The following is a 60948-nucleotide window of genomic DNA, read 5'->3' as shown; positions in this document are numbered from 1 at the left end:
GGTTTACACCCTTTATTAATTATTATTTTTAAGGTCCCATGGATGAAAACTTTAAGGCTGAGATTGACCAAAATCTTAAGAATATGTTGATGACACATTGGCTCAACAGCTGTCGCCAACTACTGACACAATACAAATGATTTATTAATGAAATTTACTCTTCAGGCGAACCGAATAGGACAACTTAACATTTCGATGCATGTGACCAATCAGGACAGACTATGCACCATAACGTCACGGCCAAACTGACCAATCAGTTTACGCAAACCGGACTTGTAACACTTGACCGACAATAATAAATCTCTGTTCGACTCTAATGATGACTTCCGCTAAGGTTGTTAAAATGTCAGTCACGACTTCCAGCAACAGCCCTTCCGGCTAGGAAGATCTGACTGCTCGATCGAAACATTGGTTGAAGGAATCTCATCTTTGCGTAATGTCACGCAATCTCTGCGACCTCAGATTTCCACGCGTTGCGTGTAGAAGTGCCGAAAGCTGTCTCAAAGAAAGAATAAAAAAGAAAGCTTAGACATGAATTAATTTGCTGAATTCAAAAGTTTTCGTTTGCATTAACTCATTTTGTGGTTTTTCATGATCTCGATAATTGATAACCTTTGCTCTCTTTACTATAACTATTGATTGGTCACGGGAAATGTTCTTGGTATGGAAACATAAGTCACGTGACAAAGATAAGGCTCGGTGAAGATTATGGCGAAGGAAGGCTTCAAATGGCGGAATTGAGACCGTCAGACTGGTTTACGTTGAAGATTTGAAGGAAAGAATATCTGTTTTCGACGTACAATTTAAGGTATGGATTTACGGTTTGGTACTTATATTTGTCGGAATAGTACCGAACTTGATGCCTTTTTGATGGCTTGACCGCAAAAAAATGGCAAACGTACGCACTGGAATTTGATTCAAATAGCGCGAAGAATTCTTTCGTACTGAATGAGTTGGCGCATCGTTTCCGACTGCTGGTGAATATTGAAAGGGCTATGATGTTTATGAATAAGTGCATCAGGTTTTAAAGAATCAACGTTGTTATGATAATATTTTGTACCTGCACAGCGAGGTATGATCATAAGGTAATCACCAACCTTGTCGGATTAAGCGCTGCATTGAAAGAAATATTGTTCGTTCGGTAATTCTCGCTTTTAATTCGATATGACAGCGAAATTTGCCTCAGTACCGTAAGAGAAATTGTAGTAAAATGTAAACATATTCAACACGAATCGTTGACCGGAAATCAGTCGAAGCAGCTTCTGCTACGAACAAGTGTTCAGTGAACTTCTTGATTATAAGCATTCTTTTTTAAATTACTTTTTTTCCGTTTTGGAATGTTCTTAGGCTATTATTTTTTAAAGGGCGTAGGTTTAGCAGTATATGTTTTTGTCGAAGTGTCTTGAATCTCTTCAAACTGACAACTGAACACATAATAAGCACAATGTTGAGGGGACATATCAAAGGCGCGCATCTGTTTCCATTTTCCAAGTCTTCATGTCGTTGTAGAATCTAGTTTCTTGTTTTTAACCGTATTTTATTGATTCTAGTTTATGTAAAAAGTGCTAATTTTAGTTAACTGAAGCGAAATGACCCTACCCGAGTCGACGCCTTTTGGATGTTTTGAATTGCGATGAGAGATCACAACTGAATATTATGGTTGATCGATCTGCGATTAAATCCGAATAAAATCAGGGATATTTCTTACGCTCCCATGAACATAGATTATATTTATTAGTGCCATACGATTTATTTCGATACCTTGAAGTTATATTTGAATTTTCTAAAAAAAAAAATCAATTTAAGGCCTATCGAGTTTGCGAAACCTTAATTAATTTATAAGAGTTATTCGAAAGATGTACAAAGGCTTTCACTGATGTTTACACAGAAATGTTTTCCCTACTACCATCCGTTTTTGCGCAAAAATGTATTTAGATGTAATCTAGGCGGTGGGTTTTGTTGCACGATAGTATTGTACATTTTTCAGTTAAGCAGATTAAATTAATTCCTGTGAATTGGCCTCAGGGCAAATATAAATACTGGATAAAGAATATTTCAGGGTAACACAAACAGGGACATCTTTTCAAGATATTCACGTCTAAGAGGCGCATTGTGTACCGTTAATAAAGAATTGTGACAACTTTCTGTCTTGTTAGTGAGGTCAAAATGAAGGAGGCTAAATTAAGTCAAGAGTCCTCTGTACAGTTTAACCCTAAAACAAAGCAGTTGTGAGTTCAATCATGTTTACAAAGGTGATTCTTTTTAATGTGCTCAAAATGACTTTCTTTGCCTTTTAGGAAAATGATGGAAGCAACTACCTCACCTATCTTGGCTGGCAAGTGAGTGAACTTGTTTACATTATTTTGTTGTAAAAACTGAAAATCATGTCTTACTTTGCCTAGGGATACAATCCAATTCTAATTCCTTAAAATAACCCAATAATTTTCCTCAAGCAGGAGGATTATTTTGTGTGGATAGTAATCATTCTTAATAAAGAAGCTGACACAGGTTTCTCATATACTACAAGTAATTATTAGCCTCAAATTTAATTTGAAAATTATAGAATTCTGTCTTATAGACAGTGTAAATTTTGGGATGCATGAATTGAGTTTAACAGACAAAGAAATCAATTAAGCTTATTTCACAAAGAGAGAACTGGGGCATTTGTGGCACTAGACTTGAATTAGAACAGTAGATTTCACTGTATTTCAGCATATATTTATTACTTTTAAAGAAGTTACCAGCTTGATCACCCTTTCTATTGAATTTTTGTTCTTTGCCATGTGAGTTTATCAGTTAGTTTTATAGCATCCACATCCTTTTTCACTCAAATGCTTCCAATGATAGCTCTGTGAATAGGTATACAGATGAGTAATTAATTATGAGTTATTTTTAGTGGAATAAGTCTGGGATAAGTTAGCTTAATGTTCGGTGGCGTAGACTTGAGTTTGCACAAAGGCAAGCTGTATTCACCACAAGTTACATTATATCTCTGCTTCAAAGGCTTAAAACAGCCATGGTTGTTGCTTTTTTAACCCAAATTGTTGGGTTTATGCTCGCAAAAGACCAGTTTTTCCTTATATTCCTGATTGGAGAGCAGATGAAAATAAAGAATCTCACTCTAGAACATGTCATATTGAACTTTGCCAGGGTTAATACTGGCATCATTTGGTTGGGAGTCTACTTTTATTGGTATCATGTTCACAAATATCTTAAAAGAGTTTAAACCAATTGTCCAAGTAGTCCTGTTCTTAACCCTTCAAGTCCCAGATCAAATTTGTAATTCTCCTTATTGTTAACTATACAATTCGTATAATGTTAGTTCAAGGAATTTAATATTGGATCAACTAAGTATCCCCAAATTGATATTATTCTTTATTCTCATCACTTATCTGGTTGATATTGTATTGATATTGTAAGGAGAAATTCTGTCTTGGTCACTCATGGGAGAGAAAGGGTGAATTTGCACTCTGCTTAATCATAGATTTTAGTGCTTTTTTTTTGGTAGGTAGTCCTTTGCAGTTTGTACCTCAGATTGAAATAAAAAGCATGTACACATTGTACTTCAGATTACAGAATGTACAAGATCTACTCTGTAGAAATTGAATTTATAGTTTACATCATATCTTTCACGTGTGCCAGGTGAAATTCTTCTAACAAGTGGTATTGGTGACATTGAAACAAGAATACTAACTGAAATGCAATCCAAAGGGAAATCTAACCAAGTCTACAAGTGAAAAGCAAACTAAATGCAAGGGTAGTCAAGAGAAAAACTTACTGGGAAGAGCTAGTAATTGGATAATATCAAACAGCTTTATTCCATGTAAACCTTATATGCTTGAATTAATTAATTCTTTTCAGCATCTTGAATGAATCCATACCTAAAGATGAAGCTGATCAGCTCCTTCAAGACCTGTTTCATGAGATGAGTAAGTAACATTTGATAATAGAACAAGTGCTAGAGTGTTGTTCATACTTTCAATCCCTGGAGTGATCAAAAGAGAAATTTATCTTTTCAAAATCCATTCTTACTGTCAAGCTTAATGGCCAAGAGAAAAAAAAGACAAAAAAATCAACCTAAGAAAGTTTTTTGATGGGACAACAAATTCTCAGAACTTACAGTAGATGTGTCCAGCTGACAATGTTAGGAATCAATATACACTATAGGATTTTGGAGCTTAACCCTTTAACTTCCAGATCAAAGTTGTAATTCTCTTTACTATCAACCATACAATTTTAATGTTAGTTCAGAGACTTTAGTAGTGGATCAAATAATTATCCCCAAATTGATATTTTTCTTTATTCTTGTTACTTATCTGGTTGATATTGTACCGATATTATAAGGAGAAATTCTGTCTTCATCACTCATGGGAGTTAAAGGGTTAAACCATACATGCATTACGTTATCTCTGTACTGTAACTATTGTTATTGCTAAATATAAAGAGTGTCTTCTAATATGTTCATGGTGAGATATGATGCATTCATTTTTTAATGTGCTTTTTCCTCTTTGTTTTGTGTGCCTTTTGTAGATGAGGAGAGTTTTGATGAAATAAGATTTGCAGCTTACAGGACAGCAGCAAAACTGCTCTTCATTCAAAACAAAACCAACTGTGAGTACATGGTATATGATATATGATACTTTTACCAGGTGATTTTTACTCATCTTAAAAGCAGATAGTCCACTACATATCACCCGTTAGACTTGATATTCAGATGCTGTTCTGAGAGTATACCTACAATTCTTCCCCAAAGGCTTGCTTAGCTTGATGTCCAGACTAATTTATAACATTGTTGCAACTAATTACTTTATTTTCCTTACACACAGTGCACTTGGTTGATGTGTTTAACATGATTGAAGCATTTCGAGAAAATGGCCTGAATACTCTTGACCACAACACAGAGCTCCATGAAACAAGGCTGGAAGCAATTGTATCAAGTATTTTTTATGCTCTGAACAAACGGCTTCCTACAACTAACTACATTGATGTAGAACGATCCATAAGTCTGGTCACCAACTGGCTTCTTTATGCGTATGACAGGTAAGGTTGAGGGTGAAACTTTTTTGAAGAATATCGTGCAATTTGAACCCATTTACTGTTTTTTAAACAAAGCTTTGGGAAAACATTTTGAATACATTGTGCTTGTTTCTGAAAATTGGGAGGAATTGACTAAAATTTGGTTATATTGGTTGATGCAGTTGAAGTTTCTGAACAAAAAAAGTTTTGGAAAAAAGGAAATTATTTTTAATTGTTACCAAGTTGCGAGGGAGACTACATGACAGGCAAGTCTCGTCATCTCTACCAAAAATTGACTTTCTTTGTAGTTAGTTTTCTCTTAATTTTAGTGCCCCTGTGGCTATTTCTGCTCTTTTCTCTTCTACTCTGTAGGTTTCTGCAATGATTAATAATTTGATACATGTATGATGGTTTTTTCCCCTATGATTGGCAGGAATTTGATAGGTATGTTGCTCTTTTTTTGTTTTCAGTGATGCCATAGGTAGAATCAGAGTGCTGTCAGTGAAAACTGCTCTTTCTACACTCTGTGCTGGACGTCTCATAGATAAATTGAGATGTAAGAACTTTTTATTCTTGACCTATTAATCAAATGTGGTAAAAATATATTTGATTTATTATTTAATCTTTTGCTCATTGTTAATTTAGTCTTAAAAGAGCTCTTGACAAATGTGTCCATGCATTTAGCTTAATGTTAATTATTGATAAGTAACCTTTCCTTTTGCGTATTTCACTTTTCAGATCATTTTTCACAAATTGAGGATGACAGAGGTTATTTGAACTTCCCCAAGTTTGAAGCTTACTTAAGGGAATTATTGCAGGTCTGTGGAGATGTTCATAAAGATAAATATTATGAACTAGATTCTAAACTTTTGTAGTATAGCCTTTAACCAGGCTGTCAATTCTAATTAAAAAAAAATAGTAATAAATTTAATACTTACATGTATAACACACACATAGTCTTAACATATGCTCATACACATAAAGAGAGAAACAAATAATAAATATAGAAATAAAGTGCTTGTAAATCCCTACTGGCAGGAGGCAGACCAGTTGGCTATTTACACAGTGCAGGTGAGGATTTTAACTCAGGGCAACCAAGAAAAAATCTAATGAGTAGTCAGGTGGAGGGCTTGAACCCAGGGCCACTAGATTACAAGTCCAGCACCCTAACCACTTGGCCAGGCTGCCTCCTGTTACTGCAGGACCAGAAATAAAGCCTGCAAGATTGGAGCCAACCAGCAAGACAAGCATCAGAGAGGTCTCTTAGGGATCGGGCACTAAAACTTTTCTTGCCAAAAACCTGCTGATCTCTTGCATGCTTGCATCACTGCTGGCTCAGAATCAGTGGCTTCTACCACTCCTGTATCATGGCTGATAAGAACCTGCTCAAAGGCAACAGTCATACATGTAGTCACACAATGCATCAGAAATGCAGGTTGAATTGTAAAAGCATGCGCCACTCACATCTTGTTCAGGTTGACCCCTCTGAAAGAAATTATAAAATGATGCATTCATTAATTTTTAACTACAATATCATGAAAGTTTGATGTTTGTTCTCACTTCTCTTAGCTTCCTGCAGCTGTTGGAGAGGCACCCACATTTGGTTTCTCTGAAGAGATTGTGGTCAGGTTCTTCAGTCCTGATGGGGTAGGAATATTGATTGTCCCTTTTCTCTGTCTGCATAGCTTTTATCATAGCTTTTGTCATCAGTGAATATGCTGTTCTTGAAAACTGGTTCATTCATCTCACCATTTATTCAAAAACTGATAAGTTCTACTTGCTTATTTTAATGGTGTTGTGTTGCAGTATGATAACCTGTCACGACTATGTCTTGCTCTGACTTGTAAGCAAATTTTTAAGATAAATGGGATTTGCTTTTTGTTTTGATATTTGTCAAATCATTGATCAATGTAAACCAAATTGCTTGAAAAATGGGAATGGAAAAATTTACAGCAGGATACATGTAGTTCAAGTTTGTTTAAGACTTGCCACTCATCAAGCTAATTGAGGCTGATTCTAGATACCAACACAACAGTTTTATCTTCTTTGAATGATCCCTTTTGTAGTTTCCCTAACCCTTTGACCCCTAAGAGTAGTTAGCATCTAATTTCTCCCTACATTATTACCCCTGGATCATTCATTAAAGTCATGAGAATAAAGGAAATGATCACCAACTAAAGATGCTCTTGATTGTTAAACAAATTCTCCTTGTCAACATCATAGGAAATTTATAGTGAACAGTATAGAGAATTGCATACTTGTGTTAGGGTGTAAAGGGTTAAGAGGGGTGACATGAATTAAAAGAAAAACTGTTAGCTCAATTGGTTAGAGTGCTGGACTGTTGTGTGGGAGGTTGAGGGTTTGACCCCTGGTCGGACCAATGCTTAACTGAGGAGAATGTGCTACCTTTCTATAATGTCAAGAAATGGATAGACATTCTAGTCTTCTCAGATAAAGATGAATAAACCATAGGTCCTGTCTCCTGCTTCTATTAATTAGTCAATTTGGTTAGGCAGGGGACGTTAAAGAACCCACTCATGAGATTTCTGTGATGTGGTCTGGCCTTTTTACTGGGAATCGGGGGGGGGGGGGAGGTCTGGCCTTGTTATTGTTAATGTGGGATCCACTGTAATTGGCTAAAGCTGCAGTGGTCTCCCTGCCTGAGATAATTAGGCAAAGCTAAATAAATAAATAAATAAACAGTCACAGCTAGGATATTCACAACATAGCATAAATTTCACAAAATTATGTAACTTATTTGTTCAAACTTTTCCCTGAAGTGGTAACTAAAATATTTATATTACAATTGAAAATGTTCACCATAATCTAAAAAGATTTAACCTATTTGTTATTACACAGTGCTTGGTGTGTTTAACTGTTTATGTATACATGTACTGTTGACATTCCTCAATAAAAAAAGTGCAAGTACTGTGTACAGTTAAATACAGTGTTATCCCTCACTGATTTGGTGTTTTTTCTTATTTTAGCCCTTGAAAAGAAATGAAACAGTTCTTCTTAATTTTCTTGAGTGTGTCATGGGCACTGATGCTCCTCTTTGCTATGTTTGGCTTGGAACCATGCAGAAAATGGCCAATGCTGCAAAATGTAAGTTTATGCCTCATACAGTCTGATTATTGCATGAACATACCTTGTTGTTATGTTTTTGGTTTTCTTTCTTCTCATTACTGTTTGAGACTATGAAGGGTTCTTAGCACACAAGACGTGAACAATTTGAGTCGCGTAAACAAGATAATTTGGTTTTATCAACTAGGTTGATAATGTAAATGGGCTGCGGTAAAGAGTTCAAAGCTGACATTTTGGGTGTTAGCCCTTTGTCTGAGCAAATGGTGAAAGTCTGTTAAGAGGAAAGGGCATGGGCTGGGTGAGCAAAGAGGTAGAAGGGAGAATGAGAGGAGAATGGTAAGGAAGAGTTAGAGATAAAGTTTTTTAGGTGAGGAGTATTGATCCATAATTTCAGTTAATTTTTAGTGTTTTTTCAGTATTTTTTTGCAGAGATCGAATTTTCATTTTCTTTTTATCTTCAGGTGAACATCAAATTCCATGTCAAGTTTGCAAGACAAAGCCTGTTGTGGGCTTCAGGTAAAGTGATGTGTTAGTAAATATACAGGTACAGGTATAAAAAAAATCATGTGCCAGAATTAGGAAGTGAAAGGTGGAAGTTGCCTTTGTGTGAGTGTGTGAGAGCACTAGAAAACTGGACCTTTCACTTTCTTCTTTTACTTGAGGAGGCATAGTTACCTTCTTGGCATCTTTCTTTGTGTAAGTTAGTCAGACTACTGGAAAACTGGACCTCTCACAGTTTTTCTTTTTCTTGAGGAGACACAGTTGTCTTCTTGGTCTGTCTTGGTGAGCTTTTATATTGAAGGTCTGGGTTCAAGAACTGGCTTGGCGTGATTGAGTTGTACTCTTTGAGAAAACCCTTCATTATCATTGTGTGTGTTTAGCAAACAGGTTACATCCTCCCAGTTTGCTTGTGCTGCATTCCCACCCACGAGTTTGCATACAGCAGCATTTCTCAAATACATGTACTGTATATCGTTCTTAAAAGATCATAAAGTTAAATGATTATGGCTACATAAATTGCACATCATGTTTCAATTGCTTAAGCAGACTTTGACCCACACAAACACACAGTGTCATCATTAAGTGAATCTTGTAGTCATGTTAATAAGTGTTTCTAGCTTCCCAAAAACTTAAAGGTTTCCACAACGTAGGACAACATACTGGTGTCTTCATGATGTGGCCACGTTCAGTATGAAACTTGTCTCTTGATTCTTTAATCTTCTCTCCAATAATTGAACCAATTAGATGTTCATTTAAAGTCGTGTTCCTCTTTTTTTTTAAGGTACAAATGTCTTCACTGTTACAATTACACTCTCTGTCAGGTAAACTCTTTGTTCCTTTATTTATTCTCTCACAAAATAATGTAATTGTAGATTGCTGCCTGTTAGGCGCCTGTTATTTTCAAGTTCTTTTATGCTCAGGGTTTGCATGGGTCCTAGAAAAACTTGGAAAGTCTTGGCATTTTATTTTGACATTTTCCAAGACTGGAAAGTCCTGGGAAAAGACTACAAGTCCTGGAAAGTCCTGGAAATCTGCTTTACTCAAGCAATAAAGTTTTCACAATTTGCGCTTTAAGAATTGTATGTAGACCGGTAGGAGAACTGATTTTGAATTCTTGGGATCGAAAGGGTTTAAGGTGAAGTCCTAGAAAATTAATCTGAGTTCTGGAAAAGTCCTTGAAATTTGTTTCTAAAAAGGGCGTGAACCCTGTATGCCACAATATCGCGTTAGGTCATGGAAAACGACTCTATTTGGTAAGAAGAAGATTAACCGGCATGTTGTTTGACTTTCCAGGACTGCTTCTGGAGAGGAAAGTCTTCACAAGGCCATAAACAGGATCATGATGTGCGAGAGTACTCCACTTGGGTAAATAAATATTTTAATTGTACAATTGTTTTTACAATTTCATTTCATGGCCATATTCCCAGTGTTCTCCCGTATTTTAAGCATGACAGGTAAAATAAATTTTCAAACCGGTAAAGTAATCCTTTTACTTGTTGAATTTTCAAGAATTCCAAGCAATTTTAAACGGTTATAAGAGATACTACAGGCGGTAAATGTTACCGGTTACTACCTGAAAGGGAGAACACTGTATTCTAGTGCTCGCTTGTTGAATAGCATCTTCATATTAACCCTTAACACTGTGAAGAGTAAGCAACATCTAAATTCTCCTTACAGTGATACTGCTAAATTATTCACTAAGATCATGAGAATAAAGGGAATGATCGCTACTCAAGAAGTTTTGATTGTGGAACAAATTCTTCTCGTCGGCTCTTAGGGAAATTTTTGGAGAACAGTATGGAGAATATGCATCCTGATGTAAGAGTGTAAAGAGTTAAAACTGATTCTGCAAACGATTCAGTGAAGTTCATGCTCGTGCAGAACATTAGGGGTTCAAGGTGTAAAGAAATCTTTCTGTTTTGTTACACTTCCTTCTGTCGCAATACGCGCATTGAAACATTTTCACGTGATTGATGGCACGTGACTTGCACGTGTACGCGTGTATTTTTATGGACCTTGATGATTTGTAATTTTCGTGATTTATGGGTCATCCGCGGGTAATTCTCACCTGACGCTCTTTACACATTTGCTATGGTGTTGACACGGAGGGTTTTTTGGGACAATCAGGAGCTGTTTTAATTGGTGATCGTTTCCTTTATTCTCCTGACCTTGATGTTTTCTTCAGCAGTGATGTTGTTAGGAGAAATAGGATGCTAATCACCCACAAGGGCTAAAGGGTTGATCAAAGTGATCGTAAAAAGAAGGTTGGGATTCTAGATCAATATCAGTATCTGGGCAACTGCCCACCTACCCCTCCCCTAACAACAGTAGTCAATTGATAATAAGTTAGGGTTAGTGTTGGGTTAGGGGAGAGGTAGGTGAACAGTTTCCCAGACACTGATATTGATCCGGGATTCTTACCAATCGCCTTCGAGTGAAAATATCCTCTGCTAAAACCAAAACGCCCCCCCTTCCCTCTCTGAAAAAAAAGGGAAAAATTGTAAGGAAGACTCCTTAGGCAATTTCTAAAAATGCTAAATTCTTGTTTCAGAACGCGGGCGAGAGAGGCAATTCTCTCCGAAGTAAATTTCTCTGCGGTGGAGGACGAAAGAAACGACCTTCCCTGCCAGAGTACCCCAGGGAACCAGAGCCTAATAAGACACTAGATGTCACGAACATCATGTAAGTATGATAACATTTAGCCGGATGTGTCAGACGCTGTTTCCCAACGAATCCCGTGTTTTTCTCGAGACGCGAGGTCGAGAGATTCAGATTAAAGTACTGGCAAGAGATATTTAGTAGTTTCGAAGAAGCTACATAAATTTAGTCTTCAAAATACGTGTCGATGAAGCAATTTTCAATTTCAAGTTAATTTCGAAGCGATCCGGTATTGCTTTGGTTTTGCTTTTCTTCGCTTTGTGATTGGTCTAGAAAACTCGCGCTACTTTCTCAACCAATCAGATTCAAAACTGAAATCTATGACGTGTTGGTCACCCGATTTTCACTTGCTTATGGCAATGTGGGTGTTTTAACTAGGTTCTGCGTGATATTTCCTAGCTTCTGATTGGCTGTTGGAATTACTTTGGTGAATCGAAATGCGTTTTGTTATCCTCACTAAGTACTCCTCGTCTACTTTTTGTTTTATCTTACCTTTTTGGTGTTGAAAACGTTTACGGCTACCTTGTAAATAAATGGCGAAGTAATATCGTGATGTAAGCCGATGAAATGGTACCAGTGTGGGAAACCTGACAAAATACTGTTTGCGAACTTAGCTAAACATTCGTCTGCCTGAAGAAGAATTTCTTGAGGCAAGATTCTCTGTTGGTAGGAGCTATGAGAAGGAGGAAATTTTGGGGAAAAACCTAGAGTAATTTTATCGTCACCCGGGACTTCCGCGTCACCGTGAGGACAACTCTACTAACTACATGTACGTAATAGAGTGGCACATCTCGGGCCAATTTGAGCTACGTTTCAGTAAAAGTAGTGGATTGATGAGGTGAAGAGCTGTACACGAGGATAGGTAACGGATGTAAGGAAACGAAGTTTTCGTCCTTTTTCTACTGATAACGGCATCCTTTTCCGTGTTGAGTAATCGCTTATTTACATTGTGTCGAGACTTGATAACAAACGCTAAAGGTAAACTGAACATTTGATAAGTTTTTATCATTTTTCCAGTTGGCATTTGAAGATAAAGGAACGCCCGGTTTACCTTCTTTCTCGACCACAGGCTGATATTAACATTTGTTTTTTTACTGTCGTAAACAATGTACACGTCAGAGGAACTCGATTGGACGAAGTTATTTGATTGCAAAAAGCTTTATCGATGGGCGGTCGGAGGGCAGATGAGACTAGGTTGGTTATCAACACGACGCTGATTAAGGGAGACAATCTTCAAAAGCTGATGTTGCAAGCTTTAGCCTCCTTATTATCTTGATAAATCAGTTTGAGAGCTCTACTCATCCTGTATCGGGTGATTCGAGAGTCAAAAGCAAGGCGATAAATAGAATTTCGTTTTGACGGAAAGTTTCTTTGAGATTGAGTTGTAGAACCATGAAGCTCATCTCTTGTTGTCAACATGCACGGTCTTATTAAAGGTTCTTAACTACCAAGATTTCTCGTGGAATTCAAAGAATTATTTTTGACCACAAGCTATGGAACATTTCGGGAAAACGAGCGAATTTGTTTTAAAGATGACAAAGAAAGATGTTTGTAAATCTCTGAAAGTTTGAACCTTTTAGAATGAATGTTTCGAGTTCCAAATTATGGCAATTCTTCAGTTTCAAATGCAATTTTTTTTGGAGAACTTGTCCAACAATCAAAAGCTTCTTTAGTTGTTGATCAGTGCCTTTATTCTCGTGACCTTAAAGTGTGATTTCGACGTAATGTTGTTTGGAGAAATTAGATGCTAATCACTCTTAAGGGTCAGAGGATTTAGAGGAAGCCGAATTTCAATTTCCTGATAAACACGACGAACACTGAAATTTCCTTTATTTTCTTTTCAATGTACACTTTTATCGTAGTATTTGGTTTAGGTTTTTTTTTATATCGACAAACTTTGGTCTTCTAATCTTGGAACAACACTTTGTTTCTTTAATCTTGGAATTTAAGTTTTTGATTTTACTTTCATAACCGACGTGGAGAGAAATTACAGAAGGTTTGGTTGCCTGCAGATCGTTTAACAACGCCAAAGTGTTATTCGTGAGATAATCTTTACTTACTTTTAAAGAAGCAGCTAATTTGATAATGGATTAGCTGAGTTCAATAAATGATAACAAAAGTGGCAAAAAATAGATACACTTGCTACATTTCACGGTAGATTTTGCAAGGATGATTAATGGAATGACGCAATTGGCTAAACGAAACTCCGCGGTTTCTGAAAGACACAGCAACATTTTTTTGTTTTATCTATTTTCATATGATTTGTGTTTATTGCCTTCGTCGAGTAAACTCCATGTCTTCATGATTGGCCGAAATGTACTAAATATTTAACATCACCGATTGCGATCTGAAGTAACAATTAATAATTTATTTATGAGCTTGAAAGGAAGTTTTTATGTTGACCGTAACATTGCGTAGCGCGATGAAACTTCGATTGCAAAAGTTTGTTTTCGACACAAGTTTAGTCTAGAATGATCTACAAATTGCAAAGATGGAATTCTGGTTTGGTTTCTGCGCTAAACGACCCGTTCTACGTACCGAGAGGAAAGTTGAACTAGGATGAATTCCCCTAGCAGTAGTTCAAGCGGTAGCAGTTCTAGTGGTAGTCGCTCGAGTGAGAGGAGTTCAAACACTAGTAACAGTGGTAGCAGTAGTGGTAGCAGTGGCAGCAGCGATGATTCTTACTCGGAAAAGCGGCTTTTTATAACTTTAAAACCAAACGCTCGTCAGACATGCTATATCTTTACGCGTCCATTAAGAGTTCGCGTCAAAGGCGGTGGAATTACGTAAGTGAACAATAAGCTGAAGAGAAAAGTTATATGAAACCTTTCTTTTCAAAACAACAAATGTCTTTGTTGCTCTTAAGAATTGAAGTACATAAATGCCGTCTATTGTGTACTCTTGGAAGGGCGTACTATTTGCAGTCGTGCCTCTTTGGCAACGAAAAGTGTTTTTATGTGAAAGGTTGATTCTTTCGTGTCGTCTGTGAATGTTTTCGCTTCTTCCGTGAATAAATTTAGATTAAAGTGGGTTTGTAATTGCTTATCGCAATTACGTTGTACGGTGTTACTTAGATAACGGTACCGAGGAGTTGAATTAACGAATTATCTTCCCATTAGAAAGAGGCGGTTTTCATATTTGGAGACTCTAACAATATAACTTAGTTGAAAATCGTTAACTGCTTGCTTAGGTTCAGAATTTAAATTTAGTCGATTCTACCTCGTTTTAAAATTCCGTGCGTTTTTGTTTTTTTTTTAGAGATAGCTCTATGCCTCGCTCACATTCTCAAACATCACAAGAAACGTTTAACAAGTTTCTCAAAGTTACTGAATATTATTATGTTCGTCGACAACCATTTTACTGGGTTAAAAGTTGTGTTCAGAGACTGGAAATCTGATGTATTTTTGATGTACTTTTCCTCTGCCTATTTATTTCATTTTAATTTTTGTGGTATCATTTATAGGAATTTAAAACGCCAAGATTCCATTTAACTTAGGCTCCTTCTGTTTTACTTTTGTGTTGGCAGACCTCCGTTGCCTTCAGATCTTTCCGGTCCAAATCAATATGTTGATTACGTCGCAAGCTCTACGTCACCTGAGTCAGTGGATACCTCAATGGAGTCGTCACAGCCAACTAAAATGGCGGAGGATTTGGACGGAAGGTAAGGACTAGTTGGCTCGTTTGAGTGACCAACAAGGAATTTCTCTTTACATTATTTAAACTGTTTCAACAGACAGGTGAGGAGAAGAGGGAAAAATATCAACAAGGGGCGGTAGTTGCTTGATTTAACACCAAATTCTCCTAACTAGAATCACAAGCAGCAGATGTGGAACAGTACAGAGAATTAATATTTAGAACTCGGGAGTGAAAGGGTTTAACGGCTGGAGCAGAATGTGGTTAAGTCTCTAGTAATGAGGGCCAGCTGGCAGGTTATCAGTAGGTTTAAAAATAAACCACTCTCCGAGTAAAAATAGAAAGGAAAAAAAAGGGAACCCAGATCTTTCCATCAGGATAGTAGAGTCTTTCAAGTTATCTGGCGCCAAAACCGCTAAAACCGCGGTAATAAAGGCAACAGTTTTCCTGTCTTTTCTGGACTTTGAGAGTTGGTAATTGCTTGAGGTCTTCATTCATACTCGATAAAAAAAAAGGAAAAAAAAAAAGAAACAAACGAGGAATAAGGCATCTTAATTTAATCACGTGTTACTTCTTGCACTTGATCGGCCAAATGAATGTCGCGATAATTTGGTTTCATCAACAGAGTGGATAATGTAAATTGGCAATCGTAAAGAGATTCGTAAGCCGACGTTTCGAGCGTAAGTCCTTCGTCAGAGTAAATTAATGTCGGCTTGATATCTTGGAAGTGGGTTTTAGTTGACCATATCTACCTCTTAAAATAACCCCGGGTTACTTAAAACCCGAGTTGAAGTTGAATTACTGCGATGTGTAAGGACGTCTTTTAAGGTGATAGTTAAGAAAAAAATTAAGAGAAAGGAAACGGAAACAAAAATGAAGCTTTTAAAAAGACGGTGGAGACGGTATCTACAGATTATAATTGATCGTTAGAAAAAATTCGCAGAAAGGAAGAGCACTTTGAAATAATTCCATGCAAATCCCCAAAACGATGGTTGTCATTCAATATCGAACTTTCTGTTGAGAAAAGAACATTTCCAGCTTAATGAACGATAAATCAATAAGTGTCCGATGCTTTGGCGACGTTCTTTCCTATCTATTTAGTGAGGAAATTCGTTTCGTGTCTTTCAGATGGAAATTAGGATTTGCGGAATTAATTCTGTTAAATTCAGGAAACAAATATTTCAATCTTTAATATGAGCGGTAAGAAGCTGCAAACTTTGATGTGTGCTATAAAAGGTCAAGCAAACAAAATTGGACACCCACCCTAATGAAGCGAAACAGGTTTTTTCCCCTTTGAAATGAAAGTTTGCATCGAACGAAAATAGACTTTTTCAAGTAGTCGAGCAAAAAAAGGAGACAAATTGTTCGAGTCATGTACTATTTGTTTTTCTTAACGACAATGAAATTCCCATTTTTTTCGTCCTTTATTGTCATAAAATTTATCTAATATTTCTATTTGCTTGTCTCCCAAGAGCAATAACCCTAGCCTATTATTCGTGGCTATTTTGTTTTCATTTCGTAAGGCGTGGGAAAAAAGACTTACAGCACACCTTTCAGATATGATCTGAAATCATTTTTCTGGCTTCATCGCTTCCCCGTGGCGATAATTGCCATTATCTTTATGAAGGTGAATTTGACCAATTGAAACGAACAGTGCATGTATTCTTTAAGTGAGTGAATTTATTTCACAGTCGTTGAAAAACTCATTATGAATATGTAGATTTGTTTTATTAACACCTGATAGCGAGCGATACTAAGTATACTCAAACAGCAAGCTCAGCTACTGAATACGGCGGTGGAAGCTGGCAAAGAACGCCCGCAAGAAGTTGTGTATCGCCGTTCGGGTTCCTCGTCGCACGAAATCGTATTTTATTATCATGCCCAACGGTAGTTTTATTCCCCATTATGTTGGGCGTAATTTTTGGTTGTCTGATTCCAGAATGGATGATGAGCACAAGTTGATATCAAGATATGCGGCTAGGTAAGTTAATAAAATCCGTATTTCATGACTGGGTTACAAGCTAAATGTGGTTTTATGTACATGAGACCCGCTTTTTTCACTCATGCTGCGTAGTGGTCGGGTCAGGCTTGGCTTGGGTTTTTGTCTTTGTCTTGGATGTCTGTCGATGAATACCTTTCCAATTTTTTCCGTGAAGGTTTGTTCAAGGACGGCGTACTTTGAGTGGGTTGTTTGTGATAATGATATCTCCCTTCAATTTTTCGTGTAGCCTTATTTTATTATGTTCTTGTACTTATTCATCATTTTTATGAAAGGAAGGCGACTCTTCTATCCCCATCTCCGCAATCGTATCAAAAAACTAGAATACGGTCTTGAATTTTACATTCTTTACCTTCTTTTGCATTAATGCGTATTCGCTTTCGAAACTTGAGCTGATCCAAGATCTCAAACTGCTTAATTATTCTCACGAAGATTGATGGTATTTCTTAAAAATATTTTAAGAACAACTTTCTAAGTTGACAATCTTTCTTGTCATTTAAATTTCCATCACAGCAGTGCTTTGTTTTTCGCTTAGCCACATTCATAGAACATCCACTCAAAATCTTATGGAGAATTAAGGTTTCTTGCAATTATGGAATGAATGTCTGGTGGTCTACCAGAGGAATAAATTATTTTAAGCTTTGTTAAAAAATGTTTTGATAAACGCGAGTTTGATTTCTTAGTGACAACTGCGTTGACTTACAGTGAACGCATTCTGTGGTCATTGTTTGAATAATATCTTTTTTTTTTACTTGGGTCGTTTGGATGAATTCCGCTTTAGATTTGAAAAGAAAAATTTTCATGTTTCATGTTGTTATGTGAAGAAGAAAAACGGCGCTATTGAAAATGTGACAAATGTGAGTTGTGTATACTGTTTGCTAGAAAATTTCGCCGCCGCGTCCTGTGCGATTGGTCGTGAGTGATTTCGCATTAAGACACCGCTAATGAAAGATATTTTAATTTCTTTGGTGTGATTTTAGCCTACCACAGATTCCATGAATTGAATACGCCTATTCTACCTAATGACTCTTAAAAAAAAATAAAAAAATAAAACTCGAAAAAACATCGTTTCATTTGTGCCTGTAATTAAATGGCAGTTTCAATCATACGTTTTGCATCGATCTACTCCGTTGAATAAATGAATTAAATTCAGTTGACCTGAGTATGTGTTTGCCCGTACAAGAAAAATAAGTAACAATTTGCAAACGATTGGTTAGATTTCGTGGTTTCCATCTTAATCCCCAGTGAATTAGTTTTTTTTTATGAGAGCGACCACATGTGTATCTGTCCTATATTTGCTTAACCCATGCTGAGCAAGTGAGAAAGTTAAAATAATTTTATTATCGCCGTTCTTAGTGTCACGAATCTCCATCTGAACGTGAAAGGATAAAACGAAATGTTTTCTCTATCGGGTGCTTCTAACCGGATCTTGTTGATGTAATGTTGTTGGCCTAAAATTTTTTTTATTTTTCTTTTATCTAACGATATATTGCTATCTCTTTGTTGTTGCATCATGCTCGCTCATGGACAGACTCGCAGCCAATTCGGTAAGTATCTTGTAGTAGTGTTTCTGACTTGTCTTTAATGTGAGATATTCACAATCTTTTTGAGATCAGAGAACGTCTTAGTGTTTTAGTCATAACACATCCATAGGGTTCCTTGTTTTGCAGCGCGCTGATTAACATCGAATTTTAATGAACAACAAATCGAAATAGATAACTTTGACTTTCAGAATTGATGAACATAAGGCCTGCTTTACACATTTAAATGCTTTGCTAAGATGCAGTAGTCAGATATGTGGGATTTGTGAATTTTTTTTCTTTTTAATCACTACCTCAGCGCATAAGGTAAACTATCGTGTGTAGCTAGTTAGAAGAATTATCAATTGATGATTTTCTCGGTCAGGATAGCCAATAGTTGGAATGGACATCATGCCGTGTCCGTTTGGATTTTTATTAAGGGTGTGAAAGGAATTTCTTTTTCTCGGGGTATTTCATTATCTTACCAGAGTAAATTAATCGCAGGTGACCTATGCAACGAGCAATCTAGTGATCGCTTTATAATTACAGTGAGCGCAATGTGTGGGAAGTTATCTCTCAAAGTCACGCAAGCATCAAGTCGTGAAATGCTAATCTAGACCCACGAAAGCGCAAAGTATTTTTCGGCCCACTTTTTTGTCGAAATTCTCGGTTTATTTTTCGGTTAAAAGGGTCTTCAGTTGACTCCATACCTCCCACATACATCCCTGTAATATATCCTTCCTTTTGGAAAGCACAACTACATTTCTAGTGTTGTGTTTTGCGCTTGAAAAATGAGTGTTCTTAGCAATTCAGACCCAGTTCGTAAGGAAACAGTGTGGCATGACAAAATCAATTTGTGCTTTCAGAAAGAAATTCTTAAGAGGCTCACAGGCGTAGTTTGTAGTAATTTTTTTGAGGAGCAACGTAGTAATCATTTTTGTTTGTTTTTTTTTAGCGACAGAAACCCGCCGCTAAAGTGACCAAGTCTCCAAGTCAGTCAAGCATTGACGCCAACAGGGAACAGAGAGAACTCATGCAGACTCTGCAAAACAAAAACAGGTAACAATTTCAAAAGAGAAAATAAGGAAAGAGGAACATATTGAATATTAAACAATAGTAGTTGTTGTTTAATTTTTCATTTGGTGAAAAAGTATGTTATGTCTTCAACCTAGTGAGGTGGCCTATAAGTCGTCTGAGTTAAGTTCTGGTCTCCGGGGCATAAAGCAAAATTCCAAGACCCAAGATAGCGCAAAGTTGGTACCATTCATACTCTTGGGTTGAAAGAGGCGGTGTGAGAATTCAGTGTCTTGGCTTAGAAAACTTCGAAGTTCATACGTAATGAACGTTCACCGTTCAACGTTTTTTTGTGGAGATCATTTAAAGTCGTTGCCGGTAATTAATCTGGCAGATTAATTACCAGCAACGACATTAGTTGAAGGTGTTCAATTCACTTGTATCTGGCTCCGGATAAGGTTTGAGTCGCATTTGAGGATGTCCTAGGACTCTTAAAATGACTGCAGCATAGTGTCGCGCTTTTTGCTTGCTTTTTTGAAAACGTTCTTTGTGGAAACGAGGAGTAGAGACAGGAAATTTTCAGCTCGATTGCCCACTTAATTCCTGATACAAACAAAGAGAATAATATTCTACTCATAATCTGAGCTCCTGAAATTTTCTTATTTTAAACAGGCTTCTCCTAAAAGAAATTCGACGCTTGCGCGACGAGCATGAGGAAACATCCCGATCAGCGGCCCAAATCGCACAAAATCCCCAGCTATTGGCTGAACTTAAGTTGTTACGGCAACGAAAAGATGAATTAGAATTGCGCATGTCTGCGCTGCAAGAGAGCCGCCGAGAACTGATGGTACAGTTAGAAGGACTGATGAACCTGCTCAAAGTAAGTACCCGTATGAACTATGCAGTGTAAGGTTCCTAAATATGTAAGTTACGCCAGTGGGTGTAATTACCTTTGTAAACAAGCAGGGGACTGGGTACGATTGCCAAGAAAGTGAACCTTAGTAAAGGAAAGGTATTAAGCCCTTATCAAGGGTGGGAAATGTGAGCGACATTGAAAAAACGTTGCTCAAGGAAGAGAGCTTGCCATGGACCGGAAAGACGCCTTTGCCTGCAATTTTTCAGAGCTCTCTTCAGAATGATAATCTTCGCATTCATCTAGGTGTTCAAACCTAAACGCGTGAATTTAATGAAAGGTCTAATTTCTGAATGCTGCTCGTTTTTCATCAGAGTTGCTGTTAAAAACAAGTTTTCTCTCAGTACCGTAATAATTTTTTTACATCATCAATAACGTACACTGAAAGATATTGCCGGGGTGCAAACCTCTTGATAACTTACAGCAAACTACCCTCGCTTTTTTTTTGTTTTTTTTGTTCTTCGAATGAGAGTTACCTTTCTGTATGTTTATGTATAAGAGATTGTGTGAGGCTGGGTAATAGGATTTGCACGAGTACTGCAAGCTTGCGTGTTCAAAAAGTTCCATTTTGGGGCTTGTCGCTCCTTTCGTTTCCCTGGCTCACTGGGCGCGCTTTTCTTCCTCCTCAAGTATGATTACATAGTTGATAACTATAACTGCCGCCCATTTGCCTTCCGAGTTTAGATGTCACGCCGTTTGTGAGCCCAAAAGTAGCTCAATATTGTTGGCTTGTCAAACTTTGAATTTAGTAGCGCTTTTCGTCCCAGAAGTGAACTGTACTCTACTTCATAGAAACACTTATGTCGCCTTTTGGTATGACCACGCCGTTTGTTATCGAACGGAATATGTGCAGTAGTTGTTTTTAAATTTCTATAAAATTGCGTTTTCTTGAAACTATATTTTACCCTTTTCGTCATCTTGCAACTTAGCAGCAACATTCCTCTTCGCGTTTAAACTGCGACGCCATTTATAAGATATTTTAGGGGCACGTACGAGGGAATTGTTTATTACAGCCGTGAAAAAGGGCACACAATTGTCTTCACAGCATCAGGAAAAATGGCATGGTAAAACTTGGCTTGACTTGAAACAGAAACGACGAACCAAGCGAATGTTGTTGAACCTCGTCAAAGAGTAAATGAGGGTGAAAGGGAAATTGTTTTGCTAAAATGGGGTTTTCAGAAATCTATAACGTGAAACTGGGAGCATTCGTTTTCAATTGAGAGAAAATATGGGACAGCTTCGAAGTGTTCATGGCGTTGTATCTTCTACCGATGGTCGTGGCAGGTGGTACACCCCCTCCTTCTCCCATACCCTTCCCCGCCTATTACCGGAGGGAGAGTGACTGTCCACTTTAATACGTCTGGAGTAGGGAGAAACACTGCCAGTGTTTGGGTGAAGAATTAAACACGAAAGAGCTCAAATTTTTCCTGATCTCGTCAGTCATTTATGCTCAGCGGCTTCTTTTTAATAGTGAATCACAAACAGTGATGAACTGTAAGAGCAAAGTGTTTTAATGTGCTTTTACTTTCAAGTACAAAGCTTGACTGGTGGAGGGATTTCTTTGGATTAATTTTAACCATAAACTTGTAACCATATGTAAGCTCTTTATACAATTATTTTTGCTTCCTTGTTAACTCAAGTCAGTGACAGTTAAACCTATTTATTGTTTTTTTTTTGTGTTGTTTTTTTTCTTTACTATACTTGTAACGAGGACTGAACAAAGTGGATTAATGGAAAGTGAACTTTTATGAGTGTTGTTTATTTTGGTTCTTTTGGAAAGATAGGAATTTTTTATTCTACGTTCATACGTTTACATGCAGTAGTCTAATTTCTTCAGCTACTAATTTTTGAATTAATTTTGTGCATGTGAAACCTTTTTTGGCATGAAACTTACGATGCCCTGAAAAAAAAAGATATGGAAAAAACAATTAAGCGAGACGGTGCCCTCGAACAAAAAAAGAAAAACTCAGAAATTATGTTCAAGTCTTGGTCGTGTTTTATTAATCCACTTTGTTCTGTCTCTTTGCAGGCAGAAAACATATGAATCTGAAGACGAGAGGACGATCAGTTTTCATTATTATGTTATTTGAAGAACCTACCTTGGAAGATCGCTGTATGCATTGATTCACCCATGGTCTACCTGTAGCTGTTACGTTGTTGTCACGCAACAGTTCTGGCGAAAGATTTCATAACAGCCCTTATAGGGGAAGACCTCTAATAGGCCTACTATCCCAACATATCAAACACCTTCGGTGTTAAATCTGTCTAAGCTAAATTTGTTAGTTGTGTCTCAAAAATATTTCCTTATGGGTGGGATGGGTGGGTGTTTACCATGAATAGGATTAAACAGGAGTCCATAAATTAAATTAAATCACCCCCCTCCACCCTTTCCCTCCCCCCCCCCCCCCCCGTAACAGGTTTTGTTTCATGTCTATAATTCTTGCACAAGTTCTGTTTCGGCCTGAGTCTGAGAATCGAAACAATGAATTGTAGTATGTGCCAGAGTAGCTCATTTTGTTGTTGTTGTTTTTTTTAATTTGTTTTCTATTTTTTTTTATTTTAAATTATAACTAGAATGAATATATTTACATATGTATTTTTTAAGGTTTATGAATTCTTTTCTTAAATCGTTTGTGCTCTATATTCTCTTATATTTTTAATAACTGCGTAATTGTGCGGAGACAATATTAATTTAATCGGTTTTAATTTTTTAGCTTAGAGTTATTATAGTATTCACCAACAGAGTATATAAATGGTTTTAAGCTTCAAGTGATATCACGTGACTTTTGCATTTTAGTCACGTGACTCACCGACCCCCCCCCCCCCCCCCCAAAAATACTGATGTTTATTGAAATGTTCTTAAGAACATAAAGCAGATTTTAATTCTTTTAAAAAAAATATTTAGAGTCGGCGCATAAGAGCGATTGTTCTTATCTTTGCTGTTGCTTTTGAAATTATTGGTGACAATTCAAAAATCTTTATTGTAAATCCGAAGAAATATGAGTTTAGGAAGCATTGTGCTTAGTGTGTTATCGCTTTGGTAATAATAGTATTCAGATTAAAAGGTTACGGGTAAGATAAATTTTCACTTACGGCCACTTCAAGGAAATCTGCTAAATGTCGACTTAAGTATTGCAAGCATGAAGTCTAAATCATCTTAACTGACCAGACCAAATTTTTTCCTATCACATCAGGAAGAAACGTCTTGTGAGCTCGTCAAGCTACTCGCACTGCTTTAACTTGTGAAATAATTAGAAGTGTCAAACTGCGGTTTAGTAAACGCTTTGCAGAGCAACTTTAACAAACGGAAAGAAAGGCATTGGTCATAAAGTATTAAAAAAGTGAAGTTTGATAACCTTGTCAATTGAACTAGTGTTTTGTTTGTGAGAAGCAAACTCTTGCAGAATTTTTTTTGCCGATAGATCTCACTCAAGGTAATGAGTGAGATCAATGACTCTATTTAGGTTAACAGTATTTGCGGATATATCACTTGCTAGTTCAGTATTCCCTTGATTCGTCGCTCCCAATCTTGGTCTCTTCTTCGACCCAGGAATACGCGCTCTGCCTTAAACGCAACTCTTTAACGTGATTGATGTAGAAAACTCGCTCTCGCTCTTGCTCTTAACCAATCTGACGCCCAATGAAAACCAATCGTGACTGGGTCACTCGCGTTTTCCAGCGCTTCAGGCAGGTTGCTTGTTTTTACTTTAAGTTCTTAGTGGCTCCTGGTGATATTTTCTTTACCATGGTGGCTGTTCTGATTGCTTTAGGTTCGGTTTTATGACACCTAATCGAAAACCGCTCTAATTGACCTACTCTTTCCTATACTAGGTAAACACTTCCATCCACTCCCAAGGTCACAATTATATCTTCTTACAAATCCAAATATTTATCCTTTGTTCTCGAGAGTCTGACACTAAAGGGACTGCTGCTGAGACTACTGGACTCAATACCATCCTAGGTAAATGCTTATGCGACCGAAGGTCAGGGCCAGCACTCGGTGATTGCGTGGTAGTTTGTGACAGTGATTTTGATGGAGCCTATGGAAATCGAAGTTTGTGATTTAGCTGTCCGCGTTGTATTAAGTTTAAGTCGCAAGCTCCTTTGCCTAAGGAGTCCTTGAAAGCCTCCTCAGTTTTGGTCAGCTTAAGCTATTTTATCTGTGGATTAAATTACTTTCTTGTTTATGTGGGATGATTTCTCAGGTGCAATATGGCAAATATTGCCTCTGATCGTTAAAAAAGAATTTGTATTCTGCGTTATATTTCGCTCGCCGAAATTGAAGATAACAATGAAAAAATGTATGTTACTGGAAGATTTTCAACATGAGTGATAAGATGAAGTCTCCTCCTAATGCTTTACACTTAAAACAGAACATTCTCTACTAATCTACAAGTTCATGATATCAGTCCCTGATACATCAGACCATAAGCTGTTATAGCCTCAAAAAGGAATCAAACTATAAGATTAGTAAAATTTCGTTGGGAGATAACGAATTCTAGCTTTGAATTGATATTAGAATTGACAGCTTGCGGTCATGGAAATTTTTGAAAGTGTTTTAAAGAATAGTTAACTCTTTCTTCTCTAGCAGTTATCGGTATTGTTATTTCTTCACAAGTTTGATACTCAATCATAGGTATTGGTGATTACAATTGTGAAAATTATTACCTAGTGGTTTATGTCTTGATAAAAGACAAATTCTCTGGTATGATATGTGTGGGTGTCAGTCGGGAGAATTAGCTTCCAGATCGTTAAGTGAAAAGTAACTAGGAGCAACAAAACCTGATTACTCCTCAGAAGCTGAAAGTGACTTTTACCGATTTTTTTTTGCTGTGTCTCATGTTTCAGGATCATCTTAATCCCTGTAGGGAAAAAAAAAGAATCATTTCTAGAAGGTGGAAGGTAACCACCTAATTGGAAAGTGAAATTAATCACAGGTGTAAAACATAAATGTATGAAGAAAGATGTATTTCATCTATATGTGATCAGATTTCTTGTGGGAAGTTAAGAACTCTGTAAGATTTGCCTCGCTCCTTGAATGTGGTTTCATAGGTCAGTTGGCAGTAGCGCGCAAGTAGTATCTGGGAGTCACTTGTTTATTTACCGTGGAACCGCCATTTTTTTGGTCTTCTGTTTGAGCAATCTATTCAAACTCAGTGTAGCTCTGAGGATCATTTCGTTGTTTGTTTAGATGGACAGGTTTTTATTTGGCCAGTTTCAAGTGACAAGTAATGTGATTAACCTCACCTTGCAGTGAAACCTGGTTATTTTTATGGAGTGAGAGGTTGTACGATATCAGTTGAAAGACAGATTTTCTAAGAACTTGCAATAGATATTGTCTTCCCATGTATCTCACTTTAGTAAGGATATCTTTAAGCAAATGAAGGGCAGTAACTGAATTATCCTTTTCATCTGCAATTATCCTCAATTGGTGATTGTTGGTTGTTGTTACATCGTCACTACATATCTATTATGATGCTAGGAAATAAATGAAGAAATCTGGAGATGATTTTCAGTAATAACTTGAAATAAGTTAATTAACCCCACACCCATTTTTATTCAGTGGTTTACAAGGTCAGAAGGCGAGAGAAACGTTTCTGGATCTTAAAAAGTTTTACAATTTTTTTTGTGTGTCCAACCCAAGCAATCTTTTTCTATCTTTATCATTCTTGTCCTTACCGGGCTTATTATTGCTTCCTTTGAGTTTGTCATCATGGTAAACTCCCTCTAGTGACCAAAACGGAATTTCTCCTTACAGCACTGCTCCATTTTCAAGCAGAGAGGTGATGAATAAAAGGAAAAAATGTAAATAAGGGATACTGTTGAACACCCAATTCTTAGAGCTTAAATTCCAATTAATACATGGTAGACTATGTAGGAAATTGATTTTTTTTAAATCTTTAGATGGAAAGGGTTAAACTTTTGGACCACCCAGGGACGACACGTTTCAACCCGTTTGAACGACCTAAAATGCAGCCTTGCACTGCCAATGCCCAAAAAGTGAAAGTCGCTGCTTACTTAAAAACCGTCTTTGATGTGGATACACTTATCGATGTTGCCGTTGTTTTTATCGATTGTAGAGCGGCAAAGTTAAAAGGAACTGGGCGACTCATCTCGCTTCGTTTTGAACTGTTTTCAGACAAACTAATTAAGATAAAAGAGACAGTTAGTAATTGACTGCATTCCGTCGTGGAATGTAAAGTGCAAGCTAACCAATCATAAACATGCTTATATAGTAGAGGAGCCCTCATCTAAAGATCTATCGACCGTTTGTCGGTTATTTGATCAAGTGTTTTTCCCCCAAGCCTCTCAAACACGATGAAGATCAAACTTCTCGTTCTACTGTCAATACACTCTTAATCAGACAGTCGAGGAGAAGATTACAAAGGATCAATTGTCTGATCTTGAGTTACTGCCACTTCATTAGTGCGCGCTGTGAAACAGACAAAAATATGTGGGCACGCAGATTTTTCATTTTTAAAATGGATCGTTGTGGTGAAAAATAAGAACCAGGTCTTATATACTGGTGATATTTCATCCTACAGTTTTAGTTACATTAGCTCATTTGCATTCCACAGGCTTAGTAGTTGAAAGATGGATTTGAGATAATGGCACTGATATTGGTTTGACGAATCATGTTATATCGATATTCCTCTAGGATCTCGAGTATTCTTTGTCATTTTCAAAGTGATAGAAATATCAACGTCGCCATGTAAATAAGATTTGTAAAAGCCAACTTGAACTGAGTGTACTTTCAGAAGCAAGAAATGATTTAAATTAAGAGTTTTCAGATAAGATTTTAGTAAACCATGCTGTTATAACGAAGAATTTGATGGTTCAATTTTCGATGATGGACGTACAATGTCGATGCGCAGACTTTTCAGTACTTAACCTTTGATAGTTTCACAAGTCGTCTTCTAATTGAGCTTTAAATTAATATATTTGAGAAAGGGTCAATGTCTGTCCCTTTGGAGTTAGACTTTTGTCGGATTTTCTTACGTTATTTTTCCTTATTTACTGTGGAGTCCCATCCAGGGGGGAGTAGTAATACCCGTAGTTGCTTCATGTAAAGTAAAACAGGATCAGCTATGGCTGGATGGGTCACTTGGTTCGAGTATAAATTTACCTGCCTTTACTCTCAGCAGAACATCAGCGACTGCTCCTAATCAATCTTAAATATTTGTTTTTGGAAGTGGTTCCCAAATTTTTGTGGTAACTTCTGTTGGTCGCATTTCATTTCACATTTTCTACAAAATTATATATTTTATAAGCGGTGCCTTTCTTCGTCATGCATCGTCGGTTCAGAGGCAATAACTGCGGAGAAAACTCTCAAAAAAATGCCTTGGGTTTTGGCGCTTTCCTGTTTCAATTCTTATAAAGGAATAAATTGCATTCTTGCAGTTTAACTTATTTCTCACACTCACGAGCCAAACTTAAATTAAAACCTACCTTCCCTTGGAGTTATTTCGTTGTTCATCAATGGATGTTTTATCTTCACTGAGTTTAAGTGTTATCGATAAGATTGTGAGCTTTTTTTCTTCTTGTGAAGATATTTATGCTATTTGACTGTAAAAGGCAAGACTTAGAAATAGCCTTAGGTGGGGTAAAAAGCTATAAATGTAAGGTCCAAGATAATTAAGCGTTTCAACGTTTCCCTCTAAACCACTATATTACCGTACTAAATTTAACTTTGGTATGCTTTACCGGATGTAAGATATTCGCTTCGGAAGAAAACACAATATTGCGCGAATTATTTAACTTATTATCTTTCCTCGGCATCACTTACATAATTCTTAGGGGCAGGCTTTTTATTTGTCTGTCAACTGCGTCATAGCAGAAACGCTGCTATTTAAATATCTTCAATTTGTAGCTGTTATTTGCTTGCAAAAAATCTTAAGTGGAAACATCTCTTTAAGTTCCCCGGCGCTGCGGCAACCTCGACATGGAAACCAAGGCCATTTCTATAGGAAAAATTTTCAGTTTTTGTAACAACAACAAAGCGTTGTCGTATACTGTGCTTTTTTTCGTTGTGACAAATATTTTAGCGAAGTTTTCTACCGTATTTGAAGCACCATGTGTGTCGTGCACAGTGACAAGGACATTGTCAGGGTTTGGAGGGTGTTCTTACGATGCAGTTCCCTTTGCGTTTAATTCTCTTAAGGTATGGTTTGTTGATATTATAAGTATTGATGTTGTGTGGCGTTAGTTTTACTATGAAGGAGTTCGTGTTCTCGCTAGGCTTACGCAATTTTTTGGCGCGAAAATTTTTTGTAAAGTGCGTTTATTTCCCTTCAATTAAATCGTTATTTCATTTAAATTTCATATCCCTAACTTGTTTTTAAACCAGAACCGCTTTTTTCCCATTAATTCTTCCGCGATAAGTTCGTTACCGAAAACCGTCAAAATGTAGCAAATTTTTAGTGAACTGTGTCCAAGCTGAGCTCGACTTTGCCAGCTGTGAAAGCTAAAAAACTGATGGAAAGTCAACGAATGGTATGAGAAATGCAATTTAAATCCCATTTTGGAATTTCGAAAGAAACCTCAGAGCTTTCCCCCTTTGCTAAAGCCTTACCATCTGCCTTTGCTCAGTTGAGATTTTAGTCTCGATAAGGTATGGGTGTATGGCCGCCATGCCTTAAAATGTCTACGTCATTTCCGCGCTTGCGGTAGTCTATTTGCTTGTCTCATAGCATGTATATTTTTGTCACCATGTGGAAAAGTCGCGTTATGTTGAAACAATCTCTCAGTGGAATAATACGTGAATTCACTTTGAGGCCAACAATGTTTACAGATTCTTTCCCGAAAATGAACGATATCGATTCGGGGACTTGAGCTTTATTCATCTGTGAATAGATGTTTTATTAGTTACTACGAAAGAGAAGTAAAAAGGCAAACTAGCTGAGTTTTCTTACTGGATTTTGTGAAGCAAAAAAAAAAAAAAAAAAGCAAACGCGGTCTTGTTATGAAAGTAGTGATTGAGTTATATACTACCAGAAAATTGTGTACATTTCTCAAGTAACAAAGTTAAATTTATTTTAAAATCAGTGAACAACTCCTTACTCGGCCATAAATTCTCTCAATGTTTTATTAATGTTTTTAATATAAACCACTTTTAACTTCCCACGAGCAATACCAAGGCATCTTAACTGAAAGTCCAAGTGCTCCTAGGGCCAAAATAAACCACCAGGGCAATCACGTGTTTTCGACGTGGAATGAACGAGATCTGTCTCACGTTCACTCAGCTACAAGTATTGGAATAGCTTGTAAAGGATACGTGAAGTCTAATGTTCATGAAGGTTGTATTTTATCATCCAGAAGGAATTTTGTGTTTCTTTTCATAATCAGTAGAGTAATACCTTCGTCGACAGTTTTTAAGTTTGCATCTCTTTGCGTTTATCAAATCAGACATCTTTCTTCAGCGTGGGAGCAGGTTAATTAGCAAATAAACTGAACCGAACTATGATCCTGTTGATATTGCTGTTATATCTATAATATCATTACTGACAATTACGTGGTTCTCATTATATTAGTAATGTGCTTGAAGACATTTTTTGAATTTGTCCTCGCGCCATAGTGATTAAATATTTCGTTCTCTTGAACCGAAGATCAATATTGTTTTTGAGAAGACAAAACGTTTGCACGTGTATGTAATTGACTAACGATTTACGTAAAAGGATGGCGTGAGATACATTCGCCTACGTTTTTCTCGTCGAATTCCAGAAAGAAAAAAAAAGTATATGCAAATACTTTTTTTTAAGGTAGCTTTTGTTATTCGTTTGCGTCAATCCTTTTTGTTAAATTCTCCTATGTCGATATTGCCTTTGTGCAGAAACACTTGCTGCACTTCAAAGAGCTGGTCTGCAATGGGTTTAATGAATAGTTGAGATCGTGGGAAAAGATGTTCCAGTTATTATTCTTAATGTTAAAAAACTGAATTTTAAAGGAACATGCATATCTCTGTGTACACAATGTGCGTACATGCGTTATCAGGTAACACCCTAACCACGATATCACTTTATCTCCTTTGAGCTGGCCTCCTAAGTGAAAAGCACTTAATATTAATAGAGAGCTCGATGCTCCCAATGTATTCGCGGTCGCCAAGAAGATACCAATCTCTCTCATAATTGTTTAAGAATAATAAATATTTCAACAACTTTCACTGCAGTTTTTGTGTATGAAGTTATGTTTCCATAATGGATACTGGATTTGGGAACATGCATTTACTTTAATAAGCCTCAAGTTGTACGGCAGTGTTTGCGTGGTAAATCGTGTCTTCTGAGGCCACAGAAGGCCGAATAGATAGCTTTGACTTTCGTCTAATTGCTGAGAACATGTTTGTATGAAAGGATATGCATTACTTTGGATTCTCTCTGAGAGAATATCGTTTTCTGAGGCATGTATTAATTCCCTCAGTTTCTCACAGCTACTAGAGCGAACCTAATGCAGTACCGAATTTCTTTCGATTGAAAAATTGTATTACTCTTTTTTATGTAACCTGCGCTTTTGAAAACCTTCGCCATTCAACTCAATTTTTCATTGATCCTCAGGCCGGTTCACCCCGGGCGCCACGCAGCCCTAAGGCACAGAGAATGGAGGATCAAGGCTCGCCTCTGGATTTCGAAAGGTCTCCTTTGTCCTCATCTGCTGCAGAACCAGGCCTTCGATCGGAGCCTCCTCCGCTCAGTGGAGTAGATGGTGATATCAAGCAAGCGTTTGGAGACCGAGCGACTGGCAGGAACTTGAGAGATGATCTGCTATTGGCTGCTGACAATGTGACTAGTGCGATGTCCTCGCTCGTCAAAGAACTTAATTCTGGTATGTATGTTCATAGGGGTTATAGAGAGGTGTCTCAACTTTGTAACGCTCTGGTTCCATTTCTCACTGTTGTTGTTAATGTCGTAGAAAATTGGTTAGAGAAATTGGTAACCCTTTTGCGCTGATACGTTACTTATTTGTTGGATAATGTATAGATGGTGTCAGAAGAAATAGCATGTTATCAAATTGATAACATTTACCCTTGGTTTAAGGGTAAAAGAGGACAACCTCATCTTGACCCTTGTTCACAAGCCTCCAAAGAGATAAGAATGCCCCTAAAATGAGCGAGGATGATTAAGGAAGGAGATTGTAAATAACAAGTCAAAGCAAGTAGTAGAAATAGAAATCACCCTCACCACAAGTTGATTGAAGAAGATAGATATGTTCTCTATGGTATCGAGTATTATCTTAAAAATAGTTTTAATTCAACTAAGCTGTTGAAATCCGCTCAGTCGTGAATAGTTAGAAAACGTATTTTGTCTAAGCTTTTTGGGGTGTTTATTCGTCAAAAGTATGTAACACTTGACAAACCTTCAACTTAATTTTGTTCTCTTCTTTCTTTATACAGAGGATGAAGACGAAGCGGTGAATTTTCCCAACGGAAACACAGATGACACTGATCTGGAGGCCCTTGAACAGCAAGTCAATCAGATTAGGGAATCACTGGAATCACAGGAAGCCAGGGAAAATTCAAACCTGACCAATGGAGACATTGTCATGACAGAGCCATCGGAGAAAGTTATCCTTCACGGTCCGAGCAGGAGCGGAAAAACTCCGAAGGGTCGACGAGCAGGCTCCGAAGGCGATACGGATACAGACGATGATGACCTCAACGCACGCAAAGGAGATTACAAGACCTCGTCCCGATCTCAAATGACGGATGACGAGAGTTACATTCAAACCGACGACGACGAAGGTACCCAACGAACAGATGACGAAGATATGGAGTGGCAGGAATCAATCAAGCGATGGGTCAATCGATAGATGATTGCCAAGAATCGATAGATTGTTGTATATCTAAGATAATAGTGATCTTTATTTTTATATCTTTACTCGACCGTACAATGTCTCTTGTACTGATAATAATTGTGAAATGTGAAATTTTTACTTGGGTTTGTCTCCTTGTTACCAAACTTAAACGGAGTCTTGGCTAGACTTACGTGCACTTTTAACTCTGAAGACCCTCATCAAAAGTGAAAAAGTCTTTTTTTTTTACATATTTTATATTTTCAAGTTGTTTCAAGGGTGTGCTACCTATCTTAACTGCGTGGGCAAGGCTGGCCTGCCGAAATAGCATTGAATGCTACCTCAAGCGCAACCTGGTTTCCAGGACGTTCTCCGCTCGGTCAAAACATGCATCTGTAACTTTGCTGAGAAGCTCTTCCTCGGTTTCGAGCAGACAACTAAGCAAGCGGGAACGCTTGGTGACTAGGATACTTTTGCGCTTGAATTTGCTCACTGACGAAGAAAATAGGGGTTTGGTCAAGCAAATTTAAGTCTTTTTATTTAATACTTTTTACAGATTATTTACTAATTTTCCCATTTTAGTTAAAAGTCTTGGTTTTTAACTTTTTATTTTTTTGCTTGTCTCGCCCATTTCTTCGTACGAGTGTCAACTTTAGTTTGATTTTACGTGTAATGTAATTTAGTTTGATGAGATTTTACAATTGTTCTTTAGCCAAGTGAATGAAATGAGGTACATTGTTAGGTGATAACTTTCGATTCGTTATGATTTGCGTGGAAATCGATAATCATTTTCCGTGGTTATTCGAACTCCACTTTACACTCCATCCATACGTATTGCATAATTTCACTTTCCTTTGAAGAATTTGCTTTTGCGTCAAATTCTTCGTGGAAAAATCAAATTACCCATTATCGTCATCCAGGTACTTATTTTTGCCATGAAAAGTGACAAGAAAATTTAATTGAACTAACTTTAGACGCGCGTAAAATAAATATAACGCAACTAAGATAAATAATTAATGCTACTTAATTCGCTTTTAATTCAAAATCTAATGTTTCATCGCTTTCTTGTTTGCTTTTTAAAACTTTACAAGGTGTATACATTGATTAATTTTCTATTAACCGCTTGAAGGCTGTGAAAAATGGAGCTGTGAAAGGTTCCAATACGTGAAATGTGATGAATAAAAAACACACATGTAATGGCGTTGTTTTTACTGTAGGTCATGTAGGGAGGAACGAAATGTCCAGGTTGAAGTGGGCGAAATGTGTACCCTTTATCTCTTAAGATCCGATTTTTCATTCTCCTCTCTAGCTGGTTTCGGGAATTTGGTGTAAGATCAAGATATTAACTTCTTGATAATTTTGAATATTCTCATTACCTGTTTGCTGGATTATGTATGGATATTATGGGGAGAAATTCCATGTTAATCGCCTCAGGGAATTAATGAGCAAAGAGGGCTGGGAATTCGAGTCATGTCATGTGATTACGATCGGGAAAGAGACCAACGAGACAGCTTGGAACATACCTTCGTTCTGTAAAATCTTTCTGGTCTGATATGATTGTTATTTAAAGATCTGTAGGACTAAATTTATCTTTCCAGAACCTTCTAATCCAGACATCAGTATGATAAGAGAGATTTTTCTGATTTTTCATGGCCACGCTTTTTATATATGGCTTTGGCCAACTGGGGAACATTTGGACTTGAGTTTCATCTGAGGTCGTCACTTTTCGCTGAGTTAACACTGCCGACAAGACCAAAATAGTTGTCCTCAGTTTCATTCCAACACGCGGATCTAACTCTATCGTGCCACGGTCACGTTAGGTTTTCTACGTCGGTCAACGTGAAATGATCAGCCTTTACCTTTATGTTGGGTCTCAACCTCCGCCCCAGTCTTCTTTAAGCTTTTTTACATGGTTGCTGGGACGGCGGAGACCAGCATTACCAAATACATTATGTTCCCCTAAGTGTTCATCTCACGCGGTTTTAAACTTTGTTGAGTGAGTCAGAAGTTGTCTGATTTCCATTTTTGCTTAAGTATGTATCCCACGTACAAGGCATACCCCCCCCCCCCCTTATTGAGTTTCTTTCCCACACATTTTCGTCAAATTGGTCGAAACATCGATAATTCACAGTAGGAATTCAGGAAGACTTAAGATTCAGTTCACAATCTTTTTAGTGGTTATCAAGTTAGAACCGTACTTGTTACCTGTTCTTCTTGTTTTGTTTTGTTTTGTTTTTTTTTAACATAGCCTTAGTCATAATTAATGAGCTCTGTCATATGACAAAAATGATGGCGAAAATTTCATTCATCTTCGTGAACAGGTACCGTAATCCCTCGAGCCCTCCCGCGATTTCCACGCTTACGGAAAAGTCAACACGAAACGCGCGCGTTCTTTCGTAAGGTGAGGAGAACTGGGCAACAGATTGGTAAATCCAACATGGTGGCGGAGGATTTGAAATCTTTTGGGAAAAAAAACCAGCTTGCTTCGATACAAGACCGGAAAGAGAGAGCACCTTGGCATCTCTTACTTTTAAAATATTATCGTCGTCATTTGGTGGTAAATAGACCAAAGATAGACGGAAAGAGTGGTCGGAAAAGGAAGAAATCATGACCTCGTGTCACCAAAAGGTACGTAAGAAAATATTTCAAAACTTGCTTTCTCCCTTTTGATCTCTGCTGGATTATTCCCGTATTTTTTGAAGGAATTTTATTAGAAACTTTCAATGTGTAACTTAGGGGAACTCACAGGGGACTTACATGTAGACTCTGTTTAATTGTCTAGATGCTGATAGAAGTAGAGGGTACACTTGGGGTGAAATTTGTTAGAAATGGCCGACACCCTCGCAAAATATTACTCAGAATATACTCCTTCATCAGTCATTGAGAGGCACTTAAATCTGGAGAATGTTAATCCTTAGAAATAACTTAACAATATTTCAAAATGACTCGTGATGTTTGTTGTTTGGAGATTTTGCTATGTAGACGCTAATTTATCACAATGTGGATGTAAAGTTTTCCTTTGTTGCCTGGCAATGAAACAATAACTGAAATAAGGCTGAGCGATGATAAAGAGAGCCTGCTGGGAGGCTAGGCACAGTCCAGAAGGGAGAGATATTCCGAAATTTGCGTTTGGGCATTTATTCTCTTTTAAATTTCCAACTAAAGTACATCACAAATCGTGGACATGTTATGGATTTAGAAAATTATCATTTCCAAGCCATCTCTTCAGATCTTTGGCATCTTCAAACCTATGTCTTGAACGATGTTCCTTTATATTATTTTAATTGTTTCTTACCATTTCTTATCGATTCCTTCCTTGATCACAGAGGTGCTCCAAACAAAGAAGTCAGTTTCACCCAACAAATCACTATGAGGTCTTAATCTGCGATGCAAAGACTTGGTCCCACAAAAAAAGAATGAAAAGGATATGCAGTGAGTGTGTTGATTGTTTTGGCCACTGGGCTGTCTTTATGTGCTGAACAGAGAGTGGACTTTGTACAAGAGATGGGTGACAAAGAGCTGATCACCCACAAAGGTGTCAGTTCCACCCAACAAATCTCTTCCTTAGTCTTAATCTGTGATGCAAAGACTTGGTCCCACTGAAAAAGAAGGAAAAGGATATGTAGTGAGTGTGTTGATTGTTTCAATCATTGGACTGTCTTTATGTGCTGAACAGAGAGTGGACTAAATTGTACAGAAGATGGGCATCTAAGAGCTGACCCAATTTTACCCAAAATATCTCTTCCTTAGTCTTAATCTCTCATGCAAAGACTTGGTCCCTCAAAAAAAAGGAATAGGGAAAGCAGTGAGTGTGTTGATTGTTTTGGCCACTGGACTGTCTCTATGTGCTCAGAACAGAAAGTCGACTTTGTACAAGAGATGGGTGCCTAAGGGCTGATCACCAACAAAGGAGTCAGTTTCACCCAACTAATCTCTTCCTTAGTCTTAATCTGTGCTGCAAAGACTAGGTCCCACAAAAAAAAGGAAAAGGATATGCAGGGAGTGTGTGATTGTTTTGGCCACTGGACTGTCTTTATGTGCTCAGAACAGAAAGTGGACTTTGTACAAGAGATGGATGACAAAGAGCTGATCACCCACAAAGGTGTCAGTTCAACCCAACAAATCTCTTCCTTAGTCTTACTCTGTGCTACAAAGACTTGGTCCCACAAAAAAAAAGGAAAAGGATATGCAGGGAGTGTGTTGATTGTTTTGGCCAAGGGACTGTCTTAGAGTGCTGAACAGAGAGTGGACTTTGTACAAGAGATGGGCACCTAAGAGCTGACTCATACATGAGTCAGTTCAACCCAACAAATCTCTTCTTTAGTCTTATTCTGTGCTACAAAGACTAGGTCCCACAAAAAAAAAAAAGGAAAAGGATATGCAGGGAGTGTGTTGATTGTTTTGGCGAAGGGACTGTCTTAGAGTGCTGAACAGAGAGTGGACTTTGTACAAGAGATGGGCACCTAAGAGCTGACTCACACATGAGTCAGTTTTACCCAACAAATCTCTTCCTTAGTCTTTATCTGTGATGCAAAGACTTGGTCCTACAAAAAAAAGGAAAAGGATATGCAGGGAATGTGTTAATACTTAGTTACAGGACTGTCTTTATGCATTGATGAGAGAGTTGACTTTGTACAAGAGATGGGTGTCTAAGAGCTGAACCCCTAAAAAGAAGTCAGTTTCACCCAGCCAATTTCTTCCTTAGTCTTAATCTGTGATGCAAAGACTTGGTCCCACAAAAAAGGAAAAAGATAAGCAGTGAGTGTGTTGATTGTTTTGGCCAATGGACTGTCTTTACACGCTCAGAACAGAGAGTGGACTTTGTACAAGAGATGGGTGGCTAAAAGCTGACCCTCAAATGCATCGCTCCCACACAACATATCTCTTCCTTGGTCTTGATCTGTGATGCTATGACCTCCTGAACTGATCATGGACTTTGCACAAGAGATGGGTGACTGAAAGTAAGTAATGTCATGGTCAAAATTATTCAGGATAACAAATTCAACTACAATTAAACTATATGGGTCTTTCATAATAAATTTATTACTATCCAGTAGGTGTGATATACTTTTCTAGAAGTATAGCATTTTAGAAAGTACATCTCAGGGCTTGCCAATTTGTTCTGGGTTGCCACACAGAATGAAAACCACTAGTGCCACAGCTGAAGAATGTATTATTGTTCAGATTTTGTCTGGGTTTTCATTTGTTGTTCCTGTCAAGCTGTTCCATTTTGTTAGCTACATTCGTGCCACCACAATTCTTAAAGGTTATTTCCATAGCTCTAAGGAATGATAAACCCACTTTTGGTTTACCGCTACCACTACAGTTGCACCTGTATTAGGTGGCACTGTATTAAGTGTTCACCTTGTATTAAGTGGTTGGTTGTGAAAATCACAAATTTTTCCCTTAGTTACTGTAAATTTACCCTCTATTTCAAGTGGTCGTGGTCACTTTTACTGAGTACCAACAGCCCCTTTGTATGTCTTCCACTTGTTGAACAGTCACTTAAAAGCAGAACCACTCAAATAAAACTAAGAATAATCTTTCAAGTAAAATTAAATCCATATTTATCTCTAGAAATCAATGTTAGTAGTATTTTTGAGCCAGCTTTTCTGCATCAAGTGGTCAATTATGCAATAAAATTGTGTTTTTGGTAACACCCCTATTCTGTAGAACCTGTATTAAGCGGTCATTTCCAATGGGTGACTGCTTAATACAGATTTGACTGGTCTACTAAAGCCCTCTATAACATTGTGATCTTAAGAAATACTTCTTAGCTCTTTGTATGTTTTAGTAGGATGACAGATCTTTTCTGTCTTTTCTTTATTTTGGTAGAAAGAATAGCTAAGTTGCAAAATCGAATTTGGATATGAATCATGTTCTTCCGAGGCTACCCTTCGCACCGGTATATAGTCAAGTCGCCCACGGATCAAATCGCCCGTGCCAACTCGCCCATGCCTACTCACCCATCTCAACTCGTTCAAGTGTTATGCAGATCACTTTATTGATACTTCAGTGGCAACTGTAAAAAAAATTAGTAAGTTTCTAACAATACTTGGAGAGTTGAAAAAGAAACATTAAAGGCAACAGAAAAGTAATTTTAAGCGTGTATGGTCCGTGGGCGACTTGGTTGTAATTCTTCGCACTTAGATCCTTCGACCAGAACATTCTCTACCGTCCAAAAAACCCTTTTGATTTTTACCAACGTTATTTAAGAAGTCAAGATAATTAAACCAATGTAGGCATTTTGTATTTCGTTGATATTGTCCGTTACATTTTCGTCCAAAAGGCACTTGGTATAGGGAGAAATTTTAACACTAGTATTAATTGTGCAAACCAATAGACAAAGCATAAATTCAAATCCAAGCTTTGTGATCTAAAACATTTGTTTCTTGAACAGCAATGCTTTTCTCGTATCACATGTTTCCACATTTCGTTCAAACTGCCTTTAGGACTCCTTCCCTTGCTAAAAATGTATAGAAGTGTTAAATTATTCCTATGGTGATATTTCCGTCGAATTCTTGGTAAACACTGAGCTTTGTTTGCAAGAGCGCAATAATAAATAGAAACCATAACTTGTGACTTATGCGGAAAGAAACGTCTATTGTTGCGAAAGTCACTAGATAGTCTTGTGTTTATTGCTCAATCGAATTCAGATGCTATAACCCAATCCCCTTACAGTTTGACCCTCTAGTACTCCCTGCCTTTCCTCATTGACTTACTATCTTAAAAAATTAACAATAAACGAAAGGTAGGTGACATAAATTTTTTTATTTGGGGGGCAAATAATTCAATTTAATGTTACGAAATTGAAGTCAGATCGGGAGAACAACTTCGCATTTGGAAAACTGATGGGTGTAACTGTGTAAGGTCAAGAGAGAATAAGGAAAGAGAGAGAGGGAAAAACAAGGTGTTTGTCGGGATATATCGGTTTTAAATGGGTTATTTTTAGCTTTGGGCAGAAAGTGAAGTCTGTTTCCCTGGACGTCGGCAGGATGGTTTCTTTATGTAAATTCCTATTTCGAAAATTATCAATCTCCTCGCGACCATGGCTCACTGAAAACGAACGGATTATTCATTTTTCGTAGGCAAAAGGCACCATGCAAAGCAAAACCGATGCGTGATATGGAAAGTACACAATTACATAAACAACCTTACGAATAAGCGAAACGTGACTCTCGCCACGCAGGATGTGGAGGCGTTGTGTTAAAACAATTTTATTTCATGAAGGAAGGAACAAAGAGAAACGGATTCGCTGTAATGAATAGAAACCAGAACTTTTATCATTCTGTGCATTTTTTTGTAACTGTCATTGATTTCTCAGCCAATTTTTTATTAGCTTGTCGGCAGCACACTCATAGGGTGGTGCGGCCGAGAAAAAATCGTTGGCACACAAAACCCACATATACCAGAAGGCTAGAGTCACATTTCGCCTATTCAAAAGGTTGTTATAGTGGCTAAGCGCTTCGCGTTCCTTGTCGCATCGGAAAATAAGTGCAATGATATCTCAATATCATTTCATAAACTCAGAAAGTAGCCAGAGATCATCTCCCATGTCATAAGTGATGCGCCTATTTACCAATCAACAATGTCAGCCTAAAGCTGCGTTTGATTTTTGGCGTTTGAGTTTGCATATCTACTCTGACACACCCAATTCAATGCGAGACCTCTTGGTATTTAAAAACATAGCCTATCTTGTCTCTGTAGGATTTTAGGAACTCTTAGTTGGACCAAAGAGTTCGCCGTGCTCTCAAGTGGGCGGACAGCTTGGGGAAAGGTAAGACTTTGCTCTTAATTCTAGTATTCTTCTCCATCTTACACGGTACGTAATCCTTTAACTCCCTAAAGTGATTACCTTCTCCCTTATGGTTTCCATACATTATGAAGCCAACAGGTGACGAGAATACTCAAAATTATCAGAAGTTATCTTGATCTAGTAGCAAATTCTCGTAACTAATATACAAGGAAATGTGTCATTTAGAGGGGAGAATTTATTATCAATCAGATCTTGGGAGTTAAAGGATTAAAGCTTTTTTTCTTTTTCCTGAACTAAGGTTTTTTGTAAGTATTCTGGCTCAAAACATTTAAAGCTCTGTTATTTTCTTTCATTCAGATGTATTGGTAATGTCCAATTCAAAGAGTTGTGGTTTTTGGCAGGGATGTGTTTTGTGACAGTCACTCTGCAGTTGTGGTGCACAGTTTAAGACGCCTGCGCATTTATTTCATTTTGTGTGATGACCTCAAACAAGAGACCATGGACAAATAATCAACCGCCGAAAGAAGGCTGAAGAAAGCAAGAGACGAGAGAACAATTTCAACCCTCAAAAAAGTGGTCAAAAAATCGGGGGTCGACCCGCCACCGTCCCCCACCACGCCCGCCTCTCATAGACAGTTTTTTAAGTTTGTTTAAAATTTATCTACCTTGTGGTATCAACATCATCCTGTAATACGCATGTGTTTTAAGACAGACGTTGAAAATTAATGTTACTACCACAAAGTAGACAACTTTTATACAGATTTAAAAACTGTCTATAAGAGGTGGGTGTGGTGGGGGACGGTGGCGGATCGACCCCCGATTTTCTGACCACTTTTTTGGGGGTTGAAATTGCTCTTTCGTCTCTCCCCTGGTTTTGAAATTGAAAACATGAAGCAAACAGCTGTAATATTTCCCTTTATTTTCAAATATTAAGATACTACTAAATAAATAAAGTATCAAAGTCAGTGCAAGTTTCAGAGGCTTGGTGACAGTATCATAAGGTATATTAAATAAGACGTCAAGTCTTACACGAGAGTGAAGAAATAAAATATTCTTCAAATTTATCCTTTTCCACGCTGATAACTTCTCAAGCCTTTTTGTCTCTTTGTTACTATCTCTAGCATTCTGAAATGAACTAAAAATGGGAAATATAATTAATCACCCGTGAAACACGAGTTACCCGATGCATTAGCGCTAATCGACACTGAAAATATCTGAAGATTCAAATATCCAACGGGTAAACTTCTACAGAATTACACAGGTTCATGAGGTTTGACAATAACACATCAGTTACACTTGCCAAAATATTCTCATTTCACTCTTGACCTTGCGTTTTTCACTTGTAACCTTACGAGAAAATCTTGACGTTACCTGGAAGAAAAAAAGTAAGCAAGAGAGAGAAAGGATAAAAAATTTTTAAATTCATTTACTGCATTCAAATGGAAACCTGAACAGAATTTGTCATGTTACAGCTCGGGCGGTTCAACAATAGCGACCTTAAGCAAACCACGGTAACGAGGACGAAGCAAAAAAGGAAAAAAAAATAAGACCCAATGAGCAGAACAAAAGCCAGCACGTGTCTTTTATAGCTTTGTACAATTCTCAGCCGTCCTCTGCAAAACAACAGCGTGAAATCACCACAGTTTGCGTCGTTTTGCGAACGGAAACCACGAAGACAAATTATTTTTAATTTCCATTTGGAACTCAAAGTTAAGAAATGCTTAAGGTCCCTCATAGGGACTAAGTAATCAGGACGGCAGCGCCGAGGGCGACGTCGATTAAAAATGTATTTATATTTTTAGTTAGAATTTCGCTAATGGCTGAATGTGTTCATCACCTCTTGCGGCGCCACACCTCAACTTCAGAGCAACGTATGGGAGGTGCGTTGAGTTCCGCAATTTTTCGTCAAGGTTTACGTTCTCAGACCACGCAAATTTTGGTGATTTCACTTCGCTGATGATGTTTTGAACATCTGAAACGAAAGAGGACAAGCACGAAAAAGAAATTGATGCTCTGATTCTAGCTGAAAATATACTGATGGTAAGGATGATTATATCTGCAGATGAAATTTTTTTCACAGCACAAATTACAATAAATCAAGTTTCACTGTACGTTTATCTCGCTTCCAAAGTGGAAATTTTCTTCTGCCTTTCGAATCCGTTCCGTTTTCTCTCTCTGAATCTGGAATAAATCGAAGAATAAAACAATCACTGAGCCAAAGATTGTTGAGAATGTAGTCAGCAGGTCAGTTAACCTGTCAAACAGCACACCAGCCAGTCAGGAAACCAGTCTGGCTTCAGTATCTCAATCGGGCGAGCATTTGTCAGTCATACTTTCATTCAGTCAGTCAGTCAGTCAGTCAGTCAGTCAGTCAGTCAGTCAGTCAGTCAGTCAGTCAGTCAGGCAGTCAGTCAGTCAGTCAGTCAGCCAATCAGGCAGCCAGTCAGTATGCAATTAGTCAGCAAGAATAGCATTCAGTCAAGCAGAGGGTCAATCGGGAGGTCAGTCAGCAAGGCAGTCAATCTAACAGTCAGACAAGCAGACAAACAGTCAGCCAGGCATCTAGATAAGATGCTAATCAGGCAGGCACTCAATCAGTCAATCAGTTCAGTCAGTCAGTAAGGCACTCAGTTTATCCATCAGTCAGCCGATGAGGCTGCCTGGTTGCCAATTAGGTCGTCTGTCAACCAGTCATGCAACCAGCAAGGCATTAGCCAGTCAAGCAGTCCGTCTTTCAGATGCCACACAGCAAACCATTGACGCAGTCAGCCAGTCAGTTGGCAAACTACATGCAGCTCAGAGAAAACAATCAGCCAGTCAGTCAGGCCATCAGCCAGCTGATAAGCCACTCAGTCTGCTAGTCAATCGGCAAGTCAGTTGACCAGCGTTTTGATCAGTTGCTCAATCAGTCAGTAACCAAGTCATGCAGACACAGTTAGAAAGTCAATTAGTCAGTCGGCCAGTCAGTCTGCTAGCTGGTGAGTCAGTCAGTGAGGCACCCAGCCAGTCAACTGATTACCAGTCAGCTATTCAGTCAGTCAGTCAGTCAGTCAGTAAGTAAAGTAGCTGGTAACTCAGTCACTTAGGTAGCTAGCCAGCCAGTCAGACAGTCTGTTAGCCACACAGCAAGCCACTCTATCGATCAGGCACCTTGTCAGTCAACTAGCCAGCCAAACAGGTCAGCTAGTCATGCAGTAGGGCAGCCAGCCAGTCAGTCAGCCAGTTAGGCACTCAGGCAGCCAACAAGTCACTCAGCCAGTCATCCAGTCAAGCAACCACTCAGCCACATGCTGAATTAGTGAGTCAATCAGACACTCAGTCAGCCAGTAAGGAAGCAAGTCAGCCAGTCAGCCAGTCAGTCAGCAAGCAAGCTAACCAAGCTGAATGATGGCCAGTTCATCAATCAGCTAGCTAATAAGCCATCCAGTGAGTGAGTGAGTTACTAAGTCAGGCAGTAAGTAAGCTAGTCTGTCTGCAAGCAAGCTAATCAGGCTGACTGATGACCAGTTAATCAATCAGCTAGCTAATAAGTCATTCAGTGAGTTAGTGAGTCACTAAGTCAGGGAGAAAGTCAGCTAGTCTGTCAGCAAGCAAGCTTATGAGGCAGCAGGTCAGTCAGTCAGTCAGTCAGTCAGTCCGCAAACAAGCTAATCAGGCTTACTGATGGTCAGTTAATCAACCAACTAGCTAAAAAGTCATTCAGTGAGTTAATGAGTCTCTAAGTCAGGCAGGAAGTCAGGGAGAAAGTCAGCTAGTCTGTCAGCAAGCGAGCTTACGAGGCAGCAGGTCAGTCAGTCAGTCAGTCAGTCTGCAAGCAAGCTAATCAGGCTGACTGATGGTCAGTTAATCAACCAACTAGCTAAAAAGTCATTCAGTGAGTTAATGAGTCTCTAAGTCAGGCAGTAAGTCAGCTAGTCTGTCTGCAAGCAAGCTACATGTAATGAGGCTGACTGATGGCCAGTTAATCAATCACTTAGCTAACAAGCCATCCAGTGAGTTAGTGAGTCACTAAGTCAGGCAATAAGTCAGCTAGTTTGTCAGCAAGCAAGCTAATCAGGCCGACTGATGGCAGTTCATCAATCAGTGAGCTAATAAGTTATTCAGTGGGTATGTGAGCCACTCAGTCGGGCAGTAAGTCAGCCAGTCAGTCAGCAAGCAAGCTAATCAGGCTGACTGATGGCCAGTTCATCAATTAGCTAGCTAATAGGTCATTCAGTGAGTGAGTCAGTCATGCAGTCAGCCAGTCAGCCAGTAAGTCAGCCACTCAGTCAGCCAGACTACCAATCAGAGTGCCAGTTACCCAGTCAGTCAGGCAGACAATCAGGCAGCCAGCCAGCCGGCTGATACTCTGCCAGTCAACTGGGCTACCAAACAAGTAGTCAGTCAAATATAAGCCAGTCCAGCAATCAGGAAATGGAGATGAAATAAGAAATGCAACATTTGATGTCATATTTGATTTTGTTTTCTCACAGAGAAATTACTGATAAAAAGTAACAGAGACAAAACATCATGAAGCTACTGCTGCTTAATTTTGTATATGCATATGAGGCTGTTAATGTTTTTTTAAAGGAGAGAGTTCCAACAACATTAAGTGAGGCAGTATCTTACCTCTTCAAGGAGCTTGTACAAAGCTGTTGGTCCAGATGGTGTTAATTTTGTTTACATTGGACAAGGAAAACAAAGGAAAAAGTTAATATACTTAATAAGTATATCAGAAGGAGTTAAAAATATTTTTAAGTGGCTTTCATAAAGGTCTAATATACCTTTCTGAAATACACTTAAGCATGTATAATTATTAGCAGTCTAAAACTAACAATTTTGAAGTCATCTTGACTCCATTATCAAGAAAAAGGATGACAGCTGTAGGTGCAAATTAAAGTACAAAAAAGAAAAATGACAGAGTTCATTAGAATACCACACATTTCTTGATCTTTGGTGTTCAAAGTGTCATTGCAAGCTGTATATGATTAAATAAATACTTTTACAAGTATTGAGTCTGACTGCGTGTTAAGTTTGGGTTTTTGTTCATGAATTAGGAGCATTTCTTGAATGAAATTCTCCCTTTGTATTTAAATTTGAAACTACCACTGTCATCCATTAACTTTGAAATTTTTGATCAGCCCTGAAAAATGTGATCTTTTGTTTCTGATGAAGCACAAAATTTGATACATGTTTACTAAATGTAGTATAAATAAATTACAGTTTGAATTGGATTGAATTGAGGACTACAAACTTTCAAACTTACCCATTTACACATGTCCAGCCTTTTGGAACAGTAATTAGCATTTTCATGTAAGATCTGTAAAACACAGATCAAAGACAATGCGTTAACAAAATAGTATGAAACAACAAGACATATTATCTTTTGTAATTATTCTATTACTGAGTCATTTTACCAAATAAGGCCATGAGAACATGCACAGTATGCCATGGTATTAGGCTTTAAACCAGGGCAAAAATATGGAGTAATGACATGGCCACACTGAACGACTGAAACTGATTTTTTTTGGCTGGACTTTTAAAGAAACAATCTTTTAAGAAGGACTTTTTTTTTGTTGGTCACTAAGAACACTTAATAGTTTCATTTATTGTGTTTTCATCTTTCACCAAGTCCCTTTGCAATTGATACAATTAGGGCAGTTGGATATATTTTGCAAACTAATACCCAAACATTAAAAAATGAAATAATCCCTGATTGTTATGGATTAATAAATAATATGAGCAGACATTTTGTTCATTGCTGGTATTTTTCTCACAGCCCCTTTTGTGCTTTGAAAAATAACATGTAAACATTACAACTTCACGTTGATTTAAGTGTGTACCCATGTTTTGTGGGTTGTTAAGTATTCATATATTCATGCTATTGTTTGGGTTCTTGTCCGATTTCACTCGGAAGTGTAAGACTGCTATAGAAATTGGAAAGCCCTTTGATGACATTTATGACAATTTTCTTTTGTTTATCATCCAAAAAAACAAGCAATAACTTCAATTCCGAAAATTTTGCTTTTTATTTCTTAACCACAAAGCAAGGAACACTGAATTTCAAAGGCATTGTACCTCTATAATAAAACACAAGTTAAGTAAACCTCCTCGTGTATGTGAACAGCGAATGGCGAGAATTGAACTTTGTCATCTGCCCTTGGGTTTGGAGCAGTTTGTTTGTGTTTACAACAATGAAACACAACAGACAATAACAATAGCTTAAATGTAAACAACAGAAGCTTGGAGTTCATTGACAAAACTGGCTTGTGAGTGCACCTAACCCACAAACACTTCCTCCAGCAATTGCTCTCAAAGGCTTCTGATGAATTTTAGAAATGCAAAAATTTGTGTTAAGGGCTGTCAGACTCAAAGCTATATATTTTCTTGGATTGGACTTTTCTAAATTTCGATTGGGATCTGGCATGTGCTTATTGGAATGTTCACAAATGCACAACTGCTAACCCTAAGCAAACACAATTCATATGATATATACGATATGATCCCAAAATTATTATATGTGTGTGTTATATGTTAAACCATCAAATCAGGTGTATTTATTCATTAATGTTAGATTAAATTCTTCCATTTGAATAGCCCTACTAGACATTTAGACTGCTTTGATTGTGTTTCAAAGTTTACATTATACATATTATACTGATAGACAAGCTTGACAAATAAGATCTCTTAAGTAAAATTAATTCCATGTTTATATCCTGAAATCAGTGTTAGTACATGTATTTTGAGTGCAAATGTCAACAATTCATTTTAAATCAGCTTTTTTCTATGCACAAACATCATGCAAATCATTTGATGGTTGTAACCAACCAGAGGTCTACCATTTTGTTGATGTTTCATTGGTTTTTTAATAAAAATGTATATTAAGTGATCAACTATGGACATTTTTTACTGTATTGACCCACGTTCTGTATTTAGTGGTCAACCTGTATAAGGAGGTCAACTTGCCATTTCCAGTAGGTGACCACGGATACAAGTTTATCTCATTTATATTAAACCTTTGCTATCAGCAGAATGACCCAAATCTGATGGTGACTTTCATTGCAATGCAAGAGGCCCACTTACTCAAATTTCACCATCATTGGTTTTGACCAGGGAAATTTTCAGTTATGGTTTTTTCTGACAATTCTACACTCAACAAGTCCAATTGGAAATTTAATGCTGGCAGGTTCTCCATTGTAAGGAACAAAGTCTCTTGGGAATGTTTATGTTGACCTTGAAATTGAATTCAAATAAATGTAAAATTGATTATTTGATGGTTATTGATGTGTACATGCTATTAGTTAAGCCTAATTGGACAAGCTTGCAGGGCTAGTCTAGTACAATGAATTACAATACTCAATGATACTACAAATTAGACAAAGTGTCATAAAATTTACCTATTATCTGACTACGTTTAAAGTTGATTCACTTCTTAAAAGGTACAGTAAAGTAGGAAAAGCCACTGCTTTAAAATAAAAACCCTCAAGTCAACTATGTCTGATACTACATTAAAACAAAATTAACATGACTTAACAATCATAGCTGTGTCACTTTTCGAATCTTGAAAGGAAAGAAAATGAGACAGGGGAAAAGATTTGGAAAAAAAACAGAAGATTCAAAAGTTTATGCATGCTCAGATATCAATCCTGGTGAAGTTCTAATTTATGACATAATGTTTTGGGAGTAAGAAAAAAGACCTTTGGTCAATTATTGCCAATTATGACCAATTCTATGTTAGAGCCAGGAAAAATTCAGTCAATCCTCACCTGAAAAAATCTTAATGGCTGAAAAATTGCCATTTCCTTGCCAAAAATCACTTGGAAATCCTCTTCCTATTAGACCATGTACCTTCTCAAGTGTATCTGAAAAACTGCAAACAATTGTCATACATATCAGAATTTTATTCAGTCTTCTCATCAGTATGTTACTGGTGAATTAAAAAAAATCTTTGATTATCATATCATTGATATCTTGTAACAGTTAATAACAAGTTCATCCATCGGTATACATGGGAAAACGGACACTAACGCTTTTCCGTTTAAGCTGCAAAACCGTTTACTATCCGTTTATATCCGTTTAAACGGTTCATGAAAGCGTTTAAACGGTTTGCTTATCCGTTTAAAAAAATTTGCATCCGTTTAATGCTTTAGCTAAAACGTTTAAGCGGTTTGCTCATCCGTTTAAAAAAATTTGCATCCGTTTAACGCTTTTGCCAAAACGTTTAAGCGGTTTGCTCATCCGTTTAAAAAAATTTGCATCCGTTTAAAAAAATTTGCATCCGTTCGACGCTCTAGCAAAAACATTTAAACGGTTTGCTTACCCGTTTAAAAAAAAAAGCTATCCGTTTAAAGTTCCACGGAAAGCTTTGGACTGTTTGCCTATCATTCTGTAATAGGCAGTTCGAAGTATCAATCTTACGTTCGCTCGATACTCGCCGGTTCTTGAAATACAAAAAGACCGTATCTTATTTTGGTTTTATCTATTGCGTGATCATAGTAAGCGAGTTCCGTCGCATCCTTTGACAAACAAGTTAAATCGGCTACTCTCTTTCTGTTTATATCATCTTGATTCATCATTCTTGGTTTTATTGACAATCATTTTAACGGCCCCGCTTGGTGCGTGACACCGATTCGACCTTTTATTTGCAATGGAACTTCATTGCGTTATTTGACCTTGAAAGGTCTCGGCTTCAGACAAGGTGGCGGCATTGCATATGCAAATTTGTTTCTTCCGAACAGGAAGAAATGAAGTTCATTTTCAATACTAATAAGAATAAACAAAGGAGAAGATTATGAGTTTCTCGCGGAAGCCGTTCAGGATATTCGGCAGCGAAACTATTCTCAGTAAATTGCGCTTATTTCATGAATGTCACACGAAAGCGGCAGTAATTAACCCAGAAATAAAATGCGCAAGTATATGCTAGTTATTACTTTTCAAATTATCATGCTAAATATTTTCGCTTTAAAGGATAATTATCCGTTGTCACTCTGAAAGTTTTTCCGCAGAAGATCTCGCCGGCTCAACCACAGCCGTTAAACATTAATTTTAAGCTCATCGTTTGTCGATTTTGGTCAACCGTTTCTCGGTTTAAGCCATCCGTTTTTGGACTTTGGTCAACTGTTTAACGTTTCGGGCTGACCGTTTTTATTTTTGGTCAACCGTTTAAAAGTGTGAGCCATCCGTTTTTGAACTTTGGTCAACCGTTTAACGTTTCGTGCTATCCGTTTTTATTTTTGGTCAACCGTTTGAAGGCCTAAGCTATCCGTTTTTGGACTTTGGTCAACCGTTTAAATTTTTTGCCATCCGTTTAAGCGGTTATGGCATCCGTTTAAACGCTCGAGTTAACCGTTTACTATCCGTTTACAACCGTTTTTCGAGACCGTTTAACGGAAAAGCGTTAGTGTCCGTTTTCCCGTGGAGGGTCACCATTCATTAGGTAATATCAAGCTCGGGGGAAATTTGGAGAGCATGAAAGATTGTAAGCATGTATGTTTATTGTCGTGTAGCCAAGAGTAAATATAGCTTAATTCTTGAGTGCCCTTCATTAACTTCCAAATGTTATCTTATGGTGATGCACAAATGATTTATGAAAAAATTTATTTCTAACATCTTCACATCAGTTTTTTTAAGATAATTCTCTCTGCCCCAATAAAATGATTGAACAAAGTTGTCCTTCTCAGCAAGCCTAAACTTAATAAGTATGAAACATGGTTGGGCCTTCAACTGAATTTAAATTAACATGAATTTACTGGCAGTCAAGAGATCTTTGTGAAAAATTCTGATGCTAAATTCATATAGATTTTTAAACATAATTTCATATAGAATCTATCAGTAACAGTTGAACAGACCAACTCTTCAAAAAAGTTTAATAACAATAATTCTTGTCAAAAGATGAGATTTTGAAACCCTGTGACAAGATTGAGTATGACCTGTGATCAACACATAAAATAATCAAATAATGTTTCCCTGTGCACTTAAACCCTATAGGAAAGCATAATAGAAGCTGATGTGTGTTGGGCTATTTAAATTGGTCAACCTGAGCCGGTTTGCAAAAAGCCACCAGCCCAGCACCCACAAGGTTCTTTTTAATTTTCTGAGAATGTAAATTGAAGTTGTGTATTTCAACTTAATAATAAAACAAAAGAAACATTTGGAATTCAACACTTATTGATGGTCATGTGATGTCATGTAACATGCTTAATAACTGAGTTTGGTTGGGCCAAAGAAGGAAATTGTTAAGTCACTGTCATGCCAAACATTATCCAGTCTGGCCACCCACTCAGACAGTAAGTACATGTAGTCAAACAGGTGGCAAAACTTCTGTCTGCATGTTCCCATCACATTTTTAATTACCAGAAAAATACTTTTAGACTATACTGGGTTAAAGCACAAAACCATGCCAGCAGATCAATAAAGAGGCAAGATTTCCGTATAACAACATACTTCATTTTGCATACCATGGTAAAAGACAACAATGGCGAAAACAATAGATTACATTCGGGACTGAATGCTTTGTATTAGAATAGTATGGGGTTATACGGAGATCTTTCCACACAGTTTGATGTCCATATCATGGGTACAAATAAACATTGCGTTTTACCTGCTCGAGAAAAGCTGAAGCAAGTAGTGTTAGGAAAACGTGGGTAACATTCAGTGTTGTGTTCTTGTGTAAGAAGTTAAAGCGAAAAACAATTTACCTTTATATCTACGTGCGATATGTATACATTCCTGGCTACGTGGAAGTACCTTAAATAAGCCAGTCGATATTTGCTGAGAATTCAACCTGCATGAATACCAAGTACAACAACATATTCCTTGCAGAAGCAACACTATGGCAGAACCAACTATGCTCGCAAAGATCCCTGGGAAGTACACGAAGGCTGACCGTCCTTAGGTTCGCGCAACCACTAATTTGGATCTGTAAGTATAGACATGACGCGAAAGGTGGAATTTACTTTTTGCTGTCGTAACGAGGAAAATTCTATTGGATAAAGATTGGAAGCAATTGCTTCGCTCGCTTTTTTGTGGTTGAATAGGGAATTACAAGAACAGGGGAGCGGGAAAAGGTAACTAATGGGCTCTAGGAAAATGAGAATGAGGGTTAAATTGGGAAAAGTGTTCGTGGAAACGGAGAAACGCAGGAAAAAGAGAAAAGAGATAACGGGGAAGCGGGAAACTGGCAGGAGATTGAAGACGGAAGGCGGGAGACAGGGACACTGGGAAACATAATAACGAGCAGACATGGAGAAGGAAAGGACTCGGGAACAAAGAGGAACAGAGAGTGGGGAAGCGTGTTGCAAAAGAAAACTGACGATACACAACTCAGCGCCCAGCCTTAAATTTCCCTTTCTTACCTTCCATCCCGTGAACCTTTCTTAAGCCTTTTCATGATCTTACCATTTCCTTCCCACTTTGATATCTATTTAAACGAAAGTCAGCAAATCCCAAAATGCTAATTCAATCCCGGTAGGCTTTGTGATTATGCCTGCTTTTTAATTTTCTAGACTTTCAATTAACACCTTTCCAACTGTACAACCAAACGTGATTAAATATAAATATTTTTCATTTTCAAAGGGAAGGAAATTTATCGTTGTAACTTGTTTGTTTTCTTAGTTTTAGAAAAAAGAAACGAAGCTCTCTCAGCCACGTTTTAAGAATATGCTTTTTAACCGGCGCCAACAAGTGACAATGTCTCTTTCTGTATGTGACTTTTTTAGTACCCTTCGTATCTCGGTTAACTTAGATTCAACCGTCTTCACTCCCATCTGACATATCTTTTCGAGTTTAGTTGCATGTATAAAAGGTTCAATCAAATTTCACCCGCTGGAGAAATTCATCGTTGTTTATGGTTTCTGCAAATCCTATGTTTTTTGTAGTTCCTTACGTTTTCCTTAAATTACAAGTCATCGATGCCTTATTTAAGCTTGACGAAATTTTGTATTCGTTTAGTGAGGTTATTACTGATTTATCTTTTTTACTTTTAATTAATTTTCGTAGCGGAGAATTTTAGTTTCAAGGAGAGACTATTGACATTCCCAGTCTCTTGATCCTTTCGAATTTGTTGAAAGCAATCAAAAAACACTTAGCTCGATTAAGCAAAAGACTAATTTTTGTTTGTTTAACCAGGTTTATTGACAATGTTCAGCTGCAGAATTTTTTCACAGAATAAAAGAACTGTACGATTTCCTTCGTTAACGATCTTAGAATCGATCCCCTTGGTACCTGTAAGGGCGTCAACAGACATGTTTTCTCCGGCTTTATTTGTATCTTTGTTACTTCTTCACAGCGCATTTTGCGCGTTTGAAGAAGAGGAAAGCGATGAGGAATTTGCTTTGGTAAGATTCGATACAATTTTTTTTCAGATAGCGAAAAAAGAAAAAAATCTACAAATAGCAAAAAGGACAAAGCCAATAAGCACCCTTCTCTAATAGCTCTTCCCTACACCTAAACGGACACAATTTTCTCTTCGAAAACTCCTTAACCAAATATTGAAATTTTACAGCAATTAGTTACTGGACAAAAACGGCTGTGTACGATTGATTGAATGAAAGATCAACCAGTATCTTATGCTTCATGAATCACAAAAAGTTCAGAATAGTAAGGATTTCATGACAGTTTTTTAGACCCCTTCTCATAAACCACCATCATTACCAATCATGTTTTGTGCATTTTCTTATCCTAGAAATATCTCTCAAGCTACAACTATCTCTCCGAAAAAACCAGATCAGGCAACAACCGATCAAACTCTACTGCTGTGAAAAACTTCCAAAAAAATTTTTTGGTTGTACCCGTTACTGGCAAGTTAGACGAGGAGACCATGTACGAGATGAAGAAAACGCGATGTGGAAACACAGAATGATTTGAACGCAAACGGCCAACCTCACCGACAAAAAAGGTACTCTACCTCATGGGACAGAGGGACTGAAGAAAAATAATCTCAAATACTACCTGTCCGAATGGAGAGGACATGTCAGCTTCTGACCAAGCACGAGTTATAGCTAAGGCATTCAAAATGTGGAGTGACGTCACGCCTATGAGGTTTACCACGGACATTTAGACACTAGCGGACAGCGGACTTCAGACTCAGGTTCCAATTTTTCTTCTCGCCTAATTTTTCGTTTTCGTTAATTCACAATCCGATGACATCTTCACATCTTTCAGTAGCTTATTTCTTCCGGGGTTTGTTGTCAACTACTACCATCTGTTTTTCCATCGTGACAACTTAATTCTGTTTCGTCTCCTTTTTTAAACGAAAGTAGTTCAAGGACTAACTTAGTGACACAGATCCGTTGAATTTTCTATTCATGAACCACAAGGCGTTCTGAGCATCTGTTATTTCCAGCATAATTCTCTGCAATGAGTTTTTTTAACAATAAATAGATTTGTCGCTTGAATGTGTTTTAGTCAAATTTTTGATGGGCCACTTTCGTATATGAAAATTCAGCTTTAAAAAGTTTAACACAATAAATTAAGAGACCAGTCAATTAAATATCATCCTTGAGGGGACCGGAGGGGGGACGGAGCGGCGAATCTTCCCTTACCTCTAGCGATTAATGACAACAAATCCAATCTGTTATTTTGCAGTTTGGGAAAAAAGAAGTCATCCGGCGTCCCTGGTGAAGGAAAAGTGCTATACACCCTTTGATGACAAAGGAAAAGTTCCTCGCTCACGCTTTCTATCCCCAAAATGGCCCGTATACATTTCGACGATGATGATAAGTTTAGCGACGACTGGATCATTTGGCGAACAGGATCTAACAGTCTTATTCACGTTGCACGTGCACCGAGACGAGATGGCCATGCCTTGGGACTGCTACCACTCCGATGGTAAAGGGTGCCAGTGATGTGGGCCAACATGCCAGCCGGGGAACTCCTAAAACTGCATGAAAGATGAAAGCTATGGGGTGTAGGTCCCGTTACGGGTACTCTTTTTTTCGATTTGAATTTACATAAATCGTATTTCATTTAATCGATGTCTCTTTGGTTATAAAGCACTGCGCCTTGTAGTTAAAATGTGTGCACGAATTTAGGAATAAAAGTACGATACGTTCACTAGGTAAAATACTGCGAATTACAGTTCAGAGATTGAAATAGTAACAGTTTACTTTCATGTGTTTTAGAATATCTTTATCTAACATATCTTAAGCAATCGTTCCTTTGATAAACGATTACAATTTATCAGTCATTTTTCACTAGTAGTTTAAGCACTCTCCCTTACCCTCTAAATCGTTATCGTACTTCGCCATTTTTGTTTCTACATTTTTTGCAGGTTCGTTAGTTTGAACTCCAGCGTTGCAGACATTGATTAATTAAAGGGAATCTTCCAATGTTATTCCAAAGTGGACAATAAAAATGTTTTGCAGTCGAAATGGATCTCTGAAATTATTTTGCTCTGAAATAAATTCCATAAAGCTATCACCTTAACTGTCAACTCTCCCCTCCGCTCTAGACCCTCCCCCGCTCACGAATTTTTCCGTTTACCCATCAGCAGACAGTATACATGTTCATCAGACACTTTACAATTAAATAGGTGACACCGAAACCAAAGTAATCACAACAACCCATGCAGAACAAGAAAATATCAACAAGAGCCAATGAGAAACAACCCTCGCGACGGGGAGGGTATTTTCGCGTCTTAAAGAGTCGTTCGAAGGAAGGGGGGGAGGGAGACAAGTCGATGAAGAACAGTAAAATATCACAAGGAGTTAATGAGAAACCAACCTCGTGACGGGGATGGTATTTTCGCAAGTATCTATTCAAAAGTGAGAAAATCTAAGTGCAGCTAAAAAAATGATATCTGATAATGTTTCTATTTGCAAGCTTAATGATTTTACTATTCCTTAAACTACTGAAACCCTCGTGTCTTATTGGACAAATGTAACAAACTTAACTAAGTTCACGAGTTCATCATTTTTGAGAAGAGATGATGTATTGCTCAAGTAAAGTTGTAATTAATAAGGAATGTGAGAAATATTGTCAAGGAGTTCGTTCACTGTAAGTCTGAAATCTTCAGGGAAGCCCTTCGCAAAAGGGAGCAATAAGAAAAAGTAACAGGACAAACATGTAATAACGCAACCTTTAATACTGCGCGATGAATAGCCAATCTTACAACTGGACAACTGACCTAACAGACAGATAGTGGCAAATGATACAAAGGATGCGCAGTTCACTTGTGAAGCTTGCCTTAATGAAAAAGTCAATTAACATCTTAGCTCTGTTCCTGAGCCGAAGATGTCAAAGATGTCAAAAAAGTCAATTAACAACTTAACTCGTCTTGGCCTAGGATGTTTTTTTTTAAGTAGTTTGAGTATTGTTTGGAGAGCTGAATAAGCTAGTTTCGCAATGGTGAGATGCGTTGACTTTCATGCCGTAAAGTTATCCTTTCTCACGTTCAAAGTAGCTAGCGGGACTGCATGGTCCCCGCAAACTATGCACCCTGTAGTCATTATTTTATGAAAGAGAAACTTTGTTTTTAAAACAGTGGGAAAGCGCAGCGTTCATAAGTGTAATTTCATTGCAGTACTTTTGTAACACATTCAAAAATAAATAAATAGACAAAATTCCAAAATTCCAAAATTAAATTTTCGTTTAACAAGTCTCTCTCGACCGTTATTGCTATGGAGTGTATATTAAGATTCTATGTACATTTTTATTGCACCAATTATCTTCGATTCTGCCTAGTTTGGCAAATGAGGCATTCTGGAACTCCTTACGAGCCACTCTGTTTTTGATGAGAGGGGTGTTTGGCCACGCCTTCCCACCGCGGGATGGACGCATTCATTTGATGAGGACAAAAAATTTAGCGAGGAAGGAAGTTTCTGGAGTAAATTGCAAAGTCTGCTTAAGTCGCCGTACGCGAAATAGGCCAAGCCTTAGGCTTACGTCATTTTAGTGAATCCTGCTTTTATGAGTGAATAGCCAAAACGTTAGGTTGCCTTTGCGACTACGGCTTTGTTTGAGAATAGGATGGAGTTCTACGGAATTTTCCAAGAAAATTATCACCTATGAACATAACGAGATTCTAGCCCAAAAAATGGCGGAACGGAGAATTTTTAGTGGCATTTGTGTTCATATCTGCAACCTGACTGCAAACGTTAATTATGCTACCGCTTACCTCTATTTAATATCGCTTCTAAGTCCGCTCTGTCCGTCCAATTTTTTTTTATAAATCACTTGGATAACCCTGTTGAAGTCCTAAATGTAATAACTGTCCTAAATGTAATAAAGTCCTAAATGTAATAACGTTCGGTCCTAAATGTAATAAGCCTCCTATGCAATCTTTTAACTGCGCTAACATTGAGATGTCAAAGTGACAGCTGTTGCACCAAAGAATCCTCTGACCAATATTCATGGAATATTGCGGGCTCACTGATATTAATAAGCGTCTTTTTATTTGCTCAAGACGTAGGTTGAGAAACATTGGTTACAAAGCCTTATACTGATACTGATGTGCTTTTGGCATCAAATTGACGGACGCAAAAGCAATGAGAACGTTGACCAATAGCTGTCTTTATATCATTGGCTCAGACTCTTAAGTGTAACAGATTTTAACGATATACTTCTGTCATCAGTGCTGAAGTTAACACTTCATGAACCGAATTATAAGGAAAAGGAAGTCCACCGACTTAAACCTTAGACAAATTCTGGGCTCGGAAGGGCATTTTTTGTACTGTCTTCCCTTGCCAAATTTGTACGGGTCTGCATAAAATATATTCATATGCGTTATTGACCAAGAGTGAGGTCAAAATGGCTGGATATTAGCCGAGTTTTTTTTTTTGCGTTTTTATGGACTGAGACGAAGTCTCGGTCCATAAAAAAGTAGAAAAAAACGAGGCTAATATCCAGTAATCTTGACCATACAAGCTTGGTCAAGAAAGTTTATATTCTCTTGGCTTAATCATTAAAGGATTCATTGTATAGCAAAAGATTTCACTTTGATAAGAATCAAGAATGGCCCGTTTATTTCGAGAGCCGATAGTGAAAGCCAGCTGTGTTTGCAGCACAATAAACTCAGGAGGATCGTTAATTTCTTTTTTTTTTTTTTATGTATATGCAAACATTGTCCAAAAGTTACGAACTTTGTAGGTTTTCTTGCGTGGGATCAATACGGGGAATCCCGAGGGGGCGAGGGTGGGCCCATCATGCCCGCTCAGGTAGCCAATCAGAACACAGGATTCACTTCATTTTGCCGCGTGCGCTGCTAGCTATATGATAAAGTGACTTACAGAGCAAGATATCTACTGACCAATTATATGTTATCCCATTTCACGATCACTGGTCTCGACATGTTGCCTTTTTCCACGCAAGAGTCAAATTGAACCATTGAGCTACGACATTCAACACATGATGGTCAGTTGACGGTCTAATGAACCATTCATTTTTTTCCTTTAGCCCCTTATGACGGGTTCATCAGTTCCCGAACCGAAATATTGGGAAAAAAATATATTTGTTAAAGTTGATCTCAAGTTTATATTTCATTTTTTGTCTTCATCTCTTCTCCCCGCCGTGAGGGGAGAAAATGAATAGATATATAGATGAATGAAAAAAGAAAGCTCAACAGTTTCCACTTATAGTCATATGGTACATGAACTGATTACTGAGGTGGAGTAAAGCCATAGAGGGCTAGAAATGCAATACCCTAAGTTCAAAATTGAATAAATCAGGATAGTCATTCTTAAAAATGAACTCAAATGCTTCATTAAAATCAACCGACACTGGATAACATTGATGCTACTGATAATAATAATTTCTTTTGGATTAACATGTAACCCAGCGAAATCATTCAAACTGCTCTAAAATGGTGCATCACTACTAAAGACTTTAACACGAACGATAACATCAACAAAAGCAAGCTAGTTCATCATCAATTGTAGTCAATGTCTTTTCCAAAAAATTAATAATCTCGTACCAATCTATTCCATCCTATTAAGCTTCCAGCCAAGCACTAGCCCACTTTGGGCTGGAAATGATTTTCTTCAACTCGATCAATAAACCGCTTTATGAACCATGATGTCTAGCAAGTAAAAAGACGCTGATTGATATCAGCGAGCCCGTAATGTGACATGTGTACTGGTCAGCGGTTTTTTGGTGCAACAGCTGTCACTAACATCTCAGTGTGGATGTCCGCCATAACAACTATGCACTGAAGGAGTTGAACGATTGCATTGGTGGCTTATTACATTTAGGACTAAATGTTATTACATTTAGGAGTTTATTAAATTTAGGACCAATGTTATTACATTTAGGACTTTATTACATTTAGGACAGTTATTACATTTAGGACTTCAACAAACCCCTCAGATGGTCATCGTTCTTTTAAATAATCTACAGTAGCTCTCAAAATCTTTTAATCTACTATGACAGTCGGCTGTCTGAGAACTCACAACGCGTTTCATGTAATTGTTGTTGTTGCAACTAACTCGGAAATGTAGCTTGCATGAAGTCCCAAATTCTTGTCTTCCAAATTTTTGACAGAAATTCACATTAACAGAACCCTCCAAGTTCGTACGGGTTTTGGAAAACTTACGGACTCAAGTTCCTCTGGAGCCGTTCTTTTGTTGTAATATAACAGTTCCATGCCCAATAAGCGTGTTGCAAAGAGTGATTTTGTTCGTATTTCCAACCAACGCGTAGACCAACTTAGTAATTTATCAGTTTCTTGCCGTCCTCTTTGTCGAGGCCAACGGCAATGTGATGACATTTGGACCGTTCGATCCACTTCCTCCGTTCTTCGGGTTTCTTCTAATCCAATTTCACAACGGCATTTGTGTGGAAGCCAGTTCACCCTACACGTGGCCACATGCACTCTGCCTCTAGAATATCACGTGGCAGTCTATTTACGTCAAAAGCGATGAGGTGAATTATAATGATGAGCGAACCAAAGACCGGCAAAACCAAAACTAGAATATTTGTAATCACTTCACAATACACTTAACAGAAAAACTAGTAATTTCATGCAATGTAATCTCGTGCACTAGTACTGGAAAATAAACTTCCTTGATTCTTTACCATAACAACCCTGCCAAGACCGTTCCTGTGCCAAATGACACAGTCACTTTACCTTCAGTGAATTTTCTTTTTAAACTCTGTCAAGCATCCCATCCTTTTGATAGGAATTACTTATTTGCTTGAGTGGGTTTTCCCATCCTCACGCTCGACTGGGGTAGCAAGTTATGGACGAGGATACAAGTTTTCCATCTTTTCCGGTCACGTTTAATGGTCGAACTTTCTGGAACATCCCTATCCACTGTCTGATATAACCTGAGCATTGTCGGCTGATATCAGGTGGTACTTAGGAAGTCGTCTTGTAAAGATGGTCTTGCTATTTTGTGAAAGCAAACAACATTATTTAGGTTCACCTAAGTTCCATGAAGGCTGTGCACACATAACTGAATAAAATAAATTAAAGGAGATAATTACATGTTATCGTGGCAGTAATAGAAAGTGATTGAAGATTGAGATTACTCGCCATTAGCATAGGTTAAAAGTTTACAAGTGAGAACTTTAAGTTTTCTTTCTTATCTCAAGTGAATGAAGGACATGAGAAGGTAAGTTACCTTGTCGAATTCACTCATAAAAAAGTTTAATCCATGATGTTTGTGTTTTTGCCAGAGATAAGAGGACTGAATGATTGAAAGTGCCCGTGATTTTGCCAGGAGTTTTATTAAATTATTTCAAGGGTTGTCTCTAAAACTGTCTCCGAGCACTGCTCCTCCATAATGTTCAAATCCTACTTTTAAGAGTGTCTTTCCTGGTTAAGAGCACTCCATGTTATATAACAATCGAGAAAATAAGCACAAAATGATATGGGTCCAAAAATTATAAGTCATGCCGGGTTGTCACCAAAACTGTCTCCGAGCGCTGCTCCTCTATAATGTTCAAATCTTGCTATTAAGAGTGTCTTTCCTAGTTAAGAACACTCTGTATTATGTAACAATCGAGAAAATAAACACAAAATGATATGGATCCAAAAATCGTAAGTCATGCCGGGTTGTCACTAAAACTGTCTCCGAGCGCTGCTCCTCCATAATGTTCAAATCCTACTTTAAGAGTGTCTTTCCTAGTTAAGAACACTCTATTTTATGTAACAATCGAGAAAATAAACACAAAATGATATGGGTCCAAAATCGTAAGTCATACGTATTGTAAAACATATCGAGACATGTGGAATCAAAACACTTGGGACAAAATTGACAACGAGATGAGTTTATGAGATTTATGAATCATGTGCTAGCTGACTAGAAACACCCTAAGAAGAACTGTGGTGAAAACAGAAACTAAAACACCCTTTTAACCGGGAAAAAAACTAAAAATATTTACTATATATACCATCAATCCCATTTTTAAACAAACATACTGTTGTAAAGCAAATATAAAGCATCCTTGTATAATGTATATACTACATACATTAGTCAGTGATCTAAAAGTCAAACCTAAGCAGCGAAGAATAATTAAATGATATTCATAGGAATTATCAAATCATTTCGCTACATTATTGTAAACGTAGAGAAGAATCAATCTACTCGTCAAAAAATTACCAATATATTAAATGGGCAGATTTCCTTTGAGACGATCCACTATATTAACTCAAGTATACTGAAGTGTAGCAAAATCATCCCTAATCTGAGTAAAGAAACCTACTTCGTTCCCCGCGCAGTTCCCACAACTGCTGTTGAATCGTTATGAATGGTTTAATGTTCCTTTTTTTTTTTTTGAAATGCTGAAACATAATTGAAAGTGACATTCTTTTTGGGGCAGAGCTACGAATGGTTTAGCATTAAACTTGGGACAAAAAAATATTGGTTAAACAGCTCACGTTTAAAACTTCTTGCTTAAAATTCGTACACGGCCGTAATGATTGCATAAGTTAACTATACCATTCACCAGAATATTTCCCACGTCTCCCAAACAAGATCGCATGATGACCTTGAGGATAAGAACAAGTACCTCATCAACTTGTTTTTCTGTCGCCACTTGTTACTAGGATATATCTGCTTTGAACCAAAATTGTGGTTTGGGCGGTTCACATGCAGTTTCCTGTTCAATAGTATCATGCTCAGAATATTACAATTCCTTCCCTTATTGCAGGGCCAAT

The 60948-nt window shown here is 37.6% G+C and overlaps 1 protein-coding gene and 1 long non-coding RNA gene across 3 annotated transcripts; both read left to right on the top strand.

Annotated features, from left to right (window-relative positions):
- Positions 1 to 664: 664 nt before the first annotated feature.
- Positions 665 to 33316, top strand: LOC131798927 (dystrobrevin beta). 2 transcript variants are annotated; one of them, XM_059116589.2, is made up of 20 exons: positions 665 to 808; positions 2298 to 2339; positions 3862 to 3929; positions 4531 to 4611; positions 4827 to 5040; positions 5487 to 5572; positions 5755 to 5834; positions 6586 to 6663; positions 8004 to 8121; positions 8562 to 8616; positions 9383 to 9422; positions 9895 to 9966; positions 11153 to 11283; positions 14786 to 14920; positions 16832 to 16873; positions 18423 to 18438; positions 19367 to 19470; positions 20098 to 20305; positions 30886 to 31153; positions 31722 to 33316. In XM_059116589.2, the coding sequence occupies exons 2-20, from the start codon at positions 2302 to 2304 to the stop codon at positions 32135 to 32137; spliced, it is 2250 nt and encodes a 749-aa protein (XP_058972572.1). In that variant the 5' UTR covers positions 665 to 808; positions 2298 to 2301; the 3' UTR covers positions 32138 to 33316. The 2 variants fall into 2 exon arrangements, with proteins under 2 accessions (XP_058972572.1, XP_066027831.1); XM_066171734.1 differs by lacking the exons at positions 30886 to 31153; positions 31722 to 33316 and adding an exon at positions 21384 to 22291.
- A 1255-nt stretch (positions 33317 to 34571) lies between these two features.
- LOC131798926 (uncharacterized) lies at positions 34572 to 40429 on the top strand. Its single transcript, XR_009341352.2, has 4 exons — positions 34572 to 34747; positions 35446 to 37080; positions 39827 to 39896; positions 40233 to 40429. It is a non-coding gene; the product is annotated as an uncharacterized lncRNA (long non-coding RNA).
- Positions 40430 to 60948: the final 20519 nt, after the last annotated feature.

Source organism: Pocillopora verrucosa, chromosome 9 (assembly GCF_036669915.1).
Source record: "Pocillopora verrucosa isolate sample1 chromosome 9, ASM3666991v2, whole genome shotgun sequence".
In the NCBI taxonomy this organism is placed as follows: domain Eukaryota; kingdom Metazoa; phylum Cnidaria; class Anthozoa; order Scleractinia; family Pocilloporidae; genus Pocillopora; species Pocillopora verrucosa.
Note: the sequence above shows the minus strand (reverse complement) of the source record. Positions and strands in the feature narration are given on the sequence as shown.

What these genes read in the sequence shown, in the direction of transcription:
- LOC131798927 (XM_059116589.2), top strand. Translation starts at nt 2,302, where the DNA reads ATGATGGAAGCAACTACCTCACCTATCTTGGCTGGCAA. An exon ending in AGACCTGTTTCATGAGATGA is followed by an intron (nt 3,930 to 4,530) that starts GTAAGTAACATT and finishes TGCCTTTTGTAG; the next exon opens with ATGAGGAGAGTTTTGATGAA. An exon ending in GCGGAGGATTTGGACGGAAG is followed by an intron (nt 14,921 to 16,831) that starts GTAAGGACTAGT and finishes GTCTGATTCCAG; the next exon opens with AATGGATGATGAGCACAAGT.